Source organism: Simochromis diagramma, unplaced genomic scaffold (assembly GCF_900408965.1).
Source record: "Simochromis diagramma unplaced genomic scaffold, fSimDia1.1 OVJJ01000802.1, whole genome shotgun sequence".
NCBI classification, from domain to species: domain Eukaryota; kingdom Metazoa; phylum Chordata; class Actinopteri; order Cichliformes; family Cichlidae; genus Simochromis; species Simochromis diagramma.
The window spans coordinates 25,470,722-25,533,219 of NW_024387492.1; the positions used below are offsets into that span (position 1 = coordinate 25,470,722).

General features: G+C 43.4%; 3 protein-coding genes and 1 pseudogene across 12 annotated transcripts; 3 read left to right on the forward strand and 1 right to left on the reverse strand.

Annotated features, from left to right (window-relative positions):
• The first annotated feature begins 9,159 nt into the window (after nt 1-9,159).
• LOC120724621 lies at nt 9,160-14,796 on the forward strand (annotated as a pseudogene).
• A 5,758-nt stretch (nt 14,797-20,554) lies between these two features.
• LOC120724759 (protein Z-dependent protease inhibitor-like) lies at nt 20,555-31,322 on the forward strand. 2 transcript variants are annotated; one of them, XM_040017157.1, is made up of 6 exons: nt 20,555-20,681; nt 26,161-26,452; nt 26,523-26,804; nt 27,121-27,394; nt 27,508-27,655; nt 30,009-31,322. In XM_040017157.1, exons 2-6 carry the CDS (start codon nt 26,167-26,169, stop codon nt 30,189-30,191), a joined length of 1,173 nt encoding a protein of 390 aa, XP_039873091.1. In that variant the 5' UTR covers nt 20,555-20,681; nt 26,161-26,166; the 3' UTR covers nt 30,192-31,322. The 2 variants fall into 2 exon arrangements, with proteins under 2 accessions (XP_039873091.1, XP_039873092.1); XM_040017158.1 differs by lacking the exon at nt 20,555-20,681 and adding an exon at nt 20,730-20,753.
• A 1,471-nt stretch (nt 31,323-32,793) lies between these two features.
• ppp4r4 (protein phosphatase 4, regulatory subunit 4) lies at nt 32,794-57,598 on the reverse strand. Of its 8 annotated transcripts, none has more exons than XM_040017832.1 (26): nt 56,605-57,598; nt 49,259-49,332; nt 44,238-44,340; nt 43,977-44,151; nt 43,478-43,551; nt 42,982-43,088; nt 42,786-42,893; nt 42,481-42,602; nt 42,261-42,383; nt 41,521-41,663; nt 41,312-41,431; nt 41,091-41,168; nt 40,866-40,949; nt 40,630-40,803; nt 40,419-40,524; nt 40,164-40,311; nt 39,939-40,083; nt 39,793-39,831; nt 39,632-39,703; nt 39,493-39,556; nt 39,341-39,418; nt 39,186-39,276; nt 35,158-35,219; nt 34,919-35,075; nt 34,715-34,795; nt 32,794-34,103 (listed from the first exon to the last, which is right to left on the reverse strand). In XM_040017832.1, the coding sequence occupies exons 1-26, from the start codon at nt 56,710-56,712 to the stop codon at nt 34,058-34,060; spliced, it is 2,682 nt and encodes an 893-aa protein (XP_039873766.1). In that variant the 5' UTR covers nt 56,713-57,598; the 3' UTR covers nt 32,794-34,057. The 8 variants fall into 8 exon arrangements, with proteins under 8 accessions (XP_039873766.1, XP_039873765.1, XP_039873762.1 ...); XM_040017831.1 differs by having other exon boundaries at nt 34,715-34,855; XM_040017828.1 differs by having other exon boundaries at nt 34,715-35,075; nt 43,977-44,124.
• Nucleotides 57,599-57,762: 164 nt separating this feature from the next.
• LOC120725136 (ankyrin repeat and SOCS box protein 2-like) lies at nt 57,763-60,598 on the forward strand. 2 transcript variants are annotated; one of them, XR_005694055.1, is made up of 3 exons: nt 57,763-58,338; nt 58,793-59,237; nt 59,581-60,598. XR_005694055.1 is itself a non-coding variant. In XM_040017834.1 (2 exons), the coding sequence occupies exons 1-2, from the start codon at nt 58,951-58,953 to the stop codon at nt 59,807-59,809; spliced, it is 516 nt and encodes a 171-aa protein (XP_039873768.1). In that variant the 5' UTR covers nt 58,350-58,950; the 3' UTR covers nt 59,810-60,598. The 2 variants fall into 2 exon arrangements, 1 of the variants encoding a protein (XP_039873768.1); XM_040017834.1 differs by lacking the exon at nt 57,763-58,338 and having other exon boundaries at nt 58,350-59,237.
• Nucleotides 60,599-62,498: the final 1,900 nt, after the last annotated feature.

Here is a 62,498-nt window from a genome sequence, read left to right on the forward strand (position 1 = left end):
GGGGAAGGGATCTCAAAACTGGATTATAGAGGCAGAAGAGTTGGTGTCGTAAACGCAACGCCTCTTGTTCAAAGATGGTCGCTCAACAGTGGACATAGATGGCTTGCTTTCATCCTCTTTCAACCACATAAATGGGCGTTTCTTAAAGTCAGCAAAGAGGCACAGAAAAGAAGCAGACACCAGCGAGGGAGGATAAGAAAGACAGACGAACAAACATGGTCATCCCCTATGTAGCCGGGTGTATCAGAAAAACTCAGGAAGTTTTCTCCAAGCATGCATTTCAGACCCAGCAACACGCTCAGACAAAAACTGGTTCAGCCCGAAGACAAAACGCCAAAACAACAGACTTAACAATGTGGTGTATGCTGTACAGTGCAGCGAGGAATGCCCAGAACTCTACAATTGGAGAGAACCAAAAAGCCACTGTCACAAGCGCAGTGGCACAACACAGAAGAGCCACCTCCACAGGACAAGACCAGACCAGTCCAACCGCATCTTAAGGATAAAGGACACTCTTCCGAGGATGACCAAGTTCACATTTTGGACAGAGAGGACAGATGGTTTGAAAGAGGAGTGAAAGAAGCCATCTATGTCCACTGTGAGCGACCAGCTTTGAACAGAGGCGGTGGTTGACGACCAACTCTCTGCCATCTATAATCCAGTTTTGAGATCCCTTCCCAGACGCCTTAACGCCCACTCACATCCTGGGCCATCTGATCCAGGAATTCGCATGATAAGGTGGGGCCAGGTTTCACAATGAACTCACCCGAAACTCTGGCTGATGGGGACCCACACCCAGTTTCACACCTTGGCTCAGGCAGATTAGAGGATCATCAGGGGGTCCTTTTGTCCCTCTGTGGGGGGATACTCCCACTAGGTTTATATCTGGGACTCCCACCATTTGACCTTAGAACTGAAGAAGCTTCTCGGATGAGAGGTGAAACGTCTTCAAGTAACTTAAAAGAAGTCCAGACGCTTTTCTTTTGCAAGCTCCTTGAAAACAGCCTGATACCTGCCAGGCCCTGACAACAGGAGATGTATCACACTGTAACATCAGCAGTCGCCTCATTGTGCTGGACACACACAAAAAACTATTGACACCTACACAACCTAACTACACAGGATTTGCACTAAACGTCTCAAATCTCGCTCACCTCAAAACACACGCGTCACTCCTAAAACTTCCCCCCGTTTCTTACAACTAAGATGCCACGTTGCCATATCATTTTTGATTTTGTTGACATGGTAACGTTTTTGGACGAATAGGAAAGGGAGAGGGGGTAGGGTTGTTGTTTTTGCTCACAGGCAGAGTGTGTTTCGAGCCTGTTTTCTTAAAAACGCAGTTTTTACCGTTCTCTCTCCCCAATAAAATATAAACAGACGAGTAGTATTTCAGGAAGAAAACCAAACATTGCAGATATTTATCATAATTATGGTGTTTACGTGGCCTATCAACACAATTAAAAACTAGTATAAAGTCCACACACTTTTTTCCGTCAATGTTTCCGTCGGTCCGGCTCACAATTCCAATGGGTTGTACACGTTGTCATAACGTGGCTTCACTCCACACAGCCACGTCGCTTTGCTAGCTAAAAAAACACGGTGTCAGCATAAGAACAGCATTCATAGCATTCACGGACGTTGATTAGCTGCGGGTATGTGCGAGATGTGAATTCGCATTATTGGCTGGACTATGGAATAAAATGGCATCGTGCTAATCCCATATGGGAGCAGCCAGTCATTTACTGACTAACACTGCAGAATTGTCAAAGTATTAATTTTAATTTCAATTCAGGTTAAAATTTTTGTGTGCGCAGAGACCGGTGCCAGCAGGCGCAATTGCGCACGTGCGCGCAGCTTAGGAGGGAACATTGTTACAATATATAAATCGCCTTGAGGCGAATGTTGTTGTGATTTGGCACTAGATAAATAAAAGACACCCACTCTCACTTGGAGGTTCATGTCAAATCTCTTGGTTGGTCTTGGTTTTAATCAGTAAGAGAAACATTGCTAATTAAGCCCTATTGTATCTCGCACTGAACTGGAGATTGTTATAAATGCATTCATTTCATCATGATTAGACTACTGTAATTCATGGTTTACATGTCTAAGCAAAAACTCCTGGAGCATCTGATGATTGTTCAAAACGCTGCAGCAAGGCGTTCCGGCCAGACATAAAAGTACTCACATGTGGACACCGTTGCTATACAGTTTGCACTGCCTCCCCAGTAATTCAGAGTCCATTTTAGATTCGGGTTCTGACCTTCATGGACAGCACCAGCTTGCATCAGTGAACTTAAAGCCCTATGTCCCTAGCAGGTCCCTGAGGTCATGGTGATCAAGCCCTACTTGTTATTCACAGACAACAAGGCTGAGAACTAAGGGAGACAGAGCTTTTACCACTGTGGCTCCCACCATGGAACTCTCTCCTACTGAGCTTAAGATCTGTGGACGCAGTAGTCTCTTTTAAATAACAACTAAAAACACTCTTTTTAAATTTGCATTTTGTAACTTGTCTGTTTTGGTTTTATACTTAATCTGTGTGTGAAGCACTTTGTAATCTTTTATCGAAAAGGTGCATAATAAATAAAAATTTACTTAACTTTACTTTCACTGCTGTTCAATGACCTGCTGATTTTGTAAGTTAAAAATAACCTCGGATATGTCACATTCATTATGTGTGTTCGTTGTTGGTTCCAGGTGCGTTGTATGTCTGCACTGAGGACTCATTTCCCATTAAGCGTCTGCACCAGCGATGGGCGAGCAGAGTCTGTCTGCGTTCTGAGTTCCTGCGGACCTTGTAAGCAGTCTTCGCTTCAGCGACCACGTTTACATTGAGCATGCCGCGGACCTGGTAAGTCTGATCATGCGACAGCTGTTAGACCCCGTTACAACCCATAACTTCTTGCTCTGTCCTCAGGATTCCCTCCTGGTGTGTGCCAACACGCCGCGCCCGCCTCCTACTGACACGCGGTCTGGTGCGCCTAACGTGGTCGACTCAGTGGCAGCGTTGTTCAGGACCGAGTTCCAGGCGATGATTGGCTAGAGAGGAACAGACAGCTACTCACCTTCCCCTCCATGCTGCATCACCTGAGTCAGGAGTTCAGCACACCTGTGCTCTGCATCACCAGGTAACACCATCCAGGTAGCACACCAGAGTTCAGTCTCTTATCTCGACCACTAATCAGTGACAGGTGTTTGTTTTCCAGGAACAGATGTTTTCAGCCAATCACACAACAGTATGGGGTAAATTAGATATCTCTTTATGAGCTGATCACATTTTTGGCCTTTGACCTCAGAACACATTCAGCGTAAATTTCCTCCTACTCAGGCCTCGCTGTCCACCGTGTCTCCTGCTCTTGGGTTGGCGTGGGCCAATCAGGTGATGGTTCGGCTGATGAGAGCGTCTCCAAGGAACGGTCGTCCTGGTGACCAGAGCAGTGCTCTCCGCAGGTTGGAGGTGGTGTTTGCACCTCACCTGGCACGTGACGGACAAAACGCTGCCGTGTTGGAGGGAGGGCCTAGAGAGTTGAGAGCTGGACTTCAAATAGAAAATAAACCTTTATTAAACAGCATCAGTACATCAGATTATTAAAGAGTGACACACTGTTTCCGACTGTTCTGAGGGTGGACACTGAGCATTGACTGGGGGTCAGACAGGTGTGGTTAGTGGCCTCATATCTCTTTGATCTGGACGAAAATGAGCTGGGAGGTCCAGACTGATACATGATCCTGATTTTGCTGTGCAGGTGGACTCTGGTCTGTTCAGGAGCCTATGATTCGGTCTGGTTGACCCACTAAAGTGGATTCAGATTATTTTCAGACTGAACCTTTTCAATTCAATTCAGTTTTATTTATAGAGCGCCAGATCACAACAAAAGTCGCCTCAAGGCGCTCATAGATACAGAGGAAAAACCCAACAATCATATGACCCCCTATGAGCAAGCACTTTGGCGACAGTGGGAAGGAAAAACTCCCTTTTAACAGGAAGAAACCTCCAGCAGAACAGGCCAGGGAGGGGCGGGCCATCTGCTGCGACCGGTTGGGGGGAGAGAAGGAAGACAGGATAAAAGACATGCTGGTGGAAGAGAGACAGAGGTTAATAACAGATAGGATTCAATGCAGAGAGGTCATTAATACATAGTGAGTGAGAAAGGTGACTGGAAATGAAAAACTCAATGCATCATGGGATCCCCGGCAGCCTACGTCTATTGCAGCATAACTAAGGAGGATTCAGGGTCACCTGGTCCACCCTAACTATATGCTTTAGCAAAAAGGAAAGTTTTAAGCCTAATCTTAAAGTAGAGAGATAGTGTCTGTCTCCTGAATCCAAACTGGAACTGGTTCCACAGAAGAGGGGCCTGAAAACTGAAGGCTCCCCTCCCATTCTACTTTTAAATACTCTAATGTCATTTGACATGATTTAGTGACTGAACATATTTAACAGAAGTGTAATCAGATTACAGCAGAAATAGAAACGGTGTCTGAGCAGCCTGAAAGTTTTGTCAGCCTGATGTTAAGCAGGCGCACATCAGCTTCCAGCTGTGACCGTATCCTTTAAATATGTTACTGCTTGAGGAGCCAGTTTTAAATCTTGTTACGTGTCTTGATGGTTTGGCGCTGCATTCCTGCGGCCGGTGAAACAGCTAATCTTGGATGTTTCTTGATCCAATGTTGATTTAGTAACTTTATGTACTTTTCAGCTGAGGTTTTAAATGTGCTATAGAAGTAATCTTTTTACTTGACATGAATGTCCTAAGTAAAAAAAATATGCTTTTTGTTTGAGGACCAACAGTGATGCTGTGTACGGGAAACTCTATCTAAAGAAGCTCGGTTCCTTAATGTGTGCAGCAGGATGTTGGAGATGTTCTCCAGTCTGTGGCAGCAAGAGCCGTACTCTGCTGAAGGGCAGCATCAGTGCAGAGATGCAGCTGAATCAACAAACTAATCCACAAGACTGCAAGCATCATTGGTCAGAATTTGGAAGTGTTTGAGTCGAATCATGGACAGCCCACACCCCCACAGTAGAGCTCGTCCTCCGTCAGACTGATTCAACCTCACTGCACTGCATCATGTGTGAACACGTGTTCTTTGTAGCCTCATGCAGCTGCTTTTTTAGATTTGGGATTATTGTTCATATATTTATTAATGTAATTTTTTCTCCTACAGGTGGTTAGCTAAAACAAGCACTAAAGCACTTTCTTTGCTTTTTTTAAAAAATTGTAATAGAGTATAAGGCAGGGGTCGTCCACCTTCTGATGAGTGCCATCTAAAATTTCCTCATCATCAATGTGCCATATCAGCCATTGCATTAGCAATAAATTTAAACGCTCTATATCAACAGTACACACTAATAGACAACTTTATAGATCTATTTTTTCGCGCAGGTTGGCGTCGCCTCTGTCAGTGCGCCCTAGGGCGGCTGTAGCTACACTGTAGCTTGCCATCACCAGTGTGTGAATGTGTGTGTATAGTGGAAAGCGCTTGGGGTCCTTAGGACCAAGTAAAGCGCTAACAAAACAGACCATACCATTAGTACAGTATTGCATTTCCGTGGTGCTGATGCTGCGCTGAGTGGACAGCTCTGAGGCATTTGAAGTGTCGGAATGTGGAAATTTCAACATCGCTTGAAAAAACTGCAGCTAGCAAGGTCCCCTTCACCGGAGGCTAGGTGATTTTTAGCCAATACAAGTTGAATCTGGTAATTGGGGTAATTAGCTAAAATACCGTCATTAAGAAGCGACACAACTGAGTGTCTATGCAAGCTAACTTGCGAGGTGCATCGGTGCCCTTTATTTTTAATGCACCTTCTCAGAGTAATCACTGCGGGTCGTGCCATCAGTTAACCCTTTTCGTGCAGCTGTGGCAGGAGTGCACGGGTTGCCGACCCCTGGTATAAGGTCTCAAAGGGATTGTTTACTTAATTGATCCAAACATTTCATTCATTTTGTAGTTTGAAAACCAAAACCGTCAGACATTGCCTCGCACGGATCTTGCCGCAGCCTATCCTCTAGCTCGGCTAACGTCACCATCCTTTTACTGCGCCTGCAGTTTCACTGCACATAACAACAGGAAACCAACCCAATCTTTCAACATAAAAGAAGCAAGAGAGTATCCCGGGTTTGTGGCAAAAAGTGGATTGCCTGCCAAAAACTGATTTCCAAGGTTTGCGTGTGTGTTTTTTTTTAATGGTGTAATATCGTTACGTTGCTAAAAAGTCTTTGGTGAACAGGTATTAACAAGTGGTATATATAAAATAAAAAATTACCTGTTTTCCAAGTATCATTGTGACTGTGTATTGCCAGGGGCGGAGCGTGGGGGTGGCTTACTGGGCTTAAGCCCGGGTTGTTTTGTCAGAAGCCCGGGGTTTTGGAGTGTAATTTTTTCATAGTTAGATGCCTGGCTGACAAACTGTATAAAACAAAAGTACACACAATATTCGAAGCACATAGTGCACACTGTGGGAATTTACGACTGTGCGTGAATCCCCCCCTGATAGGGTATGACCGAGCTCAGGCACTAAGCGACTGAGCCGAGGGGCGGGGCAGCTGCTACCCGTGTGCGCTGTTGGAGAAACGGAGCCAGCCATACTAAGGAGAGCTTAAGTTTGACCAGGTACCAAAGCAAATCATCGTACAGTACAAATAATGTAAATATGACGGTGTATCACGAAAGATTGATATCAAACTGATCACTTGACCAAATACGTTACTTGCCTCAAGTGAACAAAAAATGGCGAAATGAAAAGCCGAACAAATGCTATTTTTTTTTAGAGTCTTAGCTTACAGGTGTTTATTTCATATTTTCAGTTCTTACCCTCCCGACTAAACGGTTTCAGTTATGTACTGAAATATAAGAATGGACATTAGAGGGTTCTTCAAAGAAAAAACTGTTATTTTAATATTAGGCTTTGTATGTTGTTTCAGTATTTTCTATGCAAAACAAGAGGGATTTGAGTAACAGCAGGATATTCACATTTGTAACCAGATATTTACACTTAGGGGAGAAAACATTTTACTGTACAAACATCAATTTAGAGTAAACTTTTGTTTTAGATAAATATTGAAATATCTTTTGAATTAGTTAAAGGTCAGAATAAGAGAGAGACAGAGCTTTTGGTTTTTATCACTTTCATCAAATTTAGGAGTACATGTACACAAGTTATTGTTAATTAATAAGAAAACCCAGACGATTCCATTCGCTGAGCTGAAGAAGCTCTGATAGGTTCGTAGAGTCATGTGAGTAAATTGGTGGCACAGCTGTGGATGCATATAAGGCAAAACACAGAGCCGTGTCTTTGAAATGGGAAAATCAAGAGATGTCAACCAAAACACCAGGAACAGAACTGTGGAGCTCCATAAGTGTGGCTCAAGTTTGAATACAATTGGTGCAATTACAATAAGAAATATGATAGTTCTCTCTTTACTTAAAGTTAACAAATATGTTTTTTATATTTATCAATCTAAAAAAGTAAACATTTAGTCGGATTTGATGTTACAATTAAAAAAGTGTTTGTGTTTTGATCTGAAAGTACATAATATCTGGTTTCAACTGTATTTGATGATTGTCAGCACAAAGGGGAGATGAGAACGGGACAGAACAGAGATGAACAAGAGCAGGTGAGACGACATGTTAGTCAAATGGTTATTTACCAAAAGTATCACCGTATCATAGGTCCTCATGTATCTCGTCCTAGTGTTTCTTTTTAGGTTTGCTATTTTTCAAATCTACATTTATTAAGCTTGAACATTTATTAGGTGGTTGGCACAACAAGGCTAAATAATTATATAAACTTTCTCAATCAAATATTGTACTTTGGTAAGATTAAAAAATAAGTGTAGTGCAGGTCTATGATGATTTTTAGTGCTACTACATCTAGTTCGGATTCTGGTTCGTCTGGGTTAAATCCTAAGTAGTCCTGATTTGAACTGTGTGCAGTCCTGTTTTAATTCCGGATCAGTTCTGGGTCTGGTTGAATTGGGTTTAGTCCTCGTGTCTTGATAACAGCCCGACTTTGTTCTGCCGGCGGCTTAATTAAAAAAACTAGTTTAAGGTGTCTGCATATGTGATATATATTTCCCTATATGAAGTCATTCTTTTTGAACAAAACTCAAAACAGAGCCTATAATCTTCAGTCATTTCTACCCCCCCCCAAAAAAAAACAAAAAACAAAACCACATGCACCACTACCCTTAGGGGCAAGCCCGCGGGTTTTCAAAGGTCTGGGCTCGCCCTCTGGTTATTGCACTTACATTATAATCAATCAGCTCCCTTTGCCACTTAACAATATATTACAGAACTATTTTGCATTGTTGCAATTTCAGCTGTCCTTTTGGTCAGATTACTCTTAAAAGACATTTTTAAAGTCAATATTTTTTTTTTTAACTGCAAACATAAAGGATACATAAATCTCACTGCCAAAAACTGATTGCGGCTTCTACCTTGGTTACAGGAATGTGTTGTTGGCTCAAGATGACGTGATACATTCAGGAGGGATACATTTGATAATGTTTCACATATTATACACTAACAAGAAAGCAGTTTTTGGCTAGTCCCTGTCAGTACTCTTGCTACAGCATTTTGAAATAACTGAAGGTATTTTCGGGGAGTTTTTGCTACATCTTCATAATAATGAACCAGCCTAGAAGTAATAAATGCATAAGCTAGTTTTTCAGCATCACTCTGAGACAGGGTAGCTCTAATTTTAGAGATATTGTGCAAATGGAAGAAAGCAGTCCTACATAATACCTACAGCATCCTCTAATTGTTCTAATAGGATATCATGGTCGACAGTATCGACACTGCATTGAGGTCTAACAGGACAAGCACAGAGATGAGTCCACTGTCAGAGGCCATAAGAAGATCATTTGTAACCTTCACTAAAGCTGTTTCTGTACTGTGATGAGCTCTGAAACCTGACTGAAACTCTTCAAATAAGCTATTCCTCTGCAGATGATCTGTTAGCTGTTTGACAACTACTCTTTCAAGAATGTTTAAGATGAAAGGAAGGTTAGAGGTTGGCCTGTAATTAGCTGAGACAGCTGGCTCTTTTTAAGAATCCATTCAGATTATTACAGATTAGACAGTGAACACCAAAGATTCAGAGATGTGATGAATTGCTTGGACTTCCTTTTTTTTGTGGTTGTTTCCATTGTTTCCATGGTAACCACTTGTGCTTCTCCTGCTGCAGTTCAGCTAAAGTCTGTGAAGGATGTGGTTTGTGCTTTCTGCTCCAGACCTGCAGAGACTCACCGGTTTGTCCAACTCTGATGTCCAGCAGCTGATCACTGCTGCGCTGCCGTCTGCAGAAGGCACCTCCAATCACAGGTCAGGAGAAGAGTCTTACTGGACACACTGTGTGATGTGATATCATGCACACACTTGGTTAAAGTGTGTGTGTATGTGTTCAGCACAGCAGCTGCAGCACGGCGTGTCTGGCGCCCAGCTCAGGCTCGGCTGTCCAGTTCTGGACCGCCTTTTGAGGGGCGGTTTGCCTGTGGGGGGCATCACTGAGCTGGCTGGAGAGAGTGGCACCGGCAAGACTCAGGTGGGCCTGCAGCTCAGCCTCTCGGTGCAGTACCCAGCAGAGCACGGAGGGCTGGAAGCAGGTCAGTGAACGCACCATGATTTTGCCAATCAGTTAGGTTTGTGATACATTCAGTGAAAAGGTTGTGGCTAAGCAGCTTACAGCAGTTTTGGATAAACACAATATTCTTGACAAATTTCAGTCTGGCTTACGCAGAGCTCATTCTACTGAAACAGCCCTTCTTAGAGTCTCCAGTGACATTTTGATGCAAAACGATGCGGGAAAATGTTCTGTTCTGCTGATGTGGGACCTCACGTGGCCTTTGATGCAGCTTACCATCATGTTCTGCTTGAAAGGCTGAAATATTGGGTCGGTGTATATGGATCTGCCTTAAAGTGGTTCTCCTCATATCTGTATGAATGATACTTTTCTGTGGCAGTTTCTAAGTACTTCCCTCACCTACGGTGTGCCACAAGATTCTGTATTGGGGCCTTTATTGTTTTTAATATATCTACTTCCTCTCCAGCATATTTTGAGCCCCTTTGAGGACATTTGCTACCACTGCTATGCAAATGACATCCAGTTATACTTTTTGTTTTTAAGCCCCAAGATGTTTGAATCTGAATTCCTCGTATGTGCTCCTGACAGACATGTACCTAAGATAATGAATGCTTTTGGTCCCCTTTCGACATTTGTGAAGTCAGCTATCAGGAACCTTCATTTGCTCCCTGTTAAATCCAGAATTGAATTCAAAATCCTGCTCCTCACATACAAGGTCTTAAATAATCAGGTCCCGTCTTATCTTAATGACCTTATAGGACCATATCAACCCCATTAGAGCACTTCGCTCTCGCACTGCAGGCTTACTTGTTGTTCCTAGAGTATTTAAAAGTAGAATGGGTGGGTAAGGCTTCATTTTTCAGGCCCCTCTTCTGTGGAACCAGCTTCCAGTTTGGATTCGGGAGACAGACACTTTCTCTACTTTTAAGATTAGGCTTAAAACATTCCTGTTGGCTAACTATTATGGTTAGGGCTGGACCAAGGTGACCCTGAATCCTCCTTAGTTATGCTGCAATAGGCATAGGCTGCTGGGGGACTCCCATGATGCATTGAGTTTTTCATTTTCAGTCACCTTCTTCACTAACTATATGTTAATAGACCTCTCTGCATTGAATCATACTTGTTATTAATCTCTGTCTCTCTTCTACAGCATGTCTTTTATCCTGTCTTCCATCTCTCACCCCAACCGGTCGCAGCAGATGGCCACACGTTCCTGAGGCTGGTTCTGCTGGAGGTTTCTTCCTGTTAAAAGGAAGTTTTTCCTTCCCACTGTCGCCAAAGTGCTTGCTCATAGGGGGTCATTTTATTGCTGGGTTTTTCTCTGTATGTATTATTGTAGGGTCTACCTTACAATCAATGTTCCCTCTAATTTTTCACGTGTCTGAGCGAACACACAAACTCCCTGAGCGATCCCTTGGACCACTGTGAGCGACGTCACACGTGTGCACTGTGGTCACGGCAGCGTTTACATTTATATTAGACTACTTTTAATTAACTGCTTTAGCCCATTTACAATGAAAATGTAAAAAAAAAAATCTAGTTATTGACCTGTGTAGTATGTTAACACTATTGGAAGTAAAAAATAACTTTAACTCCAATTGGAAAACACAACTTTCTTTTCTTTCTTGGTGGTTGTTTTTTTTTTTTTTTTATTTAATATATAAAGCTTTGACTTATTATGAGTCTGTGGTCTGGGAGAGAGTCCTGTAACTCTCTGTCTGCAAAATATAGTACATAATGACCAATGCTGGGCAATTAATTATATAGTTACGTCTTCAAAAAAGTAACTGAGTTATGCAAACAACAACGTTTTTTGCAGCTATTTTTTTTTTTTTTTTTAAATGCAGCCAAGGCGTTTTTTAAACTAACATTTCAAACTATTTACAGAACAATCAGCTGTTCTGCATCAAATCTGATGCCACACAAATAATTTGTGCCACTCCAAAAAATAATTTCTGTCCACTATAAGATGAAGGAGAACAACAGCCTGATACGTCTGTGAAGGTTCTCAGTCATTCAGGTCATCGTAGTCAAAGGAGCTTGCAAAGAAAAGCGTCTGGACTTCTTTTAAGTTACTTGAAGACGTTTCACCTCTCATCCGAGAAGCTTCTTCAGTTCTAAGGTCAAATGGTGGAGAGTCCCAGAGGAGTTTGAAAGAGGAGTGAAAGAAGCCATCTATGTCCACTGTGAGCGACCAGCTTTGAACAGAGGCGGTGGTTTACGACACCAACTCTCTGCCATCTATAATCCAGTTTTGAGATCCCTTCCCAGACGCCTTAACGCCCACTCACATCCTGGGCCATCTGATCTCAGGAATTCGCATGATAAGGTGGGGCCAGGTTTCACAATGAACTCACCCGAAACTCTGGCTGATTGGGACCCACACCCAGTTTCACACCTTGGCTCAGGCGATTAGAGGATCATCAGGGGGGTCCTTTTGTCCCTCTGTGGGGGGATACTCCCACTAGGTTTATATCTGGGACTCTCCACCATTTGACCTTAGAACTGAAGAAGCTTCTCGGATGAGAGGTGAAACGTCTTCAAGTAACTTAAAAGAAGTCCAGACGCTTTTCTTTGCAAGCTCCTTTGACAACAGCCTGATACCTGCAGGCCTGACAACAGGAGATGTATCACACCTGTAACATTCAGCAGTCGCCTCATTGTTCTGACACACACAACAAAACTATTGACTACACTACACACTAACTACACAGGATTTGCACTAAACGTCTCAAATCTCTCACATCTCAAAACACCGCCGTCACTCCTAAAACTTCCCCCCGTTTCTTAACAACTAGATGCCACGTTGCCATATCATTTTTTGATTGGTTGACATGGTACGTTTTTGGACGAATAGGAAAGGGAGAGGGGGGTAGGGTTTGTTTTTGCTCACAGGCAGAGTGTTTTCGAGCCTTTTTTCGTATAAAACGCAGTTTTTTACCGTTTCTTCCCGCAGTAAAATATAAACAACGATAGTATTCAGGAAGAAAACCAAACATTGCAGATATTTTTATCATAATTATGGTTTTACGTGGCCTATCAACACAATTTAAAAACTAGTATAAAGTCCACACTTTTTCCGTCAATTGTTCCGTCTGTCCTGCTCACATCTCCAATGGTTGTACACGTTGTCATTAACGTGGCTTCACTCCACATCAGCCACGTTCGCTTTGCTAGCTAAAACACCGGTGTCAGCATATAAGAACGCTGTCATAGCCTGTCAACGACGTTGATTAGCTGCGTATGTGCGAATGTGAATCGCATTATTGGCTGGACTATGGGATAAAATGGCATCGTTCTAATCCCATATGGGAGCAGCCAGTCATTTACTGACTAACACTGCAGAATTGTCAAAGTATTAATTTTAATTTCAATTCAGGGTTAAAATTTTTGTGCGCAGAGACCGTGCCAGCAGTGCGCAATTGCGCACGTGCGCAGCAGCTTAGAGGGAACATTGTTTACAATATAAATCGCCTTGAGGCGACTGTTGTTGTGATTTGGCACTATATAAATAAAATTGACCCACCTCTCACTTTGGATGTTCATGTCAAATCTCTGGTTTGGTCTTGGTTTTATCACTTAAGAAACATTGCTAAATTAAGCCCTATTGTATCTCGCACTGAACTGGAGATTGTTATACATGCATTCATTTCATCATGATTAGACTACTGTAATTCACTGTTTACATGTCTAAGCAAAAACTCCTTGGAGCATCTGATGATTGTTCAAAACGCTGCAGCAAGGCTTCCGGCCAGATCATCAAAGTACTCACATGTGACACCGTTGCTAATACAGTTGCACTGCCTCCCCATTAAATTCAGAGTCTATTTTAAGATTCTGGTTCTGACCTTCATGGACAAGCACCAGCTTGCATCATTGAACTTTTAAAGCCCTATGTCCCTAGCAGGTCCCTGAGGTCATGTGATCAAGCCCTACTTGTTATTCAGCATACAAGGCTGAGAACTAAGGGAGACAGAGCTTTTACCACTGTGGCTCCCAGACCATGGAACTCTCTCCTACTGAGCTTAAGATCTGTGGACGCAGTAGTCTCTTTTAAATAACAACTAAAAACACATCTTTTTAAATTTGCATTTTGTTAACTTTTGTCTGTTTTTGTTTTATACTTAATCTCTGTGTGAAGCACTTTGTAATCTTTTATCTAGAAAGGTGCTATATAAATAAAAATTTACTTACTTACTTTACCTGTTCAATGACCTGCTGATTTGTAAGTTAATAAATAACCTCTGATATGTCACATTCATTATTTGTGTGTTCGTTGTTGGTTCCAGGTGCGTTGTATGTCTGCACTGAGGACTCATTTCCCATTAAGCGTCTGCACCAGCTGATTGGCGAGCAAGTCTGTCTGCGTTCTGACGTTCCTGCGGACCTTGTAAGCAGTCTTCGCTTCAGCGACCACGTTTACATTGAGCATGCCGCGGACCTGGTAAGTCTGATCATGCGACAGCTGTTCAGACCCCGTTACAACCCATAACTTCTTGCTCTGTCCTCAGGATTCCCTCCTGGTGTGCCTAACACGCCGCGCCCGCCTCCTACTGACACGCGGTCTGGTGCGCCTAATCGTGGTCGACTCAGTGGCAGCGTTGTTCAGGACCGAGTTCCAGGCCGATGATTGGCTAGAGAGGAACAGACAGCTACTCACCTTCTCCTCCATGCTGCATCACCTGAGTCAGGAGTTCAGCACACCTGTGCTCTGCATCAACCAGGTAACACCATCCAGGTAGCACACCAGAGTTCAGTCTCTTATCTCTGACCACTAATCAGTGACAGGTGTTTGTTTTCCAGGTAACAGATGTTTTCAGCCAATCACACAACAGTATGGGGTAAATTAGATATCTTCTTTATGAGCTGATCACATTTTGGCCTTTGACCTCAGAACCACTTCAGCGTAAATTTCCTCCTACTCAGGCCTTCGCTGTCCACCGTGTCTCCTGCTCTTGGGTTGGCGTGGGCCAATCAGGTGATGGTTCGGCTGATGATGAGCCGTCTCCAAGGAACGGTCGTCCGTGGTGACCAGAGCAGTGCTCTCCGCAGGTTGGAGGTGGTGTTTGCACCTCACCTGGCACGTGACGGACAAAACGCTGCCGTGTGGAGGGAGGGGCTCAGAGGAGTTGAGAGCTGGACTTCAAATAGAAAATAAACTTTATTAAACAGCATCAGTAGCATCAGATTATTAAAGAGTGATCACACTGTTTCCTGACTGTTCTGAAGGTTGTGGACACTGATGCATTGACTGGGGGTCAGACAGGTGTGTTAGTGGCCTCATATCTCTTGATCTGGACAGAATGAGCTGGGAGGTCCAGACTGATACATGATCCTGATTTTGCTGTGCAGGTGGACTCTGGTCTGTTCAGGAGCCTATGATTCGGTTCTGGTTGACCCACTAAAGTGGATTCAGATTATTTTCAGACTGAACCTTTTCAATTCAATTCAGTTTTATTTATATAGCGCCAGATCACAACAAAAGTCGCCTCAAGGCGCTTCATAGATACAGAGGAAAAACCCAACAATCATATGACCCCCTATGAGCAAGCACTTTGGCGACAGTGGGAAGGAAAAAACTCCCTTTTAACAGGAAGAAACCTCCAGCAGAACCAGGCTCAGGGAGGGGCGGGGCCATCTGCTGCGACCGGTTGGGGTGAGAGAAGGAAGACAGGATAAAAGACATGCTGTGGAAGAGAGACAGAGGTTAATAACAGATATGATTCAATGCAGAGAGGTCTATTAATACATAGTGAGTGAGAAAGGTGACTGGAAATGAAAAACTCAATGCATCATGGGAATCCCCCGGCAGCCTACGTCTATTGCAGCATAACTAAGGAGGATTCAGGGTCACCTGGTCCAGCCCTAACTATATGCTTTAGCAAAAAGGAAAGTTTTAAGCCTAATCTTAAAAGTAGAGAGATAGTGTCTGTCTCCTGAATCCAAACTGGAAGCTGGTTCCACAGAAGAGGGGCCTGAAAACTGAAGGCTCTCCCTCCCATTCTACTTTTAAATACTCTAATGTCATTTGACATGATTTAGTGACTGAACATATTTAACAGGAAGTGTAATCAGATTACAGCAGAAATAGAAACGGTGTCTGCAGCAGCCTGAAAGTTTTGTCAGCCTGATCGTTAAGCAGGCGTTCACATCAGCTTCCAGCTGTGACTCGTTTATCCTTTTAAATATGTTACTGCTTTGAGGAGCCAGTTTTAAATCTTGTTACGTGTCTTGATGGTTTGGCGCTGCATTCCTGCGGCCTGTGAAACCGCTAATCTTGGATGTTTCTTGATCCAATGTTGATTTAGTAACTTTTATGTACTTTTTCAGCTGAGGTTTTTAAATGTGCTATAGAAGTAATCTTTTTACTTGACATGAATGTCCTAAGTAAAAAAAAATATGCTTTTTGTTGAGGACCAACAGTGATGCTGTGTACGGGAAACTCTACTTTCTAAAGAAGCTCGGGTCCTTTAATGTGTGCAGCAGGATGTTGGAGATGTTCTACCAGTCTGTGGCAGCAAGAGCCGTTTACTCTGCTGAAGGGCAGCATCAGTGCAGAGATGCAGCTGAATCAACAAACTAATCCACAAGACTGCAAGCATCATTGGTCAGAATTTGGAAGTGTTTGAGTCGAATCATGGACAGCCCATCACCCCCACAGTAGAGCTCGTCCTCCGTCAGACTGATTCAACCTCACTGTCACTGCTATCATGTGTGAACACATGTTTCTATTGTAGCCTCATGCAGCTGCTTTTCTTAGATTTGTGATTATTGTTCATATTATTTATTAATGTAATTTTTTCTCCTACACGGTGTTAGCTAAAAGACAAGCACTAAAGCACTTTTCTTTGCTTTTTAAAAAAAATTTGTATCATAGTATAAGGCAGGGGTCGTCCACCTTTCTGATGAGTGCCATCTAAAATTTCCTCATCAGTCAATGTGCCATATCAGCCATTGCATTAGCAATAAATTTAATAACGCTCTATATCAACAGTTACACACTATATAGAACAACTTTATAGATCTATATTTGTTCGCGCATGTTGGCGTCGCCTCTGTCAGTGCGCCCTAGGGCGGCTGTAGCTACACTGTAGCTTGCCATCACCAGTGTGTGAATGTGTGTGTATAGTGTAAAGCGCTTTGGGGTCCTTAGGACCAAGTAAAGCGCTATACAAATACAGACCATTTACCATTAGTACAGTATTGCATTTCCGTGGTGCTGATGCTGCGCTGAGTGGACAGCTCTGAGGCATTTGAAGTGTCGGAATGTGGAAATTTCAACATCGCTTGAAAAAACTGTCAGCTAGCAAGGTCCCTCTCACCGGTAGGCTAGGTGATTTTTAGCCAATTACAAGTTGAATCTGGTAATTGGGTAATTAGCTAAATACCGTCATTAAGAAGCGACACAACTGATGTGTCTATGCAAGCTAACTTGCGATGTGCATCGGTGCCCTTTATTTTTAATGCACCTTCTCAGAGTAATTCACTGCGGGTCGTGCCATCAGTTAACCCTTTTCGTGCCAGCTGTGGCAGGAGTGCACAGGGTTGCCGACCCCTGGTATAAGGTCTCAAAGGGATTGTTACTTAATTGATCCAAACATTTCATTCATTTTGTAGTTTGAAAACCAAAACCGTCAGACTATTGCCTCGCACGGATCTTTGCCGCAGCCTATCCTCTAGCTCGGCTAACGTCGCCATCCTTTTACTGCGCCTGCAGTTTCACTGCCATAACAACAGGAAACCAACCCAATCTTTCAACATAAAAGAAGCAAGAGAGTATCCCGGTGTTGTGGCAAAAAGTGGATTGCCTGCCAAAAACTGATTTCCAATGTTTGCGTGTGTTTTTTTTTTTTTTAATGTGTAATATCGTTACGTTGCTAAAAAGTCTTTGGTGAACAGGTATTACAAAGTGGTTATATATAAAATTAAAAAATTACCTGTTTCTCAAGTATCATTGTGACTGTGTTATTGCCAGGGGCGGAGCGTGGGGGTGGCTTACTGGGCTTAAGCCCGGGTTGTTTTGTCAGAAGCCCGGGGTCTTTTGGAGTGTAATTTTTTCATAGTTAGATGCCTGGCTGACAACTGTATAAAACAAAAAGTACACACAATATTCGAAGCACATAGTGCACACTGTGGGAATTTACGACTGTGCGTGAATCCCCCCCTGATATTGGTATGATCCGAGCTCAGGCACTAAGCGACTGAGCGAGGGGGCGGGGCAGCTGCTACCTGTGTGCGCTGTTGGAGAAACGGAGCCAGCCATACTAAGGAGAGCTTAAGTTTGACCAGGTACCAAAGCAAATCATTCGTACAGTACAAATAATGTAAATATGACGGTGTATCACGAAAGATTGATATCAAACTGATCACTTGACCAATATTACGTTACTTGCTCTTCAAGTGAATCAACAAATGGCGAAATGAAAAGCCGAACAAATGCTATTTTTTTTAGAGTCTTAGCTTACATGTGTTTATTTCATATTTTCAGTTCTTACCCTCCCCGACTAAATCGGTTTCAGTTATGTACTGAAATATAAGAATGGACATTAGAGGGTTCTTTCAAAGAAAAAACTGTTATTTTATATATTATGCTTTGTATGTTGTTCAGTATATTTCTATGCAAAACAAGAGGGATTTGAGTACACAGCAGGATATTCACATTTGTAACCAGATATTTACACTTTAGGGAGAAAACATTTTTACTGTACAACATCAATTTAGAGTAAACTTTTGTTTTAGATAAATATTGAAATATCTTTTGAATTAGTTAAATGTCAGAATAAAGAGAGACAGAGCTTTCTGTTTTTTATCACTTTCATCAAATTTAGGAGTACATGTACACTAAGTTTATTGTTAATTAATAAGAAAACTCCAGACGATTCCATTCTGAGCTGAAGAAGCTTCTGATAGGTTAGTAGAGTCCATGTGAGTAAATTGGTGGCACAGCTGTGGATGCATATAAGGCAAAACACAGAGCCTGTTTCTTTGAAATGGGAAAATCAAGAGATGTCAACCAAAACACCAGGAACAGAACTGTGGAGCTCCATAAGTGTGGCTCAAGTTTGAATACAATTTGGTGCCATTTACAATTAAGAAATATAGATAGTTTCTCTCTTTACTCTTAAAGTTAACAAATATGTTTTTTATATTTATCAATCTAAAAAAGTAAACATTTAGTCTGATTTGATGTTACAATTAAAAAAGTGTTTGTGTTTTGATCTGAAGAGTACATAAATATCTGGTTTCAACTGTATATTTGATGATTGTCAGCACAAAGAGGGAGATGGAGAACGAGGACAGAACAGAGATGAACAAGAGCAGGTGAGACAGACATGTTAGTCAAATGGTTATTTACCAAAAGTATCACCGTATCATAGGTCCTCATGTATCTCGTACCTAGTGTTTCTTTTTAGGTTTGCTATTTTTCAAATTCTACATTTATTAAGCTTGAACATTTATTAGGCTTGTTTGCACAACAAGGCTAAATAATTATATAAACTTTTCTCAATCTAAATATTGTACTTTGGTAGAATTAAAAAATAAGTGTAGTGCAGGTCTATGATGATTTTTAGTGCTACTATCATCTAGTTCTGATTCTGGTTCTGTCTTGGTTAAATCCTAAGTAGTCCTGATTTTGAACTGTTGCAGTCCTGTTTTAATTCCGGATCAGTTCTGGGTCTGGTTGAATTGGGGTTTAGTCCTCGTGTCTTGATACAGCCCCGACTTTGTTCTGCCTTGCTGCTTAATTAAAAAACTAGTTTAAGGTGTCCTGCATATGTGATATATATTTTTCCCTATATGAAGTCATTCTTTTTTGAACAAAACTCAAAACAGAGCCTATTAATCTTTCAGTCATTTCTACCCCCCCCCCCCCCCCCAAAAAAAAACAAAAAACAAAACCACATGCACACTACCCTTTAGGGCTAAGCCCCGGGTGTTTCAAATGTCTGGCTCCGCCTCTGGTTATTGCACTTACATTATAATCAATCAGCTCCCTTTTGTCCACTTACAATATATTTACAGAACTATTTTTGCATTTGTTGCAATTTCAGCTGTCCTCTTGGTCAGATTACTCTTAAAAGACATTTTTAAAGTCAATATTTTTTTTTTTAACTGCAAACATAAAGGATACATAAATCTCACTGCCAAAAACTGATTGCGGCTTCTACCTTGTTACAGGAATGTTGTTTGTTGCTCAAGATGACGTGATATCATTCATGAGGGATACATTTGATATATGTTTCACATATTATACACTAACAAGAAAGCAGTTTTTGGCAGACAATCACCGGTGTGGATGGTACAGCCACATTTAGAAAAATAAAAAGCCATTATTGGTCATTCTAAGAAATAGCAGTGGTAATGTGCAGATTACAGCTGTTGTTTCAGGACAAAGTGCCGCTGTGTTAGCGAGGACGTACTTTCCGTTTTAGTAATAAAGGAAACAATTTGTCTTTGGAATCATAAACACAGGGCGGAAATCAGAATGAGGACGATGAAGAGATGGTACAGCAAGCTTCGTCTGATCAGAAGGAAAACACAAATGTAGAAGATTGGATTTGTGCAAAACGAAATGTCTGGTAATGGACATATGCGAGGTTATCGATGGTTACACCCTCGTGCATGAACGAGGATGGATGATGTATCACTGAGGGACTGATCGCTTTGTTTCACTGACACGAGGAGGGGACAGCAGCGTGTTATCTCCACATTCCATATAGTGTTCTCATACCCTGTCGTATGATGGTGTTTTGTGATTCACTGAGTGAAAAATTCCACTCTGTCATCTTCTCCAGGTAAGGGGCACAGTCTGTTACCATGGTAACTGACGCTTTCCGGAAGAGAAAAGCTTGCGTTTCTGGAACGTGATGAACACCACAAAGCGGGGTGAGATCCTTTATGACCGATCAGCTGATCTTATTGAGTTTTAAAAATCGTTTGGTTTGACGTAATATAAAGTTTCGGCTTTTATTTTGAAATGGGCGTGTCGCACTCTGAGCTGTAGTTTCCGGTGAGGGTCGGAATGGGAGCTGGTCGGTGATGCACATCGCGTGAAGCTTCAGATCGAAAATCAGAGATTGAAGATCAGCTGCAGGTCAGACCCAGCGTGTTTGTTTCCTGTCGGTTGTTTGCTGTTGTTTACAGCGGTAGACTGACTCGATCATTAGTAAGATTTGTGATTGATTTTCTTCCTCCGCTGTTGTCAGCTAATCAGCGATCGATCAGTGATCAAGAATTAATTCACATTAAAAGTCTGGGGCCCGTTCTTCGTACGTCGCTTACAGTGGCGTGCACAGACATTTTGGGGGGCAAGTGCTCCAGGGGGAAAAAAGGGCACTTTTTGCATATGTGGAAAACCAGCCACACATTAGCAGAAAACCACTGTTTCTGGAATGATCTCCCCTCAGTTTTTGGGTAAGGTATATCAGGCTGACATGGGCCCACATTGCAGCACATTGAAACGTATCTGTCATTGCGCTTTATTTTAAATGTATGGATGTGTGTTGGATCTGTTGGGTATTGTAAAGCTGCTAACTTTGACATTATGTGATCGATCTGTTCTTCCTCATTGTGGTCTTCAGAGAGCACTACATCAGTGTCTGTAGGCCTAACTGAACCTGTTGCTGCATTGGTCGCGGCTTCATCTGTTTCTATATCTCCCTCTTCTGCTATGCTGGTAGATGGCATAGAGCTGCTTCCCTGCTGTGACTGACTACAATGGAACAATAATAATAATAGTAGTATTATTATTTATCATAATAATAAGCTTAAACAGATAGTTTTAATAATAACCCATACTGCAAGTCTTGTAACATAGAAATAACTTTCGTAGGTACAAAATAATAGTTAGCTCAATGCCTGCTGATTAAGTTCATTAAAAACTAAGTGTGAACAGCTTTTAAGATTTTCCAATAGAATTAACTGCAAGGAGCAGTTTACATTAAAACATTAAAATAGAACCTGACTCTGCCCTTGACTCTGACCTTTCATCTTCATTTTCCTTTGCTTTCATCCAGGAGAGCAGAGAACTGCTTCCCTGGGCTGCCTGTTGTAGATCCCTTTCTTTCTCCTTTCTCAGCCTCTCTTTCCTAGGCATTATGCTTGCTGAAATTAGTAAATAAATAGACCAAAATGTATGAGAACGAATAAGACTGACTGTGGTCATTACAAGAACAGGGCAGAATGGTCGTTTTCACAGGCAATTGGGAACTGCCTATTTTTCCTTTAGCAAATTAATGTGTTAATGTTGCCAATATGTTACACCAAAAAAAATTAACATGTCTAACCAGTGCTTCTCAAAACTTTTAACATGCACCACCCCCAACACCGTACCCTTCAAACTACCAATAACAACGTCACTGTTCTGTCACAATCAGGTTACAACACAGTGCGTAAATGTCTGCGAGCATCGCTGAGTCACAACCAGTTAGGCTAAAGACTGCATCTTTAGACAGTAGGACGGTGTTCTAACTTTCTCACAGGAGACACCTACTAAAGACAGTCAAAGACATTAATTTCAATCTTACCAAAGTAGGACAGTAGTTGACGTTAGTTATGGAAAGGCTAATCCACAAAAACGGAGAAACGTCCATAATTCTATTATTCATAATCATGTCAAGATTTTAGGTTTTTCTGCAGTTCCATCTCTAAAAAGTGTGATGTCTTCCCGTCACTGACTTCAGTTTGAAAACTTTGTATTTATTCACAGATTTCCGTGAGATCATCCTAAAATTTGTAACGAAAAATGGGCTCAAAAGAGCCCTCTGCCTAACGGCATGTAGCCTATAGCATAACGTGATATTTTCAATAGTGTATGCAAAAAGGTCGGAATTGATGGAGAGTGGGGTTGCCTAAATGGTTTAGGTTACATTTTAAATGTGTCTTTTTTTGTTTATCCATATGGATGGATGGAGGGGGCAAGCTGGCAAAGTTTGTCATGTGCAGTTTCTTACAGGCTACTTCACAACAAAACAATTGCAGGTTGGTCTTAGAGAGCAAACAGAATAATTTCACTCGATTCATGGGTTACCTGACTGGTTGGGAAGGGAAAGAGCTGCCGTGTTGTCCGCCGTGGCTCCCAGTCGCTATAGTTAGCCTACTATGCCTACTCCAAGTAGTCCTATGTCATGCCGCTGCTACACGCCTCACAACAAATGAACTGCAAGCGTGTTCACGTGACACGGTGACAGTGAAAGAGCGACAGGGTTCGGGTGTCTTTGAAGAAGGGGCACAAATCAAGCCATTATTTTCACACCTTTTTAAATCGCGCAGCTTTAAAAAAAATCACGTCTTTCAAAAGGGCACTTTTTTGGACTGAGGGCAAAAGGACAAGTGCTTCAGCACCACCTCGTCTCTATCTGTGCACGCCAGTGGTCGCTTACTACATCCAAGATCAAATGACACATCCAAGACCAAACCATCGCGCTAACCGTGAGCTCGCTAATCCGGTTCCCCGAACACACCTGCTGTTGACGATCAGTACAGCTGGATGAAGTAATGTGAGATCACTGGGGTGTCGTAAAGGGGCTACGCATCGATAGTAGAAACATTGATCGGCAACCCTCTGATTGGTCGGCGAAAATGTCGAAGGAGCGCGCTCGGTATTTTTCGGCAGCAGAGCAAGAACTCTTGATTGAGGGATTCCAGGAGTTTCAGAGTTTAATCAGAACGCAAGGGAACACTGCAAAGGCTGCAAAAGCAAGGAGAGAGGGCTGGCAGAAAGTTGCTGACAAATTAAACTCGTAAGTAATTTAATAATAACAATAATAATGGAGTGGATTGATATAGCGCTTGTCAAGACACCCAAAGCGCTTTACAATGCCACTATTCAGTCACTCTCACATTCACACACTGGTGGAGGCAGCTACGGTTGTAGCCACAGCTGCCCTGGCGCAGACTGACAGAAGCCAGGCTGCCATATCGCGCCATCGGCCCCTCTGGCCAACACCAGTAGGCGGTAGGGTAGATTTATTATATTACACTATATTATCCAATATTATATTACATTATATTATATTATGTTATATTATATCCCCTTTCACATTAGAGCCACAACAGGACCCACTAGACCATGGGAACAAGTAACAGTGAAATATAAGAATATTCTACAGAATGGTAATATTTATCACTTATATTGCTTTTCGTCTCTTGGAAAGAGACCCTGAAATAATCTGTTTGTTTGTTCATAACAGCAACCAAGAAAAGGGCAGAGCACAAAAAGACAGGTGGTGGTCCTGCACCCCCTCGTCAACAAGTTGGTTAAGTGAATAATACCCTCACGGGAATATCGATATCTCTCAATGAGCACACTGTCGCGCTGAGCTAAAGGATCCTGTCTATCCCGCAATATATGCTGAATTCTGAAAACTCTCCTTATCAATCTTGCACCTTCCGCAATGGGCTGCTCGCGTAAACGGACAGGATATGACTGCGACAGACTTCCCAAATCCACCTTCGCTTTTATAGCCGTGGTCTCCCATCTTGATTACACGAAGTAATTTGCAATTACTACTCTGAAATATGAATTACATCTGTAATAATCACATACATGTAATAGAATGTTAATAGTACATTTCCCTTTTTTAGGAAATGACCTGTATGTATCTGTGTGAAATCAATAAATGGATCAAGTGCAGCATTATCTTTAGTTACATTGATAATATTTATTTATGGTGAAACAGTGGTGGAATATCGCTGTTGCTTTCGTATACATGAAGCGGACATACCTGCGTGGCCGCGATCTAATCCTGTTTACATAAAGTAAACCTGCTCCCGAGCAGGTTTACGCTTACGGCTCTGTTGCTATGGCAGCAAGTCCCGGATGAGCTTCGGGGAACCGAACGATCCAAGATCACGCGAAATCGTCAACGATCTAATCCAGCTAACTTACTTAGCGAGGTACGAAGAACGGGCCCCTGATCAGGAAATGGAAACAAAAACAAATGACGTTACGAGATGTTAAGGGCGTGGCCCTATGGACCGATGACGTGGTCGATCACCTGTTCATGTGATTATTGTGATGTCGTGTTTACCTCACAGGTAAGGCCCAGGGGTCCGTTCTTCGTACCTCGCTAAGTAAGTTAGCTGGATTTGATTGTTGACGATTTCGCGTGATCTTGGATCGTTCGGTTCTCCGAAGCTCATCCGGGACTTGCTGTCATGCCTGCTTGGGAGCAGGCTTACTTTATGTAAACTGGATTAGATCGCGGCCACTCAGGTATGTCCGCTTCATTTATACGAAAGCAACAGCGATATTTTACCACTGTTTGTCCATAAATAAATATTATCAATGTAACTAAAGATAATGCAGTACTTGATTCATTTATTGATTTCATACAGATACATACAGGTCATTTCCTAAAAAAAGGGAAATGTACTATTAATCATTCTATTTCATGTATTTGATTATTTCAGATGTAATTCATATTTTAGAGTAGTAATAGTAAATTACTTCATGTAATCAAGATGAGAGACCACAGCTATAAAAGCGAAGGTGGATTTGGGAAGTCTGTCGCAGCCATGTCCTGTCTGTATACGCGAGCCACCCATTGCGGAAGGTGCAAGATTGATAAGGAGAGTTTTCAGAATTCAGCATATATTGCAGGATAGACAGGATCCTTTAGCTCAGCGCGACAGTGTGCTCATTGAGAGATATCGATTTTCCCATGAGGGTATTATTTACTTAACCAACTTGTTGACGAGGGGGTGCAGGACCACCACCTGTCTTTTTGTGCTCTGCCCTTTTCCTGGTTGCTGTTATAAACAAACAAACAGATTATTTCAGGGTCTCTTTCCAAGAGACGAAAAGCAATATAAGTGATAAATATTACCATTCTGTAGAATATTCTTATATTTCACTTTTACTTGTTCCCATGTTCTAGTGGGTCCTGTCGTGACTCTAATGTGAAAGAGGATATAATGTAATATAATATAATAAATGTACCCTACCGCCTACTGGTGTTGGCCAGAGGGGCCGATGGCGCGATATGGCAGCCTCGCTTCTGTCAGTCTGCCCCAGGGCAGCTGTGGCTACAACCGTAGCTGCTTCCACCAGTGTGTGAATGTGAGGGTGAATGAATAGTGGCATTGTAAAGCGCTTTGGGTGCCTTGAAAAGCGCTATATAAATCCAATCCATTATTATTATTATGATTAAATTACTTACGAGTTTAATTTGTCAGCAACTTTCTGCCAGCCCTCTCTCCTTGCTTTTGCAGCCTTTGCAGTGTTCCCTTGCGTTTTAATTAAACTCTGAAACTCCTGAAATCCCTCAATCAAGAGTTCTTGCTCTGCTGCCGAAAAATACTGAGCGCGCTCCTTCGACATTTTCGCCGACCAATCAAAGGGTTGCTGATCAATGTTTCTACTATCGATGTGTAGCCCCTGTTAAGCCACCCAGTGATCTCACATTACTTCATCCAGCTGTACTAATCGTCAACAACAGGTGTGTTCGGAGAACCGGGATAGCGAGCTCAAAGTTGGCGTGATGATTTGATCTTGGATGTAGTAAGCGAGGTACGAAGAACGGACCCCAGGTATACAGCACAGGTTCAGGCTTTGTTTATCTAACACGCAGGACGCCATGACTCACCCGGGCCCCATCTCATTGGTCAGCATTGTCCTCGTACTCCTGCTAAGCCCCGCCTCCTCAGAGACCAGTGCTCTGCAGGACCTGATCAGCAGGAACGCGGACTTTGGCGCCCGTCTGTACCGAGTACTCGCCGCCCGCACTGACGAGAACGTCCTACTGTGTCCGTTCACTTTGTCTGCTGCTCTGACAGTGCTGCTGAGTGCCACCAACGGACAGACCCGCGAGCAGTTGCAGGTGGGACTTACGCTGACCAGGCTGGACGCTCAGACACTCCCAGGTGGGTTTAAGGTCAAGGGTCACCAGATTCTGGTTGTGGTTCAGGTTCTAAGTGGTGCTCCTGTGCTCAGATGTGTTTCAGACTCTGAGGAACGCCATTCCGACAGTCTCTCTGCAGCAGGGTGCGGCCATCTTCCCCTCTCAGAGTGTCCAAGTGGCCTCGTCCTACCTGAACCTGGTTCAGACCAAGCTCGGAGGCACAGTTCAGGGTGTGGACTACACAAATGCTTATGAAGCCATCAACACCATCAACCAATGGGCGCTGGAGCAGACTGTAAACCAGGTCCAGGATTTCATTTCCGAAGTGGACCATCAGACCCAGCTGCTGCTCGCCGCCGTTACAGCCTACAGAGGTATGTATCATCTGCCAGAGGGCAGGACTTAGAGTGTTGAAGCAGTCCTGCGAGGCTCCACAACTCCACCTCCTCAGTCTTTGAACTAAGGTGTGACAGCTCTTTTGATTGTCGTGTGTTCTTGATCCACGCTCTGCCGGTATGCCGATAGCATGGAGTCCGCATCAACATGCTTAAAATCTCCACACCAATGAAAGTGTCAGGACGTTAATACCGTAGGTCACTAACAGTCCTGTGCATGACTCCTCTGCTGGACGTCAGAAGAACTGCAGCTTGTCTCAATAATATGTTCAAATAAAGTTTCTGTGTGTTTCAGCAAGCTTCACTCCGCCCTTTAATGCGTCGTCCACTCAGGACGAGCGGTTCTATGTGGATAGCTATCATGTCGTCATGGTTCCGATGATGTTTAGGGCCGATAAGTACTTGCTGGCGTACGATGCTGCGGTGAAGGCTGGCGTGCTGAAGCTGCCGATGACAGACGGTGCAGCCATGTTGGCCGTGCTTCCCGATGAAGGCGTGGACGTCACCGCCGTGGAGGAGGAAGTTACGGCTGATAAGATCCAGGCCTGGATCCGCCAGCTGAAGAAGACGTGAGGCCCTCTTCCTTTCCTTTCCTTTCCTTTCCTTTCCCTCCTATACTGTTCTTCCTCCCACTGGCTTCTTCATTAAAACCAGGAAATAAATGTTCTTCTTTTGTAAATAGGAAATTGGAGGTACAGTTTCCTCGCTTTTCATTGGACCGTTCATACTCACTTAAGGATGCACTGCAGACTCTTGACATCACCCAGGTGTTTCAGGATGACGCTGACCTCAGCAACATGTGTGGAGCTGAAGGGTCCAAACTTAAACAGGTGAGTGTCTGCCACATTAAGAGCTGTTTGGATATGAGGCACCTCCACCTGGAGGGGGTTGTGATGTCATCACAACCCCCCTCCAGGTGGTTGTGATGACATCAAAGGGCAGAGTTCAGAATAAATTCTCTTTATGGTTAAACCTGTAATTCCAGGTGTTGGAGCTATTTATTCTTTATTGTGTGGATGCCTGAATAGGCATCCACACTATTGAGTTCCTGTTTCTCTTTATTCTTTATTCCACTATTTACTAGTTGCTTCCGTACACTTTTTGGCACTCAACTACTCCCACAGTTTTCATCCGATTTTCGCCATTCAAACTTTAAAAAATTCTGCTCTTTCTGCTAATGCCGGCTATGACTTTTGGTGCTCATAACTTCTATACTTTTTGAGATATTGAATTTTATTTTGCAATATTTTTTGCCCATTTCTGCCATATTATCAGTGGCCTCACTGATTTTCCTTGCCGGGTTGACCTGTGTTTTAGCTCAGTGAGATGAGCATCCATTCTCAGACTGGGAGGCCCGGGTTCAAATCCCGCTTATGGCAACATTTCTTTCAGTTAACAGTTAAACTTTTTTTAACTCTCTTCAACACAAATTTCAGCTTTTTCACCCCTTTTCATTAGAATTTTAAGTTTTTTCACCACTTTTCAGCAAAAACCTCTTTTCAGCAGAATTCTGCTGATTCAACTCTTTTCAGCAGAAATTCTGCTCATTCAACTCTTTTCAGCAAAATTTTCAGTTTTTTCTGCTGTTTTCAGAAAAAACCTCTTTTCAGCAGAATTCTGCTCATTCAACTCTTTTCAGCAGAAATTCTGCTCATTCAACTCTTTTCAGCAAAATTTTCAGTTTTTTCTGCTGTTTTCAGAAAAAACCTCTTTTCAGCAGAAATTCTGCTGATTCAACTCTTTTCAGCAGAAATTCTGCTGATTCAACTCTTTTCAGCAGAAATTCTGCTGATTAACCTCTTTTCAGCAGGATTCTACTCATTCAACTCTTTTCAGCAGAAATTCAGCTGATTGAACTCTTTTCAGCAGAAATTCTGCTTATTCACCTCTTCTGTAAAATTTTCAGCCTTTCCACCTCTTATCAGCACAATTCTCAGCCGCTTCTGCTCATTTGTGCACAATTGTCAGTCTCTCCACCTCTTCTTTGTGAGAAAGAGTTTGGTGCAGTGAGATGAATAGCCGCCTTGAGACCAAACGGGCCAGGTTCGAATCCTACTCAGGGCAACATTTTTTTTTTTTTTGTTTCAACTTTTTCAGCTTTTTTCAGCAGACATCTTCAGCGTTAAGGCATCCACACAGCATTTTCGCAGGAAATGCAAATTTTTCTAGTTTTTATTATTTTTGAAATTTATTAAAGCTTGTTGTTGGTTTACTCATATTTTCGGGTTGTTTGCTAGTTTAGTTTGTAGGTTAATACTTCTTTTTCTTTTTTTGTTGTTATTGTTTATCTTGTTAAGTCAGCTAGGAAGAACTCTAGGGCCATTTTCTGTAAGTAAAAGGACTGGTATAGGACCAGCATGCACTGGGGTGGGCCTATGGTTTTTACCAGTTTTTCCTTCCCACTGTTGCCAAAGTGGCATCATATGACTGTTGGATTTTTCTCTGTATGTATTATTGTAGGGTCTACATTACAATATAAAGCACCTTGAGGCAACCGTTGCTGAGATTTGGCGCTGTATAAATAAAATAAAATTTAAAAAAAAAACCAAGAGCCTGGAGCATCTAACATCCAGCCAAAAGGGGTAAAAAGTTGCCGGTCAATCACTTTTTATGTGATCACAAGCGTCCCCTGGGTCATCCTCCTTTCTGAAACGTAGGACTGAGCCCTGAACTGTGGTCAGAGGTCAGGAAGCCCTTTTCACCACCAAATTTCATAAAGGACTAGAAACCTTTTTGCCCTCAGTTATCTCCTTCAAGTTGCCATTACAGAGAATACAGGTTTAAGTCATTTCAGTGTTTGCTTCACTTTTCAGACCCAGACATTACGTCCATATTTTATAGTGTCCATGGTCACAACAGAGATTTGATCACCTGATGATGACATCTGTGTTGATTTATTCAGGAAAGGTTTAAATCAGGGGTGTCGAACTCCAGGCCGCGAGTGCCGGTGTCCTGCAGGTTTTGAATCGCACCCTGGGTTAACACACCTGAATCAAATGATTAGTTCATTACCAGGCCTCTGGAGAACTTCAAGAAATGCTGAGGAGTCATTTAGCCCTTTAAATCAGCTGTGTTGGATCAAGGACACATCTAAAACCTCCAGGACACCGGCACTCGAGGCCTGGAGTTGCCTACCCCTGGTTTAAATAATCGAGATTCTGCTGTGGTTTCTTCTCCACTCAGGTGTATCATAGGTCCGTCATCTCCGTTGAAGAGAGCAGCAGTGACACCAGCGCCGGAGATGCAGTGTTCTCCTCACCTCCTCCTCGACTGACATTCAACAGACCCTTCATCTTCATCATCTACCATCAAAGCACCAGTGGCCTGATGTTCATTGGCCGAGTCAACGACCCCACCTGCAAATAAATGGGCCCAAACACCAACCCAAGCCTCCCCGGCGGCAAACAGTCCCCCCCCCCCCCCCCCCCCGTCCCATCTTCTAATGATGTCCTGTGACAAATATTAGCTAGATATATAACAGCGATTTACATTATTAATTCTGTTAGCGTCCCATTAGCGGCTTGTCTGTAACATTCTCTCTGACATCTGACTGTAACATCTTTATCATTATCAATAAGAGCACAGTCACACTAGGAAAAACAATGGTTGGAGATCACGGTGTGACCGTATGCAGTCACCTTGTGATCTCTGTGAAGCTTTGAGATGGTCACTTTGAAGACAGAAAGTAGTTATTAGAGGAACCACTCCTACTCAGCTGCTGTCTTCAGGCTAACATTGGTGGATTAAGATGTGATAAAGGGTTGATCAATTAGTAAGAAGATTTTCATATTTTGGAGTTCTGTATCCACAGTAAGAAAGCTTCGCTATGAGGGCATCTCTAAAGAATTACTAGGTAAATGGTTCTAGAGCTGCTATAATGGACCCATAAAGAAGAACAGACACACTCCTGAATGAAAGAATCAACACCCGTGGTCCATGATGATGTGATACAGAGTTGAGTCATTTTCATTTTATTCCCTCAGACTCTGAAAGTTTGCCTTTGATCTCAGTGAATGGAGCAAGACTCCTTCCCAAGTTCACAGTTGAGGCGCGGCAGGAATGCAGAAGAAAAATCCTTCATCAAAGCGGTCTGTTTTCTTAAGAATCTACTGAGTATAAATTTTTATCACTTCTTTCTTTAAACTGGCCGCATTTTCTGTTGTTGCAGTTTGACACATACTGTACATGGCACAGCTGGATTTAGTTCTTGTGTGGTAAACATTTGTCTTGTATTTGGAGAATGCGTAAGTCTTTGCACGCATTAATTGAACCCATTTAACATATTGTGACGTTCAAACATTCTAAAACACTGACACGGCCACATTAATAGCTGCATGTTGGCAGAGATACATTTTGCATTATGGCCTATTGAGGGAAGTAAAAGAAGGAAATATGAATGTAGCTCTGTGTGTGCGCACACGTTTTTGTTGTGTACTGATCTCTGTGAAGAATAAAGACTTTTAAAGCCACTCTGCTCTAAAAGGCAATAGGACTTTGCATCCACAGTGTGTTGGGATTCTCCTTCTTCCTCTCCTTGATGCTCCATCAAGTTCAGTTTTGCTCAGTTTAAGTCAAATCCCAGTATTTGTCTTGATGCATGCTCAATCATCTAGTTAAGGAAATCCCCAAAAAGTTGATTCTGTTCGTCTGGACGTTTTCAGTGGGAGAAACGTTTCGTCATCATAAGGTGACTTCTTCAGTCTCAGCTGACTGCAGGTTTCCAACCTTATAAACAGTACATTTGCACAATAACTGAAACTAGCCCACTGAATTTCTCTCTGTGAATGGTACTCATGGCTATTGATCAATAGTGGTTGACCAATGGTCATGACAAGTTGCATATAATTGATCAAGGAACTGACCTCGCAGCCCATTATTCAGTGGGCTAGTTTCAGTCATTGTGCAAATGTACTGTTAGGTTTTGTATTGTTGATTGTCATTTATGCTTAGAAATATCTACTTATATATGCTTAGAGTTTTATAATTAGTTGTAGATTGGTAGAGGTTTGATCCTTGATAGTCTGCAAACTTTGTGTGCATTAGAGAGCACTCTGGGAGCATGGGAGAGGTCGTACCTTGTCTTATTGTTTTATGGTAGGATAAACGTATCTATACCTGTTTTAGGCTAAGTGCCTTTTGTTTAGATGAACTGCTGGACTTCCAGACCAGCAGGTTTAGGGAAGTCATTTATGGGGTCACACTCTGACCCCACACACACACACACTTACACAACGCACAGGCAAGGTACTCTTTGTTTGTATGTAGACGTCATATGTTAATGAACCTATGTATATTCATGTAACCTCAATAAAAGAGCAGTGTTACGGGGGAGTGGACGAGAGCAACTGGGGTCAAGCGAAGGAACGGCGTTTGTCCGGTTCTCTCCCGTGCACGAGAAACATGAAGAACTTTGCCTACTTCGTGTCTTGCTTGCTGTGTAATTATATTGTCTTCAACGTTCCAGCGAATAGGTTTGTAGCTTGAACCTATCATGTACTGTTTATAAGGTTGGAAACCTGCAATGACTTGAGACTGAAGAAGTCACCTGATGATGACAAAACGTTTCTCACTGAAAACGTCCAGACGAACAGAATCAACTTTTTCAGAAGTCCCAGTATCACTGTGGAGCAGGGATATGTTAGGGTTAACACTCAAAGTGAGTACTGAGTAAAGTGCGACAGGACAGAGCCAAAGTTTTAAGGCTTAGTAATTTATCCATGTTGGCAATCTGTCTGTGTTTATAAGTTAGATGATTGAGTGATAGGTTGCCGGATTACTTACAATCAGCCCCAGACGTGAAAAAAATTCAGTGCAGTCATTGGCTGATTTCTCCTGGTCACATGAAGGTTACTCTCCTGTTTTTTCCTCTAGTGTGACTGAGGCCATAGTTTCACAGAGAATATAGATAATATTCATCAGTAATTTCAGTAAGTTAGCTCTGATATTTTATTTTTGTTTGTTTTAACTGTTGTTTTTTTTATTCTTTTCCACTTTTGAAACTTCTATGTGAAACTCTGATGTAGACCTCTCCATCAGCTGCACATTGTGTTTACAGCTGATTAGCATGTTGTGTATCCTGTGCTGTTGCATTTATGAAATATTAAACCTATTTAACGTGAATCCTCCGCAGTACTGATGTGTTCATAGGTGCTCACCTGTGGAAGAAGTATTCTCAACCTCCGCTGATGTACAAATATCAAGTAAAAGTACTGCATTACATGTAGGGTTTTTCAGTCCTGGTTTGTTCACCGTGACTGATGATTGATTATGTATGACTTTGTTAGATAACCAGTAAGGAAACGTGTTAATGCTGCAGGTGGAGTGGGATTGATATTCACTTTTTTCTGATCTTTGGATCATATGAACTTTTATTGAAATGACACTATGAGAGAAGCTCAGAGAAAAAAGTCACAGGACAGCAGCTGAAACCTTTTACCCAGGGGTGTCAAACTTAAACGAGCTGTGTGCCACTCCTGGCACTGTCGTCTCATTGGAGGGCCACTTTAATGTTCAAGTAGTACAAAACAAACAAACAAGAAAAAACCCACAAATATTTCCTAATATGTAGTGTTTGTTTGTTTGGTTTTTAAAAAAAATTCAAATATTGTATAACAGGACAATTTTTTTCTCTCTCTCTTAACTAACGGAAGCCTTTCATTGAATGACCAAATAAACATGTTGGTCCTCTCTTTCTGGCTCGACATGTGGCAGCACTTCTGCTATCATTTTGTTCATATTTAACAGAATAAAAATGCAGTGTACACATTAGTTTTTGACTCTCACTGAACTAACACAGCCAATCCCTCAGCATGTTTGTACTCTGGTCACATTGCCTTGCTGTCCATTTTTGGCTTTTTAAAGAACTTGTTTTAACATTGCACTCAACAACAAACAAATCCTCCCTAACAAAAAAAGTAACTTCACAGATCAAACTGCATTATATTTCTTCACATTAACATAGGGAGCCCCCCCGGGCCACGAGTTTGAGACCCCTGCTTTAACCAATAAGAACACAGCAACAATTTGTGGGTGGACTCTTTTACTGAATCAATCAGGTGGCAGGATGAGATCATCAGTCTACACAGTTCTCAATAGATACAGGTAGAATCAGACTCCCCTGTCTCTGATGAGGTCCTGATGTATTCTGGGTAATGTCCTGAAGCTGAATGGAAACTCTTTTCTGAATGCTGACTGGCTAATGGCCTAGTGGAGGTATGATGATGTCATCATCTTCAGTCTCGTCCCGATTGGACGCTGAAAGAGTTCGACTTCCTGTTTCTGCAAAATATGAGAAAATGAAACCAGATCAGACTTCTTACTCAGTAGCCCTGAGATCAGCTGATCAAAGGTCAATCAATAATCAATAACTTTATTGCTCTGCGTTCATCTGTATGGGCAAAGAAAACCGCCATCATGGTGGTTAGAAAATAAAAGGTGGGGCCTCCAAAGGAGCTGAATTCTGGATAATGGTGAAGGATTTATGTTTAAACTTTAAACAGGAGTGTAATGGGAAAAGATAATAAAGTGTAGATAAAAAATAAACTGTGGATCAAACAGTTTACGATGTGGTTCTTATCTCATGGTAATTCTGTGATGTCCACAGATGGCTGTTTCTGTCCTCTAATAGATTGACTACTGAAAACTTTGGACAGTCACTGAAGTTTAAACCATTGTTTAATATTTGCAAAGATTTAAACATCAGTAGATATTTGCCCTTACATTAACTGTCCTTACATTAACTGTATGGAGGAAGAAATAAATAACAGAGCTCTCTGAAAGTTATCCTCAATTCTCCTTAAAACTGTTTGGTCCCAAAGCACCTGAACTCACTTTTTCTAATTCCATGTTGTGGAACAGGACCCAGGTTTATGCTAGAACAAAGAACTTACATGGATAGCTTCCTGGACTGGCCTTCCTTCATGCCGCACCCCCGATCCATTGTTTTACTGCGCTGATCCAAGGTACTGGTCCTGTGGTCTCGCTGATCCAAGGTACTGGTTCTGTGGTCTCTCTGGTCCAATGTACTGGTTCTGTGGTCCATTATATTGTTCCTGTGATCCATGTTAACTGTCCTGTAGTCAAGTGTATTAGGCCTGTGGTCTCTCTGCTCTAGAGTACTGGTCCTGTGGTCTCTCTGGTCCAGCGTACTGGCCCTGTCCAGGAGACTAGTAGTGTTGCTACGGATCAGGACTGGCATGGAGGAGGCAGACTGGGCTCCCATGCTGAAGTGAGCTGTCCTTAAAGAGTCATCTGTAAGAGACATGAAAACAGTAAAGACACTCATATAGAGACTGACTCTGAAGTCGATCAGGCCTGAGTGTCAGTAAGCTACCTTTACTGGTCAACATGGAGGCCTTCCCAGATGCAGATCCACTGCTCAGCTCTTTGACCTTCCTGAAACACACAATTGATAAATCAACTAGAGTATAATGGACTTCTGGAACCTGACGCCAACACACACCCATTCTCAAACCGATGGATGCATCAGAGTCAGGTTGGATTTTGGTGTCTTTACAGAAGATACATAACCATTACTGTTTTGAAAATGTGAAGCTGGGTGTGCTAGCTAGCAAAGTGTGGAGTAAGGTCTTTCTCAGAGCTTGTTTAGAGTTAAAAAAAAAGTTTCTAATTAAAAGAGCTAATTTTATACAAACCAACCTAAAAAATTTCCAACACACACAAACACGCTAACAAGATACATGTTCATCTGTGGATTAATCAGTGCCATAGAATTATAAGTCTTTACAGTCCAAATTAATGAAAATACAGTCCAAATCAAAAGTTTAAGACCACTTAAAAATGACATAAAATCGCATTTTGCATTGTTGGATCTTAACAAGGTTCTAAGTAGAGCTTTAACATGCAACAAGAAGAAATGGGAGTGAGACAAAACATTCTTTGAACATGCAATTTATTGAAAACAACGCCTAAACTGAAACAGGCTGTTTTACAGCTGATCAAAAGTTTAAGACCACACCTGCAAAGAACCCCGTAAATCCCCCAAAACAGAAATCAAATTCCAAACATGAACTCAGTAATGAGTAGCTTCACCGTTATTGCTGTTCATTTCAAATATTCATTGCGGCATGCTTGGTGCAAGAGTTTCCATGAGGTGTCTGGGACCATTCTCCAAGTGGTGAAGACGGCCACATGAAGGGCATCTACTGTCTGGAACTGTTGTCCATTTTTGTAAGTACCCTTGCCATCCGTCCTGAAAGGTTCTCAATTGGATTTAGATCAGGGGAACACACATGATAGTTCAAAAGAGTGATGTTATTTTACTGGAAGAAGTACCTTGTCCTGCGGACATTGTGTACTATAGCGTTGTCTTGTCTGTGTACTAACAATCGGTATTTTTCAACGAGTGCTCTCAGTCATGAAGGATGCTCTCTGCAACATCTGGACATAGCCAATGGCCGTTTGACGCTCCTGCACCTCCTGAAGCTCCATTGTTCCACTGAAGGAAAAAGCACCCCAGACCATTATGGCGCCCCCTCCACTGTGGCATGTAGAAAACATCGCAGGTGGGATCTCCTTGTCATGCCAGTGATGTTGGACACCATCAGGACCATCAAGGTTAAATTTTCTCTCATCAGAGAATAAAACTTTCTTCCACCTTTCAATGTCCCATGTTTGGTGCTCTCTTGCAAAGTCCAAATGGTCAGTTCTGTAGCGTTCAAGGAGACGAGGCCTTTGAAGACATTTTTTGTTTTTGAAGCCCTTTAGTCTCAGATGTCATCTGATGATTATGGGGCTGCAGTCGGCACCAGTAACGCCTTAATTTGGGTCGAGGATCTTCCAGTGTTTTGACGGACAGCCAATTGGATCCTCCAGCTCAGTGCTAGTGAAATTTATTTGGGTTTTCCACTTGACTCTTCTGCTCCATAAATCTCAGGATCATTTAAGAAATTCCAAATGACCGTCTTACTGCATCCCACCTCAGCAGTGATGGCAAGCAGCAAGAGACCCTGCTTATGCAGTTCAACAACATGACCACGTTCAAAAAGGGAAAGTTTCTTTGCCTTTGCCATCAGAATGTCATGACAATGTGACCTCCTGACAGAAAATAACAATGAATCCACATTTTTGGCTTTTTAAAGGCATGTGGTCCTAAACTTTTGATCAGCTGTAAAACAGCCCATTTCAGTTTAAGCATTGTTCTCAATAAATTTAATGCTCAAAAAATTGTTTTGTCTCACTCCCATTTCTTCTTGTTGCATGTTGAAGCTCTACATGGAACCTTGTTAAGCTCCAGCCATACGTAATATGAGTTTTTGCCATTTTTCAAGTGGTTTTAAACGTTTGATCAGGATTGTATGAAGCAGGGACCCTGACATTACACACAGGATACTGAGATGGTGCCTACTGCTACCCCTGATAAGGTACCTGTTGAATATCATTTAGATAAGAAGGTATCGGGTCCGCGAGATCTTCAACGCACACCTCCGGCAGAGCTTCAACAGCATTCCGAGGGAGACTGGGGACATTGAGTCCGAATGGACCATGTTCAGCGTCTCCATTGCCGAAGCTGCTGCATTGAGCTGCGGCCGCAAGGTGGTTGGTGACTGCCGTGGTGGTATTCCCCGAACCAAATGGTGGACACCAGAGGTGAAGGTATCGACAGGCCAAGCCGAATGCGGCACGGGCAGTGGCTGAAGCAAAAACTCGGGTGTGGGAGGAGTTCGGAGAGGCCATGGAAAAAGACTTTCGGACTGCCTTGAAGAGATTCTGGCAAACCGTCAGGCGTCTCAGGAGGGGAAAGCGGTGCTCTACCTGCACTGTGTATAGTGCTGGCGGAGCGCTGCTGACGTCGACTGAGAAAATTGTCAGGCAGTGGAAGGAATTGGGATTGGGGCTGCGGCTGCAGTGATGCGGACGCTGCACCAGTCCGTCGTGGTGAAGAGGGAGCTGAGTGTAAATGTGAAGCTCTCAATTTACTGGTCGATCTACGTCCCTACCCTCACCTATGGCCACGAGCTGTGACCAAAAGAACGAGATCGCGGATACAAGCAGCAGAAATGAGCTTCCTCCGAAGGGTGGCTGGCCTCTCCCTTAGAGATAGGGTGAGAAGTTCGGCCATCCGGGAGGGGTTCAGAGTAGAGCTGCTGCTGCTCCACATCGAAAGGAGCCAGCTGAGGTGGTTCGGGCATTCGACAAGGATGCCTCCTGGGCGCCTCTTGGGTGAGGTGTTCCGGGCATGTCCCACCGGGAGGAGGCCCCGGGGCAGACCTAGGACATGCTGGAGAGATTATATCTCTCGGCTGGCCTGGGAACGCCTTGGTGTTCCCCCGGATAAGCTGGAGGAGGTGGCTGGGGAGAGGGAGGTCTGGGCCTCTTTGCTTAGGCTGCTGCCCCCGTGACCCAGCCTCGGATAAAGCGGATGAAGATGGATGGATGGATGGTATTGGGTCTTTAAGATAAGATGGAGCATGATTATTCAAGACTTTTATGTGTTAAAGTAAGGATTTTAAGCTTGATTCTGGAAGCCAGTGAAGGGAAGCCAATACAGGAGAAATATGCTCTCTCTTTCTAGTCCCTATCAGTACTCTTGCATTTGGATTAACTGAAGGTTTTTCATGGAATTTTTAGGACATCCTGATAATAATGAATTACAGTAGTCCAGCCTTGAAGTAAGTAAATATTTCAAATTTTAGAAATATTACACAAACGGAAGAAAGCAGTCCTAAATATTTGTTTAATATGTGCATTGAAGGACATATCCTGGTTAAAAATAACTCCAAGGTCCTCACAGTGTTACTGGAGGCCAAGGTAATGCCATCCATTGTGTATCTGTTGCCATAAGGATAATGTTTATATAATTTTTTGTCAATGTCATAGCTGTAATTGCAAGTGGAATCTGTTACTTTTTATTTCATTTAGTTGAAATGGTGCTGATTTTATTTTGAAGGTCAAGCTTGCCTAAACAATTATTGCACTGTTCGTGTGTGAGAGTGGGTATAAGCTACCGGTAAGCAAGTAGGAAGCAGGAGCGTGCAATGTGCTGGGTAAAAGCTTTAACTAAAAAAGTGGACAATTGTAAAGAAACTTCAGAAGAATGGCAACCAGTTCATTTTGCGACATGCAGCCAACGAGGCATTATTAGCATGATCTTTTTTTACTGTAATAAATGTTATTTTACATGCGGTCTTATTTTGTATTAATGGTCTTTACTTTGTCAATATTATATATAATATTCACAGTTGGTCACAGATGAGATCTTTGTATAGCAGAATTCAAACCTCAGGCTAGACTCAGAATGACCTTTGTATCAGCCTTGTTAATACAGAGACACACATTTTTTCTGTGCTGCAGAAGGTTTATGTAACTAAGGGTGAGGGTTGAGGAAGTTGATGTTCTTACAGAGATCTGTCTGAGGTCACAGGTTTAGATGTTGTCGGCTGACTGGTGAGGGACCGACTCCGTGACAGCTTTGCCTTTCTCATCTCTTTACCTGCACAGAGAGGAGATCATCATCACCGTCATCACCATCATTAACATCATCATCATCGTCTCACCATAGGAGGATGAGGCGCCTGCAGATGAGGACACAGACATGGACTTGGTGGCAGATAGACTGGTCTTGCTGTCTCTTCCTGTCAAAGAAACATGGTTTACAGACTGAACTGCAGGTCTAAATTTCTGCTGAGACTGCCCCCCCCCCGCTCACTTTTTCTCTCCGGGTGTTTGTCAGAGTTCAGTTTTCCTTCATTCTGCTGCCTCTCCAGCTGTTCCTGACAACACAAAGACATTTTTATAACAAAGCAAGGCAGCTCAGGCTGTAGTCTAGTAGCAGGTCTCAGACTCACCATCTCCAGCAACAGCGTCTCCTCCTTCTCCTTCTTCTGGTCCAACAAGTCCCTCTCCTGCCTCTTATGAAACTGTCCACAGACACAAGACATGAAGGAGGTTAGAGGTCAGCAGTAAACCTGTATTCTCATTTCAGCTCCATGTTAAAGCAACTTCTTACAGGTTCTGAGAGGTCTAGTTTGTCCAGTTCCAAGACTGTCTGGAAAAGACGATGGAAACATTGATCACCTTCATCAACAACACAGTCAGAATCTGAAGTCTGCAGACCTGAATATCTGGAATAGTCTGGACTCTGGTAGGCGTTACCTTGCGAATCATGGCCACCACATCTTTGTCTTTCTCTTTGCAAAGCAGCTTCTGGACGCAGAAGTCAAGTTTCTGTAGCAGCTGTTTGTCAGCTGGCAGACGAAGCGAAGAACGCAACCTGGGCAGCAACTGGCACAGCTTGTACCTGAGAGCCAGAAAGGTGTGTTTAGTAGGATGTCAGACAGATTTGCCAATGTCTCATTGGACGAAATGAGTATGATGTACCTGACATTGGCAACTGGGTCATGGACTAGCTCCAGTGCTGGAATCAGGAAATGTTTGTTGAAGTACTTTCTGGAGAAAATCTCTGTGGCAGTTTCACAAACATCTAGGAACCTCAGACGATGCCAGTAGCTGCGTCCCTGAGCCAGATCTGAGATTATCAGATTGTCAGCATTTACATGTTAGCTGCATTCCTATTGATGTTCTGCTGTTCAAATATCAGAGTAAAAGCGCCAGAAGAACCAGAAATGTTCTGACCTTGTATGAGTCGCCCCATCATCTCCTGACGCTGCTCCTGTTTGCGGTTGTAGCGCAGGAATGTGCAGAATGTGCGAGCTGCCGCCTTCTGTACCGGCAACACTTTCTGCAACCAAAACAGCAGTGTTATTGTCACAGGTTCACCTGTGGGATGCTATGGGATATTGTATGTAGCATGCTGTGACGTGGTGTGGCATGTGGCAGTGCTCACATTGGTGGTGAGGATAATGAAGATGCGAGGGGAGAAGCTCTGGTGTAGCAGCTCTCCAGGAAGCAGTCTTGCCAGGCAGCTATAACGTTGTAGCAGCTTCTCGTGAAGCCGCCAACGTAAGGAACGTCCAATCTTCTGTTCAGCTAACAGTAGTCCTGCCATCAGATCTGGGAACTTGATTAAAGGAAGCAATGAGAGATAAACTAAAGTGAAAATGAAAATTTTTATTTTCTCACCTTGTTGTCCAGCGTCTGGTTCTCTCCTCGTGACAGAACTGCCTCCAAAGTTTCTTCTACATGAGTCATCAGAGCATCCAGCACCTCAAGAGAAAATCCAACATAACACTTTATTCAAATAAAACCTGATGTATGATTTTCTAAACTGTGACATCACAGAAAGTTATTGGCATTTGGCCCTAAATCCTGATTGATGAAACAGTGATAGTGGGCATTGCCGCTCACCTCCAGTGCATCATCCTGAAGCAGACACAGAAGTTCTTTGTGGACCAGCTGGACTTTTGAACCAAGCAACTTGACCACCTGACAGCAAGGCGGGAAAGGAAGCAGTCAAACAGAGTGAGGCAATCATTTAGCAATTTTATTTGATCATTTCTTTCTTTCTTTCTCAGCCAAAAGGCCCAATCCCTGAGGATAGACCATCTGGAATCAGGCCTGGATCTCACCTGGTGGAAACTGGCTGCTGCGCTGCGCCGGACACAGACCTCTGGGTCACTACAAAGACTAGAGAAAGAAGGGTACAGCTCCGATAGGAAATGAGCTGTGTCTGCAAAAACCACCATAGCCTGAATGGAGAGAACAGGAAGTGACCCCACCACCTAAAGAGCTGACGAACTGTGAGTGTTTGTCTGTGGGTTTGTGTGCACGTGTGTACCGGCAGGTTGTAGCAGCAGTTGCAGCGGATAAGCGTGGATTCGTTGTTGCTATCAGTCTGGTTTCCATCAGTCTGCAGTCCAGTGGTACACATCTCCTTAAATGTCTGCAGTAAATGACTCTTCTGCTCATCTAACAGTGAGCCTGAAACACGATCATCAAACAGTATGATCCACAGAAGTGATCTAAAACAGAGTGTTTCAGATCACTTCTGTGGATCACAACAGACTGCTCTTTTCAAGCACTCCTTCCAGGTTCCTGTCCCTCAGCAGGCAGTGTTCATATATTCTGCAGTGCTGGTGTTCTATAGGGGCAAGGCTTTCACACTGGGTAACTTTAGAAGTGTAGAGCTCACTGAACTCCCAGACTTGCTGCTATTTGCAACCTTTCACCTGATATGTCTTAACCTCCTAAGACCCAAACTCTTCCACCGCATGCGTTTTTAATTTCTTTTTGATATTTGGGTTGATTGGGACTTGATGAATGTAAAAACAAAGAATTACCAGATTTTTTCTTTTTACCTAATTTTTGTTTCTAAGAAAAATGAGAGCCACATATGAGGATATTCATTTAAAATTTCCATAGAACAGTAGCAGTATAATGTCCTCGTAAGTGGATATCAGGCCCTTGTAGAGCAAAATTGAGTATTTTGGTCTAAATAACCCAAAATGTGATGTCCATATATGTGGACACCAAAAAAAATTAATTTAAACAAATGACTTTTGTTTCTACTGGTCCTACCTGCCAATTCATTGCAGAGCTTCCCAAACTGGAATGACAAAGATGCCATAATTGTTTCATCCTCCTGCAGCGAGGCCTCACACACCGCCATCACCAAAGGAATGACAACGTGGAGTTGGTCATCTGAGAAGAAGAATTTTTAAACCAGCTGTTTACAAATACACACTGAATAGACTAAAATACTGGGCCACCTATGCATACCGCATGAAATCTGACTTACCGCTGTCCATCATCTCCATTAGGTTGATGATTGTGTCAAAGGCAGCAAGGCGGACACTGCTGTCCTCATCTCCAGCAAGTTCCACTAGATCAGGAAGAAGCTCTGTCCTGGTGTCATCCACCCTGAAAGAAAAACAGCACATATGTTTGGTAGGTGTTGGGTTTTGTTTGATTTTTGGTTGCTTGGTTACTGTCTGGCTAGTGGTTGGTTAGTGGTGAGATTTCATCTGGTCGGTGCAGGGCTTTTCATTGGTCAGTGTTGTGTTTTACCCAATGATTGTTTATTCAGTATTTTCTTGCAATTACCCAGTGGCTCTCGCAATGCTCTCCAGCTGACGGCACATACAGGCTCGGACTTCAAATTCCGGGTCCTGACATAAAGAACGAGCCAAAGGCAGCAGCTCCTTCTTTACACTGATGCACAGAAACAGAGTTAGTATTAGACCAAATGAGAGAACTCTTTGTATTATAATACTACAGAGTACTACATGCTGCAGCTCACATGTAGGAATCAAATTTGCAGGCAACTTTTCCTAAAATGCGACAGCTGGCCAGCCGAGCCTGAGGAGCGTGAGACAGCTGAGACTGATGTAGTAGGGGGTTCAGCACCTGTGGAGACACGCATTTCATTGACCATATAAATCTGGTAAATAATCAGTTCAAGTCAATTCTTTTGCAATTAAGCCTAATCTTAAAAGTAGAGATAGTGTCTGTCTCCCTCCTATTCTACTTTTAAATATTCTATGAACAACAAGTAAGCCTGCAGTGCGAGAGCGAAGTGCTCTAATGGGGTAATATGGTACTATAAAGTCATTAAGATAAGATGGGGCCTGATTGTTTAAGACGTTGTATGTGAGGAGCAGGATTTTAATTTCTGGATTTAACAGGGAGCTAATGAAGGGAAGCCAAAATAGGAGAAATATGCTCTCTCTTTTTAGGCCTTGTAAGTACTCTTACTGCAGCATTTTGGATTAACTGATTAGCCAGCATTAACTGACCTCTTGTTTGATGGTTTCTTTGGGCAGAGCGTTGATAGCTAATAGCAGAGTTTCCAGCCAGGCGTTGCTCACCACTGTCAATGAAGATGGCAAAATCAGTAACAAACAAGGCAACTTTGGTGTCAGAATGTCAGATATACAGATGTTTTATACCTGTATGTTGGCAGTGTAAAAATGATGTCATCATTTATAAGCCATGGAATATTCTTAAAATCTGGAGCAAGCAAAAGTTGCTTTTATTGAATATTGTCTTTGGGGTGTGAGGTTAGAGCCTATCCCAGCTGTCATACGTACACCGTAGACTGGAAAGGTCCATCAAAGAATAACACCACAATTATAGCACTTACACAAAAATCGCAACCACACACCTCATCAGGACCTACAGATCTCTACAGGGAGAAAGGACCTGGACACATTTGAAACTATTATCAATGAAAGGAGCCCAGCAAACCAGGGTTTCTTTTTTTCTTGTTGTCACGTCTGAAGTTCAGGTTTTTACCTGTGTCTCTGTGGTTCAGGTGCAACAAGACAATCTTTAGGATGGAGTAAGTGTGGGTGTGGATCAGTATGATGTCATCTTGAAGGATGGTTAAAAATGACGCCGCTGCAGCCAGCTGGATTTCAGCTCCAGCTCCGTTCAGAACCTCCTGGGTCACACAGACAGGACAGGTTACCTGTAAGACACACCTGTACATTGCACCTGTCATTTTGTGGCCATACTCTGATGTCCTTGAAGTACAGTGTGACAGAGGTAACTTACCCGAACTTTTGGTACCACTCTACGAAATGTTTCAGCTGGATTCTGTCGGACGAGACTCGGGAGGTTACTGATGACACTGACCCTCTGCACCTCCTGACCAACACTGAAGAGCCGAGGGGAGACAGCGGGGATGCAGAGTTGACATAGAAGGGGAGACGGAGGGAAGAGAGAGGGGAGGAAAGAGGGGAGATAGAATGAGTAGTCAGAATGTTTCCAGGTCAGAAAGGTGTGGATTGGTCTATGGTAGCTGCTTTGCACTGTTCAGTTTCATCTTCTACTGCTGTTACTACTGCTGAAACACAACAAACTACTGCTCTTTATTTTAAGCAGGGAAAAGGGAAAACAACTAAGCAGCTAAAGCTGACTAGCCGCATGGAGGAAGATGTCTTACTGAGTCAATGTATGACACCATGCTAACACCATGCTCTAAAGCCTTAAACACAAAACTTGACGGGACTGCTCTTATCAGTGGTCACAACACTGTCTACCTGACTATATAATAAATGATCACAGTGGACATAGATAGCTTCTTTCACTGCTCTTTCAAACTTTGTCTTTGTTTTCCAGTTTGTGTCCCAGATGGTGGTGGTAGTCATAGAGGATGTACTGATCGGTGTGTGTGGGCTTCAGGTAAACTTCAATGTTGAGGTTTCTATTCTCTTCAATGCACACGGCACAGTCCAAAAACAGCAAACTATTATCCTTTGTGTCTTCCTGGTGAACCTTGTGTTCCTATCCACAGACTTATTGTGAGCAAAAGCACATTGTGCGCTGTCGATCCTACAATAATATTCAATATTTAGTATTTACTGTTATATACACATAGATTATCGCGATGATGTTGTTTATTATATTGCTCTCTTTTTTTTGCTTGTTTTCTCTTTTTTCTTTCTCAACAGGTGATCCAGGTGATTGATATATGTATTTTTTGTCTGTTTGTTTTGTTGGTTTTTGTTTTTTTGCCCTTTATCACCGTTCCTCTTCCCTGCTGTTTTTCTTTCCCTACCTCTCTTTCTTTCTCCCTTTTCTTTCCCCTGTCCCATGTGTAGCAAGTGAAAATAGAATAAAATAAACAATTGTGGTGGACCACTGGAGGGCTCCACTCACACCCAGTTCTCAGGAAGTGTTGTTGCTGTGTTTTGGAGGGAAAAGTATTCGGTTGTGTGGTGATAAAGTAAGTAATAAACGAGCAGTGTTAATCAAGAGCTCTCGTGTCATCTGTGTTTACCTCCACATTGGTGACCCCTGACTCGAACATGGTGCAGTCCGATGGTGGCACCGACTCCGCTCTGGATGCATCAGCAGCCGCCAGCCCTCTGCCTCCGGCTGCAGCTGCGTTTGCTGTGGCGCTCAAGCTGCCGGACTTTTGGCTTCACGATCCCCCGTTGTGGTTCGTGCACGTGGAGGCTCAGTTCGCTCTTCGTGGCATCTCGGCTGACGACACGAAATATCACCATGTGGTGGCCTCTCTCGACCCACTAGCCACCCGTCGTGCGTTGACTCTATTCCGGGACCCACCCACCCGAGGGAAGTATGCCGCCCTTAAGGAGCTGCTTCTTCGGCGCAATGCCCTCTCCAACGCAGAGCGAGCCGAGAAGCTCCTCTGCCTCTCAGGCCTGGGTGGCGGTACGGCTCTCGAACTGATGGAGCACATGCTATCCTTTCTCGGACCGGACGACGGGGGATTCCTCTTCGCCCACATCTTCCTCCGACAGCTGCCGGCGGCCGTGAGAGCCGGCCTCGCCAACTCTCCGCTTCTGGGCACAAAGGATTATCGCTCCCTGGCTGAGGACGCGGATCGTATTCTCCTGGCTACCTGCACTTTCCACGATCACGACCTAGTTCCAGCCTCGCCAGCAGCGCCTTCCACTTCCCCGTTGACCTGCCCCGACGTATCCGATCCTTCGCTGACGGCAAAGATCGCGGCACAGCGACACCACGGACGGGACCTCTGTTTCTACCATCAGCGTTTTGGCGCCGGAGCGCGCTGCTCTCTGCTGCCTTGCGCTTTTCCGACCCTGGGACACGGGCCCCGCCAGCGCGCTGTAGCGGCCGCCACCGCTAGCGACAAAGAAAAACTGCTCTTCATAGAAGACTCGCGCTCTGGGAGACGTTTCCTGGTGGACTCCGGCTCCCAGAAGAGCCTCCTTCCCCCGTCCGGAGCCGACAGTTTAGCTGCGGACTGCAGCTTATTGCGGCTAATGGCTCTCCCATCGCAACGTTCAGGGAAAGGTTCGTGACTGTTTGTTTTCATGGTCGGGATTTCCAATGGACCTTTGTTGTTGCCGCGAGCTCTGTACCTATTTTGGGTGCCGATTTGCTTTGTGCCCACGGACTGCTGGTCGATGTCGCTAACAGACGCTTAATTGATGCCCTGTCTTTTTCTTCAATACCCTGTTTCACTCGCGCCATCGAGCCCCTGAATCGGGCTAATTTAGTGACTTCAGGGAATGTTTTTCAGCGTTTGCTCTTGGAGTTCCCTTCACTGACTGTTCCTAATTTCTCGAACATGGCAACGAAGCACGGGGTTGAACATTATATTCCGACGGTCGGTACCCCGCTGTTCGCACGCGCGCGCCGCCTCGACCCTGCGAAACTCTCCGTCGCTCGGGAAGAGTTTGCCGCAATGGAGCGCCTCGGCATAGTGCAGCTGTCGAATAGTGCCTGGGCTTCTCCGCTACACATGGTGCCCAAGTCAGACGTTCGGTGGCGGCCGTGTGGGGATTTTCGCCGTTTGAATAATGTTACAGAGAACGACCGTTACCCCATTCCCCACATCCAGGATTTTTCCGGCCACCTCGTATCATCAAGGTACACGAAAACGAAAGGCAGCCCGCGCAAGACAGAGTCCATCAACCGCTGAAAAGTCTGGGCGGAGCCTTTCAGGCCGAATGGCATGCGCAAAAATTCAAACAGGCCGAAAGGGGTAATAACGGCAGTTTTGGGGACGTCTTCGGTGCGCACGGGAACCCGGTGATACCCCCGCACCAAGTCAATTTTAGAAAAAATCGAGGTGCCTCGATTTTTTCTAAAATTGACTTCAGCGGTTGATGGACTCTGTCTTGTGCGGGCTGCCTTTCGACTTCGTGTACCTTGACGATATATTGGTGGCCAGCTGTTCTGAGAGTCAGCACGCGTCCCATCTACATCAGGTTTTCCAGCGCTTGGCGGCACACGGCCTGATCGTCAACCCCTCCAAGTGCCAGTTTGGCTTGTCGGTTCTGGATTTCTTGGGCCATCGCATTTCCGCTGATGGTGTGGTTCCATTGCCAGACAAGGTCCGGGCCGTTTCGGCTTTTCTGCGTCCCGCGTCCGTTAAAGCGCTGCAGGAGTTCTTGGGGATGGTCAATTTCTACAACCGCAGAGCTGCGCACCTGCTGCAGCCTCTCTATGCTGCCTTGAAGGGTAAAACAGCTAAGGACCCGATTGATTGGCTCCCTGAACGCATCCAGGCATTTTCTGGGGCCAAGACCGCGCTGGCAAACGCCGCCTTGCTGGCCCACCCGTTTCCGTCGGCGGAGATTGCGTTGACCTCCAACGCGTCGGACGTGGCGGTGGGTGCAGTGTTAGAACAGCGGGTCTCCGGTGTCTGGCCACCGCTCGCTTTTTTTAGTCGCACGCTTAGAAACAGTGAGCGCAAATATAGCGTTTTTGACAGGGAGTTGCTGGCCCTGCACCTCGCAACGCGGCATTTACGTTTTTTTCTCAAGGGTCGGAGCTTCACCGTGTACGTCGATCATAAACCCTTGATATTCGCGATGTCCAAGGTCCCTGATCCGTGGAGCGGGCGCCAGCAGCGCCAGTTGGCAGCCATTTCCGAGTTCACAACTGACATTCAGCACGTGGCTGGTAAGTCCAACTGCGTGGCTGACTGTCTATCCCGCGTGCTGGTTTCTCCCGTTTATGTTGGCATAGACTTTGAGGCTATGGCCGTCCCCCCACCGACATCACCTCAGACAGGGGCCCCCAGTTCGTTGGTCTGCCATGGCTGACGGCCTGGGGGTCAAGGTCCACCGAACCACTGCGTACCACCCGCAGGCCAACGGGATGTGCGAACGTTTCCACCGGTCGCTTAAGGCCGCTTCTCTCACAGATGGCAACTGGGTTGACCACCTTCCATGGGTTTTACTGGGGTTGCGCTGCGCGGTTAAAGAAGATCTCGGGGCTTCCCCGGCTGAACTTGTCCTCGGTCAGCCCCTCCGGGTCCCTGGGGAATTCTTGCCCGAGAGCCCACCCCGTGCTTCGCTCCCTCTGTGCTGTCTCTCCGTCCCTAATGTGAGCAGTGAAGGTTTTGATTTTGACCCCCAAAAAGTTGCTCTTTCTGATGTAACCCTCCCATTTATCTTGGCAAGCACTACGAATATATTACTTGTGATCTCATGAGGCTTGTTTGTGTCTCGTTTTTTAAAAAATATATTTTTGTTGTTTTGCTTCTGTTTCTTTACTTAATATTTATTTGAGAATAATAAAAAATATTGTTGATTTAAAAAATAACAAGCAAACAAACGAAGACGACCTGAACAGGGCAGGTTTATGGGTTCAGATCTGCTCCAGACTCCAGTCTGAGTCCTGTAGGCTCAAGTCCTGTTTATGAATGAGTTCAGTGAACTAATTTAAACCCTCTGGGATTGGACTGCTGATTACTTCCATTGTTCAATTAGCTCCGCAGTTTACTGGGTCACAGCAAAGGAGGACGGGTGGAGGACAACGCTTTCAGCTCCACCCAAGGCATCCAGAAATCCACATACCTACAAAAGCTTTTGTATTTGTTCTTTACTGTAAACATAGCTGAACTTATTTTAGTCTCATTGTAACCTATTTAACTTAGAGAAAAAGAAACTCTGTGGCAGGTTAAAAAGGATTATGGTTACAGTCTCAGCTTGAACTCTGCTCCAGTTTCTTCATTTTCCCACAGGAATGAACAGATCTGCACCTGGAGCTGTCTGACAAACCTGGGGCACTAGGTGGGGTTTCAGTTTGAAGTGCTGTTGACCTGCGCATAAACCTTTGCTGAGACTCACCTGAGGAGGTAGACAGCTCTCTCAATGTCATTTAGGTCTTCATCCACAGTCAGCTGATCAATCTCTTCTGCAGTCTGATGGGAAAAACAAAAATACAAAGTCAGCTGATCAGAGTTACCCGTTTGATATGATTGTGCTGTCCTTAGGTGAGCTTTAATGACAGTTGACCCAACACAGACCCTAATCATATATGAGACCATCAGAGGTAAATATGACATTAAAAATCTCTAAAACTGCATTCAGCTTATGAAGCGTAGTCTTTGTAAGATTACATCTTTGTGTCTGCAGTCTCTGGTGGTCTTTCCTGGCAACCTCTGTGGTGGATATGCAAATGTGAATTAAGCTTTCTGTAACTCCAGGAAAATGTTTGTCTTGAGGTTGAGCTTAGACTGACTGACTTCTAAATTCTTCTAAATTCTGTTCCTTGGGACTGCTTGTTTTAGTTTTTGAGGCATTTCCCCACTCAAAAAACACCAGAAGTTTTGGAGTGGGGAAAACACCAAACAAGGTGATCATTATAATGATCACCTTGTTTTCATGCAGTTGCAGCACATTGGAAACAGTTGTGTTGGGACATGGATTGGGATCATTTTTTGAGAACATTGAGTGATAGGATGTAAAAGCAAAAAAATAATGCATTAAAATGAGCATGCGCAAACTTGCAGGAAACAAGCACAAGAGCAGTTTATGGGAGGAAAGAATTTGATTGGAGAATTAGGGTCATAAGGTCACTGCCTTGGTGAGAGTGATTATGAGTACGAGAGGATCCCAGAATCAGGTCTGAGCAACAGTTAGGAATTCAGAGGTCAGTTAAGGGCTATACACATGTGAGGGAGGAGGGGGTAGTATTTGTTAACAGTCTGAATGGCCCAGTGGAAGAAGCTGTTTGAGAGGTGCTTGTATGCACAATAAATTTCTGTTGCAGAGATGTGGGGGTCTGATTTATTTGACTAAACAAGGGGGCCCAAGCTCCCATAAAGTAGGGTGAAATATTTTTTCTCTGAAAAATATGATTCATGCCATAGAATAACTATTACTACAAAGGTCCCACAGGGTAGTAACAATAAATAACGTTAACTGCATGTTAGCACAGTAAGTACTAATACAGTAAAATTACTTCTCTGTAAAGTACACATTTTGCATTAAAATGTTTGTTGTCATCATATGATAACATGACAAGATGTGAGAAGTTAATGATAAGTCTGTGATATTGCCTGCCACACAGACTAAAGCTAATCAGACCTCTGAGAGACCTTTGTCAAAGATCATAGCCACAGCCTTTTAAGGACCTGGGTATTAATACCTGTGGTAACTACAACCAAAAAACAAAACAACACAAAAAAAACCCCACCTGTGCTTAGAGCAAGCCATAAAGAATGAGAAACAGCAACTCCAACTCTGACCCTATGATTGTCAGCTGGAAAAAACAATGGAGCGCCCACTCCGGGTCAGGGATGAGTTCAAGTATCTCAGGATCTTGTTTATGTATAACTGTATAGATCAGTGTTTCCCAACCACTGTGCTGTGGCACATAGATGTGGCATGAGAAATGATTAGGTGTGCTGTGGAAGATTATCTGGTTCCACCTGATTGGTACTCTGAGCGATCGGTGTAACAGGTAGAACAATTACATTCTCTTCCACTAGAGGGCAGTACAACTCCCTGCTCTAATTAAATGGGTTGCCAACTGCCAGTAAAACAGGCGAAGATGAAGAAGAAATTAACCCTTTAACTACTGCACCAAGATAAAAAGCAATGGAAAAATATTTTGTTTGTATTCCTTATTGACTTGAGTGAGTAATAACAACAATCATTTATTTTTCAATAGACCCTATAGTTTTTAAAATATTGACCTCTACTAAATGGTTGAGATGCCTCTTAATGGTTTATGTATTTGTCATGCAAACACAAGTACAGTAGAATTTACAGTTGAAGAAAAATCAAATAAAGTGCCAAATTATAATTAAATTAATAACAAAAACTATCCAGGGCATTGGATACAGATTATTTCAAGTAGCATGCCAGCAAACATTGCTGGTTTTCATTCCATCATATTTCCTATGATTTATTATATCAAAAAACAAAATATATATATTTTAAATCTGCAACTATGAAAAAGTGCAAAACACTCACATTCAGGCCATTTCTGATTGAATGCTACTGTGCAAAATCATTTTTGCTTTGCAAAAAAATAAAACAAAAACAGTGCAAATCTGGTTTGTTGACTTGGTTCAGACACAGCCAGGTGGAACCTTTTGAAAGCCATTGGTTTCTGGTTCTGTAGGGCACAGGAACTCGTGTAGACCAGGAATTCAAGTCAACGATGTATCCGAACAGCAGAATATGCCATCTCCTTAACTTGCAATTTATAACTTATAACTTGTCTTATACAGGTGTAATAGCATATCAGAAAACTCAGTTCCTCCCATATGCTAAGGATGAGTGATGGGCATGCAATGGTGATCTTTGCGTTGGAGTTTTTGCTCCACCTTTTGACAGATGAAAGAGGCATGAACCCACAGGCATTGTTTAGAGGGTTGACACATTTGTTGTCGAACCATTTTACTGCAATCAGACCTTCTTCAGATCTGTAACCACAGGCTCCATGGCCCTTCTTCATTAGGTTTTGGTCTGCCATCAGGGGAGCTCCACCAGTGCAGTTTGGCCATACAGTACCAATGCACCTGATACCCAAGGAGGTGTGCAAGTTCTGGACCAAGCTGAAACTTGTGAAGAGCTGAGGTTCTTTTTATCAGTTTGCATAGTGTTTTTTACAACTTTGACTTCTAGAGGTGGCTTCTGTTCCTCTTCACTGAGGGCAACATATGCAAAGGGGACAGAACGTGGACGGAAGAAGTGTGGGGTGACATCACTCTTCACATGAATAGCAGCTTTCCAAACTTGAGAAGCTGGAGAAGTACCAAGGGTTCAGAGAAGAGCTCAAGAAGATGTGGAGGGTGAAGGTAACAGTGGTCCAAGCGGTAATCAGAGCACTAGGTGTAGTGACTCCCAAGCTAGACAAGTGGCTCCAGAGATCCCAGAAACAACATTTGAGATCTCTTTCCAGAAGAGCGCAGTGCTAGTAACAGCTAAGATACTGCGCAGGACCCTCAATCTCCCAGGCCTCTGGTAGAGGACCCGAGATTGGAGGATAGACCGACTGCAGGGGTGAGAGGGGAATTTTGGTTTTTTGGGTTTTTTTAAAGTTCCCATCTCGTCCTGTCAGCTTGAGGGTCCACCACTTCTATGTCTGGTTGGTTAGCCATCACCAACTTGTCTGTCTATCTGGAAGTCTGTCAGGATCTTAGCTCGGTCATTCTCGACCAGATGGCCAGTAATGCGTTACAAGTAACATGTTACTGTAATCCAATTACTTTTTCAAGTAACGAGTAATGTAAGGGATTAGCATTGCAAAAAAGTAAGTATATAACTGTTACTTTCCCGTAAGCACGCTGCGTTACTGTTACTAAACTGTTGTGATTTTGTTTGTGAGAGTGTCTCATGACAATGATGTAAGCACGTGCGGTGCACGTGGCAGCAACAGACGTGTGTCGATCAACAATGGATAATATGGAGTGTGGGAGAGAGTACAACCATGCAGCGTTTAAAGGGTGGATGTACTGAAATTACTTTAAGTTTTAGTCCGTAAAAAGTGACAAAAACATTAGCGTCTGCTGTACACTCTGTGTGGGAAGAAAACTTCTTTCGACAGCGAAAAATTAAACTTCAAATCTCAAGCACCTAGCAAGCCGCCACGGGAGTGTGAAATTCACTGAGAAATCTCTAAATCCTCCCACTGACATGACACTGACAAACCTCCACTGGCCCCACTCCTGCTAAACGGGTGAAAATGCATTTAAGAGCAACAGGACTTAGTGCCACTGAATCTTTGATTTTATTTATTTTTTGCTGTGTTTTACTTGAATGTATTTGAAAGAGCGAGTGTTAACACAAAACATTATTTTATTTTATATGCTGGAATATGCAGAAAATAGGTTTAAATGTTAAAAGATTTCTTCAAGTCAAAGACAGTTGCATATAATTTAATTTTTGCTTAATGCAGTGTCTATAAAATTAAAAGATTAAAACTCATAAAACAATTTCAAAAAAGAGACTTTCCATTTGATTCAATTTTATATGACGGATTATCCATAAAAAATAGATCTGGGCTGAAAGGTCTATTGCTTTATTATGTATTCAGGTTGTGTATCATGTTTTTTTTTAAAGTAACTAAGTAACAAATTACTTTTGAAAATAAGTAATCAGTAAATTATTGGGATTACTTTTTTGGAGAAGTAATCAGTAATTAGTTACGAAATTACTTTTTTCAAGTAACTTGACCAACACTGTTCTCGACCACCCTAGGCGGTGTCTTCCATTTTTACCTTGGGACTTCCAGGCCATACACAGATGTTTCTGTATACTATGCTAGCCACTTGGTTATGGCGTTCCATGTATTCCCCGACTGCTAGCATCTTGCACGCTGCTGTTATGTGCTGGATTGTCTCTGGGACATCTTTACAGATAGACCCCAGCCTCTATGAATTTTGTGCTTAGAGCTTGTTCCTGTGCTGCCATTAGTGATTCTGTGCTGTCATTCTGTCCAGCTTTGTCCTGCCACTGGTAGGATTTCTCAGTATTAGGTAGTTCTTCTGAGTGTGGTACATGCTGTGCAGGGTCCTGTCCTTCTGTGATAGTTCTCCTCCTTCTTCCTCCCCTTTTTGGGTTTCTGCTGCCTGAGGTATTCACTGACCACACTATCACTCCAGACTTCTGAACCTGCAGAGCTCCTTCTCCCTCTAACTGATTCAACATCACTGCCATAAAGAACACTTCAAGAAATCAGTCCTACTGTTCTCTATAAAGCTGTATATTAATTCTTCATTCTGTGACAGGTGAACACACCTGTCAGGCATAAGATCCCAAACATTATTTTGTATTATCGTTATCGTATACCTTCATGCAGCTGTTGTTCTTAGATTTTAAGTGAGCATGTTATTGCAATTTGCACTTTTCAGTGCACATTGTCAGTTTTAAATATATAAATTCTTGCACTCATAGTATAAAGCCCTTACCAGACAACAAACGGTGTTGGCAAATTGTTGTTTATTGTGGACAGTACAATTTTTACTCTTTATTATGCTGATGTAGGACAAAAGTTTCCCCCTCTCTCTCTCTCTCTCTCTCTCTCTGAGCTGATACTGATTTTCCTTCAGCCTCTTGTGTGAAACCTGAGCATAAAATTGATTTTTCAGCCACTAATGTATGCTGCTCTTGACAGAATGTTGATTTTTACCTGGCTGCATCTTTGTTACTAAATTACAGCCCATTGTTAATAAATCATCCTACAATTACAGGGATGAGGTCCAAAGACTGCTAGGGTAATGTGCAGACAACAACTTAATCCGTAACACTCCTAGACCAAAGAACTGATCATTGATTTCATGAGGGGGAAGTCCAACCTGCAGCCCATCTACGTCAATAGAGTGGGTGGGGAGGGTTTCCAGCTTCAAGTTCCTGGATGTGTATATCAGAATCAGAATCAGAATACTTTATTAATTCTGATTCTGATATGGACACAACCTCCAAATGGAGCTCAAACACCTTGGAAATTGTGAAGAAGGCCTTTGAGGGTGTGGTGATGTATTGCATCTCTGTGTAGTTCTTGAGCCACAGCATGGCACACAAGAAGGCATTAAGGCATATTTATAATTGAGCTATTTGTAAATATTAGAGCTATTTCTTATATTATGTAAACTTTGGATTATGTAGTATTATTTACTGTCTGTTACTGTTATTGTCTTGGATCAACTGTAACCCACACAATTTCCTTACGGATTATTAAAGTATTCTGATTTAAAAGGGTCGCTAACATGGCCTAGAAAATCACTGAAGGACCTCTGTAGCATCCGCTGTCTCAAAAAGGCACGCAACATCTTGCAGGACTGCACAAACCCAGGACACCAGGTGTTTAAGCTTCTGCCCTCTGGCAGTTATCTTGTGTATATGGTGTTTATTTATTTGCTTGTCTCCATCATCACTGTTCCCACCTGACCTGAAGTAAACATGACTCCTAAAGCCTGTAATACAACAAAGGACATTACTAATGATTACTAATGATCACTGATTATACAGAACCTTACACACACTTTGATCTGTTCATATAGATCAGGGTGAGGAACTCCAGGCCTGAAAAGCCGGTGAACCTGCAGGTTTTAGATCTCACCCTGGGTCAGCACACCTGAATGAAATGATTAGTTAATTACAAGGCCTCTGGAGAACTTCAAGACACGTTGAGGGGGTTATTAGCCATTTAAATCGACTGTGTTGGATCAAGGACACATCTAAAACCTGCAGCACACCAGCCCTTGAGGCCTGGAGTTTCCCCACCCCTGGTATAGATCATAATCTTGAGCTCATACAGCGTTCTGCATTCATGCAGCAACAACTCAACAGGAAGTAGTTTTATTCCAGCTGTGTGATGTTCAGATCTCAGCTGTGAGTTTAACAGCTATAAAAACTATAAATATATCAACGGGTTATGGATGAAAGCACATCATTTCCCTAGGGATTAATGGAAAATGCAGTTATGATGAATGTTCTCATGATCCTGCTTCACTTTGTTTAATATGTTGACTGTTTTCATGAATGATCAGATGCTATGAATTAAGATTTGGCGTTTTCTGCTCCCTTTCCTAAAGGATGTTCCAGTGTCTCCTCTGCTAAAGGAAGCAATAAAGGAAGCACTGAAGCTCCTTTCCTTAGTGTTTGGAAAAATGGAACAGCTCTTGTTATGGGCGCAACACAGATACTTCCGGGTCACGTCTGTCAATGAGGAACTGTCCTGAGCATTCACACGTGCAGGAAGGTCATAAGAGGACACGGAGAGGCTCACTGTCAACCATAACAACACATACACATGCACACAGTGCAAGTGTGTTTGTCGTCAACACAGCAGCTTTCTCCCGTAAGAACACCCAAGCTCCGCCTCCTCTCTCAATGTCATCATGGTGAAACCCCGCCCACACAGCTACAGGTGTAAGAATCAGGCAGCGCGTTTATCTTTTCAGTTACTGATCAGTCATGATTAGCGACTGTCTTAAATTAGATCAGAGACAGCTTCACTCTGTTTCTCATGATTACTGGTTAATCGATCAGTTATCGGCCGTTTTTCTCGATGCACCTCAGACCTGTCTGTCTCTCTGCAGACAGACAGGCGGACAAACTGCGTCATGCTGCGGGTCTCCCTTCTGCTTCCTCCACTGAAGCTGCTGATCTTCCTCCCACTAACTCACCCTCCTCCTCATTACTTTACGTTTCTCTCTCTCACACACACACACACCCACCTTCAGGCTCCTGCGGATCGGCCTCTCGATGAAGGCGAGTTCCTGCAGCTCCTCCAGCGGGCCGCACAGCACGCCGGCCGGGCTCAGGGCCATCCTGCCGGGTAACATCTGGCTGTTAGAGGGGGAGCAGTCGTATCAGCTCCGACCATCCCTGTTGAGGGGGCGGGGGTTGCGGGGCTGTCACTAACCGTTTCCAAGGAGATCCCGGCTCGAGCTGAACGTCACTCCAGACTCCGTTCAAAAGTCTGACAAAGTCTCACGAACGCGCTCATTTGCACACGATGCAGGCTATCAGAGATCCCAAACAAAACCCGTCCACACACTCACGGCACGATCTGCGGTTCGGCGCTCACAGAACTGCGATTCCTCCAGAAAAATCTCCCGTAACATCCCAAACTGTCACACCGTTACCGGGATGTGTCACACGTTTCCAAGCAGATCCAGTGCAGCGCAGAGAAGCCAGCCAGACTGCGTGTAAAAAGCTCCAGTTAACTCTTTTATTCCCCGAGGACTCTTCATTCACACCACACTCAGTCCAAAAGTCCGCACACGGAATTTATTCGGAGTAAATCTAAAGACTGAATGTAGGAAACCGCACAAACCGAGCGCAGGATGAATCAGATGGACCTCCTCTCCGGTTCGGCGCACATCTCCAAATATTCTGACAAAGTCCAGATCTTCTCCACCTGCTTCAGCTCCTCAGGGCTGCGGTGGGAGCGTCACGCAGAACTGCGGCTGCGCTCCTCCGTGCTCCTTCGAGTCCGTCATCCTCGACAGTGCACAACCGAACCGAATCGCCCACTCTACGTTCAGTGCTGGTCTGTCATACGCAGACCGGTACCGGACAGCGTCAAAGTTCACAGACGGTATCAGACTGATTTTCACACCAAAGAACGAAGAGGAGGAGGCTTCATCACCGTGAGTGACCCGTGAGCAGCAGAGCGAACCTAAACGGAGTCATGAGGATGCAAGCCCGACCTGAACCGGGACCGAGAGATGAGCTGCAGGGCGTTAAGCTGGAGGCGCAGTGCAGCAGCTGATCCGTCTCCATGGAAACGACTGTCCGCGCTCATTCATAAAGTCCAGAACGTGTCTTCGATCTAGAACCCGCTCTCATTCTGAGCTGTCCCATCACCTGTAAACGCACCTGAAAGTTCAATAATCATCAAATAAAACTATCCACGTCACGTGCTTAAGATCCGCATTAATTTGTTTTATTTTGCAGGGTCAGGTGTTTCACTTCCTGCATTCAGGGTTTTCTTCTTTTTTTTCTGAAATGTTTTTTTTTTTTCACGTGAACATGAAGCTCACAGCTTATGTGATGAATGCCTCACCTGTTAAGCTCTGAGATTGTTTCCTGCTCTGTGTTCAATCATCATTTTAGAGCAGGTAATCACAGGTTAGCCCTGTTGGCCCTTTGTTAGATGCTTGGAGTTTCTGAATGACATGTAGTTGGGACAGAGCAGGCAGGTGAGCCACTTAAGTTACACTATCATACCGAGACAAAAAACACATAATGCAAACAGATGGGGACAGGTGAGACCAGACAGACAGGAGGAGAAGGAGGAGGAGGAGAAGGAGAACAGGGGCTGACCTTCAGCTGCAGTCTCAGTGTCAGAGTTGGCTGACAGTCCGGCTCATGAAAGCTCAGAGTTGATCAGACCCTCAGACTCTGAACCAGAACCTTCTGCTGCACACCAGAGAGTGCTGCTTCCTGATTGGATGGTTTCACAGGTAGTACCCAGTCAACAGTTTGTTTTATTTTATTTTTATATGTTTGAATTTGTGGAACTTCAAACCACACTTGAATCCACTTGAATGTTGTTTTGTTTTTATCATCAAATTTTGATTCAAATCAAACACTCAGTTCTGTGTTTACCAATTTTTTTCTTTAATGATTCTGATTTTGAATTAATTTAGGTTACATTTGTGTGTTTGAAATCATTGAATTTAAATGTGTGAGATGGGTTAGTAGTTGAGTCTTTGAAATTTTATCAGGCTGCTGTTGACTGACCGGGTTTAAACGATTGATACACAAATCAGTTAGTAGTTTTCTGGGCTGTTGTGAGTCTGGTTATGTGCATCGATCCTGTTTCCATCTGTGTTGTTGGTGAAGGCTGTTTTTCGGGTGCAGGACAGAAGATATTGCTGACAGCAGCTCTCGCAGTGTTTGAATTTTTGTCTTCAGCTTGGAGGAAACAAACACCGCTGACCCGCAGTCTTGACATCATTCAGCAGCAGCTGAGGCCAAAACGCCATCATCTTGGATGACCCGCTGCTGATCACACGCTGCTGGCATTAACGAGAAACACAGAGAGCAAACCGTTTCCTGTTCCTCTGTCTGACATGGCAGTCTCTGAGCAGAACCTGGATGACTACAGTATCTACAGTCACCTGGCAGACGAGGAGCTGCTGCAGATCGCTGTTGAGAGAAGCTTGTCTGATAAACAGGCTTCATCATCATCATCATCATCATCAGGCCCAATCCAAACAAACCCTAACCCCACACACAGAGGTCCTGACCCCCCCAAAGGGGTGCAGACAGTTCCTGCACCTGAACCTGCCCCCCACATCCAAAATTGTATAAACCCTCCCACAGCCCTGTCACAGTTTCTCTACAAGGTCTACAAGAGGTGAGTCAGTTTGCAATGAAATAGAGCTCAGAGGATGGAAACATCCACAAACATCAGAAAGCAGCAAGAGATCAATAGACGTTTCAGAGTGAGTGTCAGACAGTCTGGAGATGGTTGCAGGGTGTGTGTGTGTGTGTTGGGTGGGTGGGTGGGGGGTGGGGTTGTTTCTGACTTGCTCTGTGCTTGTGACTCTGTCGTTCTACTCTTGTTCTGTGTTTGTTCTGACTATCTGTTGGTTCTGTTATGGTGGTTTTAACTCTGTGTTATTCCAGTGCAGCGGCTCTGTGTTGGATCTGACTCTGGTTCCAAGTCTGTGGTTCTGAAGGTTTGTGTGTTTCCTCAGAGAGGTCAGTCCATTACAGTCCATCATCATGAATGGGGATGCAGAGGCTCTGATGGAATTGGTCCAGAGGCGGTTAAGCAGCCTTATGGAGCCAAATGATAAAGGCTGGATCGCTCTTCATGAAGCTGCTTATTATGGACAGCTGCAGTGCATTAGGATCCTGGTCAGAGGTCAGGACACCTACTGCTTTCTGCTTCTCATTAAGCCTCTAACAACGCCTCTTACCTGATTCAGCCGTTAAAGGTGATCTTAATCACCAATAAAGCTTTACTTTGTGTTTTGGTTGATTTGTCATTTTTGTTTCACATTTTTTAAAAAAACAACTTCTGCTTGAACCTTGAGCTACGGTTGGGCAAACCCTCCAGTTTTATGTCTGTAACATGACATCTGACTTCAAATGTTTCATCTTCAGATTTCCAGCTTCATTCACCTGCTTATGTTTTTATGTCCAAAATGTTCATTCATGATGGAAAAATGTGCTGATATGCAACACAATGTTAGGCTTCTTTATTAATTTACAGGAAGGGTGACATGATCATAACCTTCTGGGAAATCCAGATTTTTGTTTCCTGTACATGGACCCTTTGTACAGGTCCATGCACATATAGTTAAAATAGTTAACTTGTTACAAGACGAGATAAACATTCCTTCATAGCTCTCCTGAAACACCAAGTGCTGGCTATGTCCTCTAGAGAGGGTAAGGGACAGCTGATGATCTTTTGTGCTGTCTTAATGACTCTCTGCAGGTTCTTCTTGTCCGCTACCAAGCAATTAACATACGAAACTGTGATTCAGTAGGTGAGGACACTCTCTGTGGTGCTGTGGTAAAAAGCTACCATTAGGTTCTTATCCAGATGGTTTTTCCTCAGCGTCCTAAGGAAGTGGAGTCTTTGTTGCAGTTTGTCAGCCAGGATTCCAGGAATGATCGTATTGACTGATGATGGTACTCAAGGTGGCAGAGCTCTTTTTTAAAAAAATAACTCAGCCCTTATGTAAATACTAGGCCTCTTAGGTGAGTATGTTTATCCAATCAGTTTTCAGGAATCCCTACCAGCTTAACATTCTTACTTAAATATGGTCACTTTTTACTTAAAGAAGAAAAAAAACCCTGCGAACCAATAAGTGAGGTCAGAGATGATATGCCTGGTCAATGGTTTTTCACCACATTCACCCAGTGATCAGTCAATGTGAGATCTGACTTCTAAACCACAAGACAGACTCTTCAGGAGAGGTCATGTGGAGGTCAGTGATGCTTCAGCTTCATGTGTGATAATAGGACAGGATGCTTACATTAAAACATTTGACTAAACTTGCTAAGAAATTAAAGACATCTGTAGACCTTGTTACTGAGAGCAGGTCATAACCGAAGGAAGTCTTGTAGAACAGACTGCTAAAAGAAGTAATACCATTAGTTAATGATTCAGTCTTGAATATGATCAACCTCTCTCTTATAATTTCCTATGTACCACAGGCCTTCAAGCTGGTAGTAAATAAACCATTACTTTAAAAGGCATCATTTGACCCTTTAAGTAAGGCAATTCTCTAACCTTCCTTTCATTCCAAAAATTCTTGAACGAGCAGTTGTCAAACAGCTAACAGATCATCTGCAAAGGAATGGCTTATTCGAAGAGTTTCAGAGCCCATCACTGTACAGAAACAGCTTTAGTGAAGGTTCCAAATGACCTTCTTATGGCCTCTGACAGTGGACTCATCTCTGTGCTTGTCCTGCTAGACCTCAATGCAGTGTTCGATACTGTCGACCATAATATCCTATTAGAGCGATTAGAGCATGATGTAGGTATTACAGGTGCTGCAATGCAGTGATTTGTATCATATCTATCTAATAGACTCCAATTTGTTCATGTAAATGGAGAGTCCTCTTCCACAGAGTTCCACAGGGTGCTAGGACCAATTCTGTTTACATTATGCATGCTTCCCTTAGGCAGTATCATCAGAAGGCATAGCATACATTTTCGCTGCTATGCAGATCACACCCAACTCTACCTATCTGTGAAGCCAAAGAACACACACCAAATGGTTAAACTTCAGAAATAGAATAGAATAGAATAGCCCTATATTGTCATTGTACATGTACAACAAAAATGTGGGTTACCATGCCTAAGATTTGTGAGATGATTGGACAGAGCCTGAGAGTGGGGGGATAGGGCTTGTTTACAGTTGGAATGGCCCAGAGGAAGAAGCTGTTAGTGTTAGTTAGTATCTGGAGGTGTGGGACCTCCATGGTTGGCAGAGGGCAGCCAGTGATTTTTTTTTGGGTGGTGTTAATTACCCTCTGTGCAGCCTTCCTGTTTTCAGTTGTGGCCCCTGTGTACCAATCACACAAGCAGTAGCATGCTCACACAAGCATGCTCTCCACTGAGGAGCTGTAGAAGACCAGCAGCAGCTTTTGGTCCAGGTTAGTCTTCCCCAGGACACGGATCAAGTGTACCTGCTGCAGGGTGTTGTGGAAGTTTTCCATTTAAATAAAGCCTGCAGGTGAGCGGTAGCTAACATTCTTTAATCCAAACACACAAAGACAACAGACAACCAAGCTTGATGGAGCCCCTGCATGTCCGTGGGACAGATGGTCAGCAGAGTTCTCACTGAGCCTAGCATGGCTCTCAGTTAAATACCTTCTCCAGGAACAAAAGGCAGTACACAGTTGTTTTACACCTTAAGGTTCACACTCCCATGAGTCCTCGAAGAGACAAAAGACTCTGGTCTGCTTCCCCCAACTTCCTTACTACACCCCCACAATTTGTCTTACAGTATGGGTGTCAGACATGTTAAAATCCAGTGGCACCAAGGCATTATACAATAAAATAATGTGATTAATACATAAGTAAGCAACCATGCAGCCTCTGGCCTGATTCACTAGTTATAACAACCCCTATTGCCCCTGTCATAGGAATTTTATT

Excerpts from the sequence above, each read along its gene's own strand:
- ppp4r4 (XM_040017826.1), bottom strand. The coding sequence starts at position 56,712 with ATGTTACCCGGCAGGATGGCCCTGAGCCCGGCCGGCGTGCTGTGCGGC. Across the intron at positions 44,152-44,237 it reads GAGTGGTACCAAAAGTTCGG|GTAACCTGTCCTGTCTGTGT; the intron begins GTAAGTTACCTC and ends TGTGTCTTACAG. Across the intron at positions 39,704-39,792 it reads AACTAGACCTCTCAGAACCT|TTTCATAAGAGGCAGGAGAG; the intron begins GTAAGAAGTTGC and ends GTCTGTGGACAG.
- LOC120724759 (XM_040017157.1), top strand. The coding sequence starts at position 26,167 with ATGACTCACCCGGGCCCCATCTCATTGGTCAGCATTGTCCTCGTACTC. Across the intron at positions 26,453-26,522 it reads GGACGCTCAGACACTCCCAG|ATGTGTTTCAGACTCTGAGG; the intron begins GTGGGTTTAAGG and ends TCCTGTGCTCAG. Across the intron at positions 27,656-30,008 it reads AAGGGTCCAAACTTAAACAG|GTGTATCATAGGTCCGTCAT; the intron begins GTGAGTGTCTGC and ends TTCTCCACTCAG.
- LOC120725136 (XM_040017834.1), top strand. The coding sequence starts at position 58,951 with ATGGCAGTCTCTGAGCAGAACCTGGATGACTACAGTATCTACAGTCAC. Across the intron at positions 59,238-59,580 it reads CTCTACAAGGTCTACAAGAG|AGAGGTCAGTCCATTACAGT; the intron begins GTGAGTCAGTTT and ends GTGTTTCCTCAG.